General features: G+C 44.8%; 6 protein-coding genes and 1 pseudogene across 9 annotated transcripts; 3 read left to right on the top strand and 4 right to left on the bottom strand.

Annotated features, from left to right (window-relative positions):
- The first annotated feature begins 14,332 nt into the window (after window positions 1–14,332).
- On the top strand, window positions 14,333–22,401 carry LOC127767230 (protein VAC14 homolog). Of its 4 annotated transcripts, none has more exons than XR_008016343.1 (20): window positions 14,333–14,768; window positions 14,859–14,972; window positions 15,055–15,123; window positions 15,505–15,594; window positions 15,668–15,787; window positions 15,875–15,903; window positions 16,005–16,147; window positions 16,226–16,320; window positions 16,509–16,595; window positions 16,702–16,809; window positions 16,912–17,003; window positions 17,148–17,229; window positions 17,477–17,542; window positions 18,310–18,425; window positions 18,560–18,680; window positions 18,758–18,919; window positions 19,002–19,130; window positions 19,696–19,764; window positions 20,241–20,491; window positions 20,652–20,956. XR_008016343.1 is itself a non-coding variant. In XM_052292497.1 (20 exons), the coding sequence occupies exons 1-20, from the start codon at window positions 14,676–14,678 to the stop codon at window positions 21,949–21,951; spliced, it is 2,136 nt and encodes a 711-aa protein (XP_052148457.1). In that variant the 5' UTR covers window positions 14,336–14,675; the 3' UTR covers window positions 21,952–22,401. The 4 variants fall into 4 exon arrangements, 3 of the variants coding, with proteins under 3 accessions (XP_052148458.1, XP_052148457.1, XP_052148456.1); XM_052292497.1 differs by lacking the exons at window positions 20,241–20,491; window positions 20,652–20,956 and adding exons at window positions 20,993–21,259; window positions 21,865–22,401 and having other exon boundaries at window positions 14,336–14,768; window positions 15,058–15,123; XM_052292496.1 differs by lacking the exons at window positions 20,241–20,491; window positions 20,652–20,956 and adding exons at window positions 20,993–21,259; window positions 21,865–22,401 and having other exon boundaries at window positions 14,336–14,768.
- A 590-nt stretch (window positions 22,402–22,991) lies between these two features.
- Window positions 22,992–25,291, bottom strand: LOC127765005 (NAC domain-containing protein 90-like; annotated as a pseudogene).
- A 3,310-nt stretch (window positions 25,292–28,601) lies between these two features.
- On the top strand, window positions 28,602–32,844 carry LOC127766135 (glutamine synthetase cytosolic isozyme 1-2). Its single transcript, XM_052291199.1, has 11 exons — window positions 28,602–28,756; window positions 29,043–29,082; window positions 29,190–29,293; window positions 29,405–29,453; window positions 30,381–30,487; window positions 30,874–30,961; window positions 31,424–31,552; window positions 31,689–31,763; window positions 31,958–32,049; window positions 32,139–32,298; window positions 32,390–32,844. The coding sequence occupies exons 1-11, from the start codon at window positions 28,683–28,685 to the stop codon at window positions 32,543–32,545; spliced, it is 1,074 nt and encodes a 357-aa protein (XP_052147159.1). The 5' UTR covers window positions 28,602–28,682; the 3' UTR covers window positions 32,546–32,844.
- A 1,922-nt stretch (window positions 32,845–34,766) lies between these two features.
- LOC127766134 (probable cinnamyl alcohol dehydrogenase 9) lies at window positions 34,767–37,730 on the bottom strand. Its single transcript, XM_052291198.1, has 5 exons — window positions 37,580–37,730; window positions 36,485–36,598; window positions 35,859–36,390; window positions 35,633–35,786; window positions 34,767–35,496 (listed from the first exon to the last, which is right to left on the bottom strand). The coding sequence occupies exons 1-5, from the start codon at window positions 37,660–37,662 to the stop codon at window positions 35,291–35,293; spliced, it is 1,089 nt and encodes a 362-aa protein (XP_052147158.1). The 5' UTR covers window positions 37,663–37,730; the 3' UTR covers window positions 34,767–35,290.
- A 7,413-nt stretch (window positions 37,731–45,143) lies between these two features.
- LOC127765662 (cytochrome P450 CYP94D108-like) lies at window positions 45,144–47,159 on the top strand. The gene has a single exon (XM_052290603.1). The coding sequence runs from the start codon at window positions 45,303–45,305 to the stop codon at window positions 46,923–46,925; it is 1,623 nt and encodes a 540-aa protein (XP_052146563.1). The 5' UTR covers window positions 45,144–45,302; the 3' UTR covers window positions 46,926–47,159.
- Window positions 47,160–52,787: 5,628 nt separating this feature from the next.
- LOC127768983 (probable inactive receptor kinase At1g48480) lies at window positions 52,788–56,491 on the bottom strand. The gene is made up of 2 exons (XM_052294656.1): window positions 54,781–56,491; window positions 52,788–53,701 (listed from the first exon to the last, which is right to left on the bottom strand). The coding sequence occupies exons 1-2, from the start codon at window positions 56,183–56,185 to the stop codon at window positions 53,082–53,084; spliced, it is 2,025 nt and encodes a 674-aa protein (XP_052150616.1). The 5' UTR covers window positions 56,186–56,491; the 3' UTR covers window positions 52,788–53,081.
- A 3,888-nt stretch (window positions 56,492–60,379) lies between these two features.
- On the bottom strand, window positions 60,380–69,264 carry LOC127764990 (uncharacterized). The gene is made up of 16 exons (XM_052289772.1): window positions 68,907–69,264; window positions 68,031–68,099; window positions 67,762–67,857; window positions 67,275–67,399; window positions 66,993–67,188; window positions 65,953–66,128; window positions 65,526–65,655; window positions 65,236–65,396; window positions 64,982–65,055; window positions 64,816–64,909; window positions 64,433–64,649; window positions 62,525–62,803; window positions 62,391–62,440; window positions 62,173–62,278; window positions 62,005–62,063; window positions 60,380–60,652 (listed from the first exon to the last, which is right to left on the bottom strand). Exons 1-16 carry the CDS (start codon window positions 69,171–69,173, stop codon window positions 60,598–60,600), a joined length of 2,154 nt encoding a protein of 717 aa, XP_052145732.1. The 5' UTR covers window positions 69,174–69,264; the 3' UTR covers window positions 60,380–60,597.
- Window positions 69,265–69,529: the final 265 nt, after the last annotated feature.

The raw sequence follows: 69,529 nt of genomic DNA, 5'->3' as shown, positions 1-69,529 counted from the left end.
TATTTGGCAATGTCACAACTAACAAAAAAATTGCCATGTTTAAGATAAAATTGAAATTTCACGATAATTTTTTCAAATCTTAGTTATCAAAATAAATTGTGATGATTCGGTTCAGAATTTCATGATGCGTAGTTGCTACCTGGCTAGCATACCACACATCAGGTAGGGCCAATGTATAAGGCCGGTGTGACAAGATGCTAGCCATATCCCTTCTTTCTATAAAGTACTTTATAACCCAAAGCTGAAACCTCAGCGTTCCATGTCATCACTAATTCTCAGCCGTTCGATCGGTGAAAGAGATCGCATATGAACCGTTAGATGAGAAGATCCCTGGGCCTTGGATCAAAGATGAAGGGAGATTAGACCCATTCATCCTTCCAGTTGATCTGATCCGAATTCTGAACGCTCCTTGATTCCCATCTCTCTGTCCATCATTGCTGATATATTGAGCCCAGCCCACCCAGTATACCAAGCGATCCAATGTATCCGATCGGTTTCCTTCCAATGATGCATGCATGTCGTGTGACGTGCGTGTAAAAATCTACTACGCAGGTTTCAATCGCCTTCACTTCAATGTTGTGCCCGCACATGTGCACGTTCTGTCTCCCGGTCCATCAATTCGCTTAATCACATTCTACCTTGCCTGAAACCGTCGGTTGGTCGACTGCCACAAGAAACAGCTTCCAACGAGATTAATTGGCGATTTGTGCTTGCAATCCTCCCTTCAAGATCATCCCTTAATTCCACAATTCCTTTCGCAAGGTCATCGATCAACCTCAGGCTGCGCAGCGCACCGTGAGAAGGCTATGGAATCATCATCTGGCAAGCTTTACATGATCTCTCCTCCTCTCCTTCCTCCCTAAATTCATGTGTTGCCTCCTGTTTCCAGCTACTGATTTGTTTTTTGGTTCACGCATGGAATTTAGACTTGAGAGTTGAAGATATGTTGAATTTTTTAGGCTTACTCTGCACTTTCTATCATAGCTGTTCGTCTGTACCACTTCTTGATTTTGGTTCATTATGTACTTTTGTTTGCTCATCAATGTGAACTGATAGTTTCTACTTTTCTCCAGAATATTAGAAACTGTCTCTCCCTCTCTAAACATTTGCAGCAAATGGATATAAAGATGGACTACTACGCAAAAAGGAATTCATATGGATCTCAAGTACCAGGTGCCAATCATCGCCTCACATTTAAGTTTTGTTACCGCCTCATGCTGAAAAATATTTGGATTGGATTCTTCACTTTTACCTTTCTGATGGTACACAAATGCAAATTTATATAGGTTGGTACTTTGTTCGAAATAAAGGTGCAGGTATGTGCTTTTACATCTGAGTTTATACTTGAAGTCTAATCCATTTTATTTTGTCCAATCCACTTTATTTTGTCCCGTATTATATGTGCTATTTAATCCATGCTAGATTAACCTCAGATCATCCCGTTTGCATGTTATGCAAATTCCAACTCAGAATTACACATAGCTACCGCACGGATATTTCACATTTTGTTTTTCTTTATATAAACTATATGCTCAATTTTGAAGGTGTCTTTTTCCTATCAAGCATCCTTTTAGACAAATACTTTCTGTCGCTTTTACAATTTTTTCTCCTATTCAAATCAAGAATAACAGTTGAATGCATGGGAAATCTTGGGGTGGCAATTAACGGTGTGGTTATCTCCCGTGGTTCCTCTCTAATTAATGGTGCAATTCTATGTTTTTTTCTTGATTTTCCTTATAAATTGGATCAACACTGTCCTTTCTATAGTAAATTATATTAGCTCGGTGCTTAAAAAATTGCATGACATATTCTATAAGAATATAAATATCCTACAGGTATCTATCTAGTGCATATTTGTACAGAAGTCCAACAACAAAAATATTGCACTTTGTAAAACACGCTAAGAATGGGAGAATTTTGAGAATTAAAAATGCCACTTAGATGAAGTAAACCTACCAGTTTGCCAAACTAATTATTTTATCCCGGATGCCTTGATTTAAAGACCATGTTTGATTCGGTGAAAATGTTCCATCAAGAAAGAATGAAGCCCCAGCAGTTGTGGTGCCTAGTTTATGTGCAATGACAGTCATGCCCATTCACGAAGGATTAAAAGGACTGATCTCAGAAGCCACACCTTCAGGTTTAGGGAGGGCACAATAGCGCCATTTGATAACAGTTGATCATACACGGCAAGCACAGGTTCAGGTAGACCTTTACAGGCTCCAAGAAGGGCTCTTGCAACATCCTCGTCACCAACTAATCCTTCTCCGAGCTTAATCTATCCTGTAGCATGATAGCATAGCTATGTAAATGCCACTACAAAATGGGTTGCTGTTACTTGTTAGTATAGAAAATACCATTTATTTATAGACAGAATTGACAGATTACCAGTGCAGCCTTCTCGAGATGAAGGCATATTATATCCAATGGTAAACAAGAGCCATCTGCAGGATCAAGTTTTGAACCTACTCTTCTCACCACAGAACATGCTTCTGCAACACCACCTCTTGTACTGGCCAAGGAGCCTGGCCCAAATTTCTCGAATAATTTTACTGTCAGCATCTCCAGAATAATTTGCAAAGTTAACAAGAAGGTTCAAGTCATCATGAAAAATTACAGTGACTATCTAAAACAGATTTACCTTACCAAGTGAATAAGTGCAAGTAAAGCACTACATACAGCTGCACAAGAAAAATGCAGACCATAATATATAGAGTCTCACTCCGGTGCTTTCTACTCGGAGTATAAATTAATCTAAACCGTTGATCGTTTTATATCTAATGGGTCAGATCTATTTATACTCCTATCTTAAATAGCGGTAGTAGAAACGTCAGAGGGTATAATCGTCCAAAAAATATGGACGGGGATGGTTGAATTCGTAATTTTGCATATCAGTTAGAAACACTTGAGCATCGTTGGGCCGTGCTAGGTTTAGGGTGAGTGTGGCGGAGCAGATGTGATGAGCAGATCGGCGGCGTGCTTCCATGAGATCGTTGCGGGATTACGGCGGGGGATCAGCCTCGGGAGGCTACTCCTTGCCCAGCGGCTCAAATGCTAGAGATCAGTATGCGTTCCACGCCAGGCCCGAGAAGGAGACATATAACTAGCGAGCCTGAAGCCCTGAACCACGACAAGAAGTCAGATCAATTCAACGATTTCAACGCCATCGAAGCCAATCAATATTACGGTGTTTTGAGCATCGTTCTGAACTGAGCAAATGACCACTCTGAACTTAAATACTTCGGTACCATCCTTGGACAAATTTAGCGATGTTAATGGCTTAATTCTTTAAGAACTGAAAACACAACATGTGGAGAAACTAATAAATAGGTTTTAAAGATAATCATGGTGAGTTTATAACAACACATTTGCTCTTGCTCCTCGATTTGACTATATAGCTTTGTTCAGTAGTTCTTTGTAGTATTATCTGTTCAACGGAGGAGCTCGCACATGCCGGAGTGGGCACTGCCGCCGGAGTCGGGCGCACGCGAGAACGAAAGGAGCGGTGACACAGACGAACTGATCCTACTATTAAGAAAAAAAAGTAAAAGTTAAAAATTACCTTAACCATAAATTAGTAAAATACTAATTTGCCCTTATAAATTAATGGCTCAGATTGCTTCTACTTGTAGTAGAATACTACAAGTAGAGAGCACCGTAGCAGTGCTCTAATATATAACTTTAGAGCAGCAACTTGTGAGAATTTACTGTGATCCCACACCCAATTATAGAGCTATATTACTATATCACAAATTGTAAACTCAGCAACATGAGAAATTCGAAAAGAGTTTTTTGTGGATGCAAATTCAGAGGATTTAGATATACCTATCGTAACATGTAAAAAATATTGATAAAGTGCTTGCTTATTTTCACACAACTAAGTAAACTCTTTTGAGATACAATTTACACTGAGAAAGTTGTATTACCCATTTAATGTAGTTATGTGGAAAGCTTCCGAAACCTTATTGGTAATTCTGTATATAGTAACCAGTCAAGTATATTTATTAAATGTATAAAGACGCAATGGAATGCTGAGGATATGCTCAGATCACCGGTTTTCATTGTATGATCACACTACCACCGCAAGTCCACAACACGTCATAGTCTATCCTACTGATTTGTGGTATCAGTTCATATGACTTTAACAGTAAAAGAAGTGCAATCTTTATGACAGTTTAGAACTTATCAAGTGAATTTCACAGTTCTACTAACTGTCACGATCCCCATAGATATGTTGGTTATTCCTGGTAAAAACAAGTGGATCTGCTGTGCTGCTATCAATAGTAAAAAAAATGTTTATTGCCTAGTAACCCTCTTACAAGAGAGAAGAAAGCAGGATCAAGGAAAAAATCTCCAAGAAACAAAGATAGCCATACCTCCCAAAGATTAAAAGGAACAGCATAATTGTTGAAAAGTTGAGTAATACTCTTGAGATTCAGTGAAAGCTCTTTAGCCTTGTCCATGGGACATCTAGCAGTCTCCACATCAGCTAGAATGTTATCATGAGGAAGGCATCATTTGGTGATTCAGTACTGCCTGGCAGATTTTCAAGCCGTGAAGCCATGAACTATTCTTACTTGATTTGCATTTGGAACTGAAGATCTGCAAGTTTGCCTTCAAGTGGATCTACTGCGCTGCTATCAATAGGGTTCCTCGAGGAATCTGCAGTAATCCCTTCACTTTTGCCCTGAACCACAGCACTGCTCAGATATTGATACCTGGATGCAAAAAAAGTAGGTCTCATTCCATATGACACATGGACCTTATGAAAGCAAGGACAAAAACTGAGCAAAAATCAAATAAGTAAACAAAAAGAAGTTGAGTCAAAATTGGGAGACCTCTGGTCAAGAGTTGAAGCTTCTTCCGCACTGGAGCACTGTCTTTCTGCCAATATCAACAACATTCTAGCAGCAGCAATATGCTCCCCCTTGAGAACATAATACCTGGCTAGCAGCTCAAGATACTTGGTTTGACTAGTTGAAATAGGTGCATCAAAATCAGTCAATTTAGAGGCTTTTGATGCAACAACAGGAAGTCCTTGAACCTAAATGAAATAAATTTAGAGGCTTTTGATGCAACCACAGGAAGTCCTTGAACCTAAATGAAATAACTGGTCAGGATAGCATAACATGCAGATATCCATAACATAGTAGAGACATAACATGCAGATATCCATAACATGGTAGAGACATAAACTGAGTTTGATGTAACCACTTGATGAATTGGAAAGATATAGCAAACTCAAAGTTATCTGTGGATTCATATAGCCAGCATATAAGAAAGACTTGTCCAGATACTTAATGCAGAGAGCACACTAATTCGTAGGATGGTACACGATAGTAAGAGATCTAGCTGGCATTATTTAAGTCATGACGAGCTGCCTCATGTGTATCTTTCCAATAGTTTGTTTGTACTGAAAGGATATTAATCAGGTAAATCATGCCAAATAGTTTGTTTGTCTTGTTAAAGATACATCATACATGGGTCAGAACACATGGATCCTATCAGGACAGTAAGCACATACAAGGAAAGGGGCGAAGAAGGGCCAAAATGCAAGAAAGCAAAAAAAAAAAAGTTGAGAGGCGAACTCTAAACCCTTTGTCCCATCTGTTAAAAGGAAATAAAAGTTGGTTCCTAGTTTCATAAAATTGCATTGCCTACCTAGAATATGCCCCCGAGATCCCCCAAACTACACTCAAACTATGGATGTTCTCCCAGAAAGAAGGAATTTAAGGGAGACAGGAAAATAAGCTCACAGAATGATAAATGATGCTGCAAAAAAGTGTCACTATTAACGTATATATCTCCCCTAGAGTTTTCCCCAGATTTCAAATATAACTGGAGAGTTCATTCCATAATTTATTATACATAATCCATGGTTAGCAAGATCCTAAAATTTAATATAAAAAACTAAATTGGCCCAACATTGATGATCTCTGTTTTTGTCCCGGCCTCGGCCTCCCGGGATCTCAAATTATGACACGGAAGATAAACCATAATTTTCAAATGATACACCACCGTAGCTGTAGAAAAATTCACCCCACGTTCTACTAAACTAATCATTTTTAGAAAATGAGATAAACCCGGCCTCTACATCTGATCGGATGTACACAGCCAACAATAAAACAAGAGTTCTTAGACTCCACCTTACAAAGGTTCACAAACAAACATCACGACACATCAACACCAACACAAGAGAACTTAGCCTCTCAGTCCTCACAAGGGTGATCTTACAACTCTGACAAACAACACAAAACAAGACAAAGATACATCTAGACATCCAACCTTCGCCTTAAATTCCATCCATGCTTAGAGAAGAAATCCAAAATTCTTCCTTCCAACAAAGTGCACCCCTCCTTGACTTTGTCCCTATCATCCTCCTTAAGTAGCAAAGACCATTGACGTGCCCAATACGTCCCCTTGAAGATTACCTGCACAAAGGAGTTAGTTTTGGAGCCATTAAAGACTACGTCATTTCTACAAAGCCAAACCGCCCAACACAAAGCTGCAATGCCAACAAAAAATTGATGTTTAAGCCTAGGTTGAACACCATTCAACCAATTACCAAAAAGATTAGTAATGCTAGTAGGCGGATGGATCCCAAAGGTTATAGACACAGCATTCCAGATTGATCTAACCAAATGACAATCAATAAAAAGATGTTGTATCGTTTCATTAGAATCACAGAAGCAACACTTAGTGCTACCTTTCCACCTTCTTTTTTGCAAGATTATCTTTTGTTAGAGTAACCCCTTTTTTTAAGTACCACAAGAAAATTTTAATCCTCAATGGAATTCTAAGCCCCAAAGGAAAGATTTCCTTGGAATTACTCCGTTAAAAATGAGAGCTCTGTACATGGAGTTGACGGTAAATATTTCCTTTTTATTGGCTTTCCACACAAAAGACATCATTTTGTTCTGTAAGTTGAGTTGACATAACTTTTGAGACCAAGTTATACCAAGCTGCTAGGTTATCCCCTACAATAGCTCTTCTGAAAAAGACGTTTAGGGATACCTTTTCCAACACTTCAGCCACCATTACATTTTTTTCCTGACTAGATTATAAAACGAAGGATACATCTTAAAAAGAGGAATCACCACTCCAACAATCCTCCCAAAATCTCAGTTGTGTGCCATTACCTACTTGAAAAGCGCCACAAGAAAGAAAAGAGTTCTTAACCTCCATCAGCCCTGTCCAAAAATGAGAATCCACTGGTTGTTTTTCTACAAGTGTAATTGTTTTCTTAGCCAAGTATTTTTTCCTAAGTAGTTTTTGCCAAACCCCATCCTCATTGATAAGCTTATACAACCATTTACTCAGCAAACATTTATTCTGCACATTTAGATTCTGTATTCCAAGACCCCCACAATCCTTAGGTGTACAAATCACACTTCATCTCGCCAACCTATATTTTCTTTTATGTCCATCACTTTGCCAAAAGAATCTAGACCTGTAGTAGTCTAGCTTCTTGAGGATACCTTTAGGTACCTCAAAGAAGGACAACATAAACATGGCTAGGCTACTCAACACCGAATTAATCAACACAAGCCTTCCTCCTACTGAGAGACATTTCCCTTTCCAACTACTCAACTTCCTCTGGAACCTCTCCTCGATAATTTGCAAATCCTTATTAGAGAGCTTCTTGTGGTGCATAGGAATTCCTAGGTATCTAAATGGGTAAGTCCCAGATCTACACCCAAAAAGCATGACATACTCATTCTCTGCATATTTTGACTTGCCATAACAAAACAATTCACTTTTATGAAAATTGATCTTTAAACCCGCAAGTTTCTCAAATGTACTAAGTACAAGTTTGAGATTTTTCACTTCATCAAGATCATGTTCCACAAAGAGAATTGTGTCATCAGCATATTGCAAAATTGAGAGGCCGTTGTCAACTAGATGAGGTATGACTCCTTGAAATCTCCCCTGATCCTTAGCCCTTTGTATTAAGATAGATAGCATATCTGCCACTAAATTAAATAGAATTAGTGATAGGGGATCTCCTTGTCTCAAGCCTTTTTTTGTCTGGAAAAAGTTCCCAATGTGATCATTGACCTTAACAGCAACACTTCCTCCTCTAACAATTTGTTCAATCCAGTTACACCATGTTTGCGAGAATCCTTTCATCCTCAAGGTTTGTTGTAAAAAAAGTCCAGTCTACTTTATCATATGCTTTCTCAAAGTCCAATTTTAGAATGACTCCGCTCCTCTTTTTTCTATGCATCTCGTGGATTGTTTCATGTAAAATTACTACCCCTTCCATTATATTTCTCCCTGGAAGGAAGGCCGTCTATGAAGGTCTAATGACTTTCTGAGCTACTAGAGCTATTCGATTAGTCATTACCTTTGTAAAGATTTTGAAGCTAACATTCAACAGACATATAGGTCTGTATTGCTGAATTTGTCTAGCTTCCTTCTGTTTTGGTAACAAAGTAATGATACCAAAATTCAAGCTGTGGAGCGGCAATTTTCCTTCGTGAAATTCTATAAAAATAGCCATGAGATGTTCTTTAATTACCTCCCAGAACACTTGATAAAACTCTGCAGGGAAACCATTAGGTCCCGGGGCTTTATTGTGTTCCATTTGGATAATAGCTTGTTTTACTTCCTCTTCGGTAAATATTTTAGTTAGCATTTCATTCTCTAAATCTGATACCTGCGCAATGTCCTCTTTCTGTGATTCCACCATGGAAAAATTATGTTCCTCCGGTGGTCCAAAAAGATTCTTGTAGTATTTAGTGATGTACTTTTTTAAATCTTCATCACCTTTAATTACACCCTCCTCTTGTTCTAACTGAAAAATTTAGTCTTCCTATGCTTGCCATTTGCAATCATATGATAGTATTTTGTATTCCGGTCCCCTTCAATTAAATGTTTTGTTTTTGACCTTTGGTACCATTTAATTTCCTCCTCCCTTAACAGATGAGCTAGTCTATTTTTCAAGTAGTTCTTGAGATCTAACTCATGCCTAATCAATATTTGCACCTCTGCTTTTTTATCTAACTCATCCGCCTTTGCACTTAATTCAGCCTTCTCTTTTCTATTTGTTCCACTTGTGCTTTTTGCCCAACGTCTCAAGAACTGTCTTAATCTACGGATCTTATTTTGCCATCTTTCCATCATCGTAGAACCCTTGTTTTCTTTTCTCCAAACTTCCGTTACTAACTCATGAAAGCCTTCCCTTAACAACCATCCAAGCTCAAACCTGAACAAAGGTTGTTTGGTAGCACGAGTTTTGGCTCCCGTATCAAGTAGCAAAGGTGTATGATCTGAAAGGTCTCTATTCAGAGCCCTAACTGTAGCTAGCGAGTACTTTTCTTCCCAATCGGTACTCAAAAGCACCCTATCCAATTTTTCAAAAGTTGGTACTTGCAAAGAGTTAGCCCAAGTGAATTTTCGTCCTGATAGCTCTAGCTCTCTCAAGTCTAGGCTGTCTATAACAGCATTAAACAAGAAAGACCATTTGTCATTGTACCTATCGTTATTCTTCTCACTAGGGCTTCTTATAATATTGAAATCCCCCCAATCAACATGGGCAAAGATTCTTTACTACAAGAGTTTACCAATTCAACAAGGGAAGCCTCCTTATACTCCTCATGGGCAGCCCCATAGACTGCTACAAGGATCCATTGGAAGCCATCTACCTTGTTTCGCACGTGAAACTTGACATAAAAATCTCCTTCGTCTATGCTAGACAAATTGAACACCTCCAAGTTTACTCCCAGGAGGATACCTCCCGATCTCCCTCTCGGCCTAGTCCAATGCCATAAGAAATCTCTTCCTCTGCAAATATTTTTAAGGCAAGAATTAGAGAAGTCATCCTTGCCTGTCTCCAAAAGAGCTATGAAGTCTAGCTTCTACTAAACTAAACATGACAGCCCATTTCAGGGTTCTCGTTCTCATCAACACCCCACTTCACGGCTTACCTCTTTCTCTCAGCAAACAAGGAACTAAATAACTAAAATTCCAGAACATCGCCCAAAACAACAGCTGCTTGGTGCACCGCCCCCAACTCCGCTGCAAACCTCCTCAAGTTGCCAAACAAGCCGCACCCCGAAAACGAACGCTTCTGCAGATCAACGGCTTAGCCGTGCACAGCCTCGAGTATATAGCACGCGATTGGTTCCAGCGTGCCCACCTCATTGGGATATGAGGAGTAGGGGTGGGAGGCGTGGCCGCGTGGCGTGAGGCCTCGAGGGCCTTCCTCCAGGTCGGGCTGAGCGGCGGCGTCGCGGCCGATCCGCTCCGAGACATGGAGCCCCGCGGAGGCCACGTCGGGGCCAATCGCCTCGTCCTCCGTCCAAGCCATCGCCGGAGCAATGCGCCTCTTGGGGGGAGGAGGCGCGGCATGGAAAACCCTAGAGCGCGGTGAGGGGGGGAAGTATGAGGAACGGCGGGATGGGAGGTTCGGTTGGGGTTTTTCAGGTTTTGCTGCGGCGCGCGCTGGGGAAATTTCCCTTTGCCGGTTAAATTACCGCTGGCACCACGGTGGAAAAATCTCCCCGCATGAAAACCAAAATACACATGACTTTGCTAGTTTAACTAAGGATGAGTAAAAAATTTAAAAGACATCATGTTTTCAGATCAAATTTATATAAAGTCAAACATTTGATATTTAACCATATATTATGATTTTAAAGTTTTATAAAACCTCACTCTTATTCATTTTAAGCGTGAATTTATTTAAAAATATATACATATAGAATATATGGAATTTTTAATTATTAAGTTAAGGTTGATACTTAATTCTTTCTTACTATTTTAAAATATTTTTTATGATATGCTGAAATTTATCATGATATCAATAGAGTAGAGATTTTATGAAACATTGAGACACATGTGTCAGTGTCACATGTCATAATACCGGTGTTTTTTTTTGCAATTTTGACCATTAAACATGATGTTTTCCAGAAATTATTCTTAATTTATTGAAGAAGTCCAATTTACTTTTCAAACTATTTCATTGGATCACTTAATCCTCCGTAAACTATTCTTACCTTAGTTTACCCCTAAACTATTAAAAATTCGTAAACTATTCTTAGCTTAGTTTACCCCTAAACTATTAAAAATGGTTCACTCTACTCATAATATTTTTTTTCTCTTTTAAGTTGCATTGTAAGCTGACTTTTTTTAAACCTCACATGGCACCATTTTTCCAAAAAAAAAAAAAATCATGATTGTTTGCTTGAAGTTTTTTATTCATGTTTAAATGTCTTATTGTTTCCAAACTTTGTACAATTCTATAAATGGTAAAAAAAATGTTGAGACGTAAGTTACAGTGCCTCTATCATCCTACCCAATTTCCAGTGCAAAATATGAATAATATAGAGAGAGAAATGAAAGAGAGATATTGTTAGAGAGCAAAGAAAAATAGTTCAAGGGTAAAGTGAGACAAAAAAAAATAGTTTAAGAGTTAACTGCTCCAATGAAATAGTCCGAGAGAGTAAAATATATTTTCCCCTGGTTTATTTAACAGTAGGGATGGAATCTTGTCCCGACATAAACAAGGCGTCATTCCTTGGCGAAGAGTAGTTAAGGCAACTCTTAGTGGAGAAGTAACTCGAGTTGGCCGGTGACCAGGCAAGGTGCTTCATTGCCTCGTCATCCTAATGAAGTGGTGCTAGATCATTGGTCTTCATCTTTACGTCATTTTTGAAACTCATGAGCAGTTATACGCTCGAGTCAACTTGCGTCATCATCGGTTGGTCATCATCGGCGGCAGAAGGGGCGCGATGCTACTTCTTGTGGCAAGTTTGAGCATCCTGGTAGGTGACATCGAAGATTGGCCAGCGTCGGAGCGCTACACCTACTTGATGGTTGGGCATTGCCGATGCAAGGTGGCAGCTCTGCTTCCGCTTGGAGTCTAGGCGAGGTCGAAGCTAGATGTCTTTAGCATCCGCTTTGTAGGTCATCTTGATGGCGACAATGGAACTTGCCTTTGTTGTCCATGGTGTTAGCAGGAGGTCGCTGTCCATGCGAACCGCCTGTCTAACCCCTCCCCGAAGTCGACTGCCTCTACTTCCATCGTTGTCCTCTAGTGGAATCAAAATGATCATGAAGCCCTCGATGAAATGTGCCAACAAGGTGTTGATGAATTTGGTACCATAGGTATTAAGTTTGGTACCCCACAGGCCACAGGTATCGAGCCTAGTATCTACTTGGTACCCACCCGACACCGTACTATTTTGGATCAAGAGCATGTACAATAGTAATCCTCTAATCAGCGATATATCGTATAATATAAAAGAAATGATAAGTTATACTAACCAAATGATGAATTTACTTTTCCAAGTACATGTTGTGTTGAGAAAAAAAAAGCTTGACGTGGTAAATTCTTTGACTATCTATATATGTTTATGGTGTTATATTTCTCATTAAAAACAGTTAATTTATGGTGTTATATTTTGACTAACATATGTCCACGTTTATATCAAGAAGTTGTTTTTTCCTTGGGATGGAGGGAGTACGTTGTAACTTACAAATCCTGCATGGCACTCCTATAAATTTCCAAACTTACACGATACTTTTATAGAACTCTCTCCGTACTCGTAAAGAAAGTCGTTTTGGACAGCGACACAACTTTAACTTCTTATTTCTATAAAAATATTTATTGAAAAGTGATATATGTATACTTTTATAAAAGTATTTTTCAAGACAAATCTATTCATATAATTTTTACATTTTCAAACTCAACAACGTGAGAGTTATTCATGATTTATATTTTCAAAGTTTGACTTAAACAATATCCTAAACGACTTTCTTTACGAGTATGGAGGGAGTATACATGACATACTACCTTCATTTTTCATTCTCAAAAGGATGACGTCCTATAATACGTGCAAGAACATTTTCTAGAAAAAAAAGTATTATTTACTCCATGCTTAAAAAATACATTTTCTAGAGAAAACGTTCTTCCACCATATTATGTAGACCACTTACTTGGAACTATGCCAAGTCTATTTTTCAAAATATATTAACGTAAGTATATTATACAAGACAATAATCCACTCAAAAATCTGATAAACCAAATAGGCCCCATGATTGAGATACCACACTCTAATATGCCATCTCTCTGAGTAAAACAAAATGGCCAATTTGTTCGGTACCATCGCAAAAATCAAGTTGCTGGAAAATACCATCGTACGTGTTGTTTGACACGTGGATCTAGGCTCCACACATCATTTTCACATATGAAATTATTTTGTAACTCAGGTATCTTTGTAATGGTATTTTCAAACTATCCAAAACAAAACAATCAAAGTAGTGTCTCTAGTGCGCTCTCTCTCTCTATATATATAGGATACTCATATAGGACTCCATGGTGCCCGGGCTCCAAGGTATAAAACACACAAATTCTCTCAAATTTTTAAAAATTTTCAAATTGTGACCTAGGTATATAAATTTGATTCATACAAATACCTAACAACAAAACAACTCAAACTCAACTTTATTTCACAATTCATTATTACATACCTAACGAATTATATGTTTGGATGTTATATACCTAGAATCAAAATCTAAAAAAAAAATTCAAACTCAGTTCAAACTTGTTTGAACTTGTTAGTAAAGAAGTTAATGTTCATATCTAAACATTTAAAAAAATTTCATACTCATTCAAATTGGGTATATACTTAATTTGAATCTTGAAGCCCATACTACATGTAGCACTAGTTAATTTACCCCTATATATACACACACACATATACATACACACACATTTCTACTTATGGCGACCATCGAGTGATAATAACGTCAGTAATTTAGTTTACTTATAAAAATACTTTAGCTCTGTGAAACTACCAAATATCAGTATCACCACTTAAAATTACTCAGCATATATCACCCTTCATCGAAGGACCCTCGAACAGTCAGAACTCAGGACAGTCACTCACACAGTCACACTCCTAACAACGAGGACTACCAGCCTATGACGAACAAACTAGGAACAAAAAGGCCGGAAGATAACACGAGCAGCCGGGCAGTGGCTCCTTTTCCGTGGAAAGAGAAACCTGGACACGACGACAGGGACCACCCCGCCTCATATGCACCCAGTCCACGCACCACCTTTCCCGTGTCCTTTCTCACCCATCCCACCAGCGCGGTCCTCCTGGACCGAGCTCACGCACCCGTGCCCCTCGTGGCTCAATCCATTAGCTGTAGCACGACGCTCAGTCCACCGCGCCAAACCTGCCTAGACCGAGCCTCCTGCACCGCACTCTCCGTCCACGGGGCGCGTCCCCACCCGCCAGCCTCACCGCCCCTGGACCCGCACCCACGGGTAAACACGCGCCGTTAATGGCCGCCGCAACGGTAAACGTTACCCCGTGTGGGAAGGGGAAGAGAGCAGCCGCGCCCGGATCCCCACCTCCTCCTCCCCCTCCTCCTCCAGATCACACCACCGTCGTCTCCAACCTCCAATCCATTGAGATAGGCTTCGCCAGGGTGCCCCGCGAGCGAGCGGAGGTGGGCTTAGGTCTCTAGGGTTTGGCGGGGCGCACCCCCTCGTGGTCTCTCGTCGTCGCCTTCGCCTGTTCGGGGGGCTAGGGTTGCGTCGACGGTGGGGGGTGGGGGTGCGGGTGCGGGGGGCGGGCGGTCGATGCGGCGATCGCGGGCGATCGGGAGGGTGTAGCGGCGGCAGGGGAGGGGGGATCTCCTTGGCGGTTTGTTCGGAGATGGCCGCCGACGCGCTCTCCATCATCCCGGGCGCCGTGCTGCGCAACCTCTCCGACAAGCTCTACGAGAAGCGGAAGAACGCCGCGCTCGAGGTGAGGGAAATAGGGGGCCTGGTTTTGGAACAATCGGCGATGGATTTGAGCTGGAATTGTTTTTGTTCGTGGTGGGCTGTTTGTGTATAGATTGAGGGGATCGTGAAGCAGCTGGCGACGTCGGGAGAACATGACAAGATATCAGCAGTGATCGCTCTGCTCACCAACGATTTCACCATGTCGCCCCAAGCGAACCATCGGAAGGTTTGCTTACATCGCCGTCATCTTCATATTCCCTGTTATTGGGGATCAGATTTGTTGAAGTTCTGTGGCGCTTTTTTGTTAGCAGGGCGGATTGATTGGTCTTGCAGCAGTCACGGTTGGACTCACCAGTGAGGCTGCTCAGCATTTGGAGGTCTGTTAGCTCTTTACTGGTCTTATATCCCCGTTGATTTCTCTAATTTAATCAAATTGCTATTCTGTGTATGCTGAACTCAGTGCTTGGGTTTTAGTATTAAATTTTAAGCAGTGTTTGGTTGTACTGCTAACTGGACAAAAAATAGCTGTAGTTTTCTTTCCTGATGGTAAAACCTACCAGTTTTCAACACACCATATAATCTTGTCCATGGATTAATCTAAGTCTAAATTGTTTACTTTTGTATGTTATAGTATTTACTTGAGACATCTATCCTGTTAAGTTAGGGCTATGATGGACTGTGTTTCAGGTCTTCATTAATGGTGTGTTCTATCAAGTGTCATTTTGGTTGCATTAAACTTTTTTGCTCTATTCTTCCAGCAAATTGTGCCTCCTGTGCTTACCTCCTTCCTGGACCAAGACAGTAGAGTTCGCTACTATGCGTGTGAAGCACTATACAACATAGCAAAGGTAAACATTTTGTCAAGTAATGGTACATGAATTATGCGTTTGCTTTGCTGCATTAATCTTTTCTTTATTGTAGGTGGTAAGAGGGGATTTCATCATCTACTTCAACAAAATTTTTGATGCATTATGCAAGCTTTCTGCAGACTCTGATGCTAACGTGCAGAGTGCTGCTCATCTTCTTGACAGGCTTGTCAAGGTACGATCGTTTGGGCAACTGATACATCCTGTATGTATTGCATCCTTGATTAGCCCTGATAAACATTGTTTGTAATTTATAAACCAGGATATAGTAACTGAGAGTGACCAGTTCAGGTATGCTACATATGTGATGTCCTTTTTCAATCTCAATATCATGCACAACTTAATCTAGTATCGATTTCTGATAGTTCCTGTATCTTAATTTTGCTATTTAGCATAGAAGAATTTATACCACTCTTGAGGGAGCGCATGAATGTGTTGAATCCTTATGTGAGACAATTTTTGGTGGGGTGGATAACAGTGTTAGACAGTGTGCCTGATATTGACATGCTTGGTTTCCTTCCTGATTTTCTTGATGGTAATGCCTCTCTTACTTTTCAAGTATATTACTTATTATGTTGACAGTTCAGTAACCTTTTATTTGTCACCCCTGCAGGTTTATTTAATATGCTGAGTGATTCCAGCCATGAGATTAGGCAGCAAGCAGATGCAGCACTTTCTGAGTTTTTGCAGGAAATTAAAAATTCACCAGTAAGTCCATCCTCATTGAAATTGCTTGTCTATCTGTATCAGTCACTGAACAGTGAGATGCAATGCAACATATGTATCTTGCCCTATGAATATCCCTTTAATAACTTTGTCTTCATTTATACCACAAAATTACATTTTTCATTTTTTGGGTATGCTTCCAATGCTGATTTGCAACCTTAAATGAAAAGAATGTAGATTATGGTCGTATGGCTGAAATACTTGTTCGGAGAGCTGGTTCTTCTGATGAATTCACTCGGTTGACGTCTATCACATGGGTATTTCTTTTGTCTTCTATGTTTTCTTTTGTTAATTTTGATATCGAAATCTAAAATATTTAGTCTACTTTGATACACCTGAGTAATATTTTGTCACATTCTGCAGATTAACGAGTTTGTCAAGCTTGGTGGGGAACAACTTGTTCCTTACTATGCAGATATTTTGGGAGCCATCTTGCCCTGTATTTCTGATCAAGAGGAGAAGATCAGAGTGGTAATTCCCTCTCTTCTTTGGACACAGACAATTCTTGAAGATGTAGCCTGCTTGTCTGTCGGAAGTCATTTCTTTAATCTTTATTTACTTTTTGTTGGCTAGGTTGCGCGTGAAACTAATGAGGAACTTCGTGCTATAAAAGCTGATCCAACTGAAGGATTTGATATTGGAGCCATTCTCTCAATTGCAAAGAGGTTCTCTACTAAACCACTTGCATAGGAAATTTGGTTTCATGCCGATGTATCTATATTCATGGATCAAGAGTTAAAAATATGTGCAGTCACTTGTAACATGGCATTTGTGAAATAACACCGAGCCTTTTTCTATTTCAATTTCAGGGAATTGAATAGTGAACACGAGGCTACCCGGATTGAGTCATTGCATTGGTTTTCCACTCTCTTAGTTCGATATCGTGCTGAGGTGCTCAACTATGATGCTTTTTGGGGCTACACAACATATATTTTAACAAGCTGTACCTGCATAATTTGTTCACATTTAATTTTTTATGGACTGTGGGAGGTTTTTCTTCAGACCCTTAGGATTTAGCTCAATTTAAACTCTCTCCTGAAAGTCCCAAAGGAATCCCCCTCTAACATGGACATGTGGTACACACAGTTCAAATTCATTATTGGATGGTTTATGTTAATATTTTTTTCTTGTGTAACAGTTCTTGGCATACTTGAATGACATCTTCGATCCACTCCTAAATGCACTCTCTGATCCTTCAGATGCGGTGAGCTCTCTTACAAAGCCTTTGAAACTGCACCTTTTCATTACAACTTTCTGTGAGCAGCTGATTAATTGCTTTATTTGTTTTACAAATGATCTGTGACCAAGTCTTGAAATAAAATCAATGAAGGTTTAACTTAGTGAGAACAGTGTGTGCTAATTTATTTTTTGACTTGGTGCAAATTTAGTGCATCGTGGGCCTATTCTTTCTTCCATGGATAATATACCAAGGGGTTACTTCATCCCTTCAAATGTTTTTTATAAGTAACTCTCATGGCCCTATATCAGCCATCTGAGTGTTTGGCTTTCCAAAACATATACAATTACACAGACATGATTGCGCTTGCAGTATAGAAACCATAATGGGATGCTTTTCAGTGTTGGCGTTGGCAATGATTGAATCCATTTTCGCTTGCTGTTGGCAAGGATAGATTTGCTGTTGTTTCCCTTCCAAAAAGAAAAACACCTGCTGTTCTTGCCATTGGATTTGTAATATCCTTTGTTTCATAAATCTTAATAAAGTCTACTTCTCCATTGTCACCTGGGCTTGACACAATTATATGATAGCTATAAATAACCTTCACATCCCCCCAACCACCACTGCCACCAAAAAGGAAAAATCATGCTAACCCTTTGCATCATAGTTCAATAAATGACTGATGAGCTGATGGCTTTATAGGGTTATTGACCATTAATATTTTGCTAATTCAATAAATTTGTTGTACCGTATCAGAGAGCTTGGCTATTGTCATCACATTTTTTCATGTGCAGGTTGTTCTATTAGTGTTGGAAGTTCATGCGCGCATAGCTGAAGAGTCTCATCACTTTCATCATCTTGTATCCTACTTAATCCACACTTTTCACAACAATCATGTTCTACTGGAGAAGTATGCACATTTCCCCACTCAAAAGTTGATTACATAGTATATGTTTCTTTGTTATTAGTCCTACTTTTAGGGTTACACAGTTCACTATTACATAAATTGCTTACCAAACAATGGTTTATGACATACTTATACAGACGTGGCGCATTGATAGTTCGTCGACTTTGTATTCTTTTGGGTGCTGAAAAAGTTTATCGAGAGTTCTCTACTATTCTTGAGACCGAAGGTGACCTTGAATTTGCATCCACCATGGTTCAGGTATCCCCCACTGTTGCAACACTATACTACTGCCTAATTTAACTGTAGACATTCCGTAACTGTTAAATTTCTTGTAGGCCTTGAATTTAATTTTGCTCACATCAACCGAACTTGCTGAGCTGCGTTCTCTTCTTAAGAAAACATTGGTTGATTCTTGTGGCAAGGACTTATTTCAATCTTTATACGCTTCTTGGTGTCACTCTCCGATGGCTACAATAAGCTTGTGTCTACTTGCGCAGGTAATGACCAACTTCTAACTTTTGCAGTTTGTGTTTCTTACTTGGGCACTGATCTTTGGATGTTCTTTTCCAACATGTGTAGGCATACAATCATGCAATTTCTGTTATCCAGTCTTTGGGAGAGGAAGATATAAATGTGAAGTTTCTTGTGCAACTAGACAAATTAATCCGTCTTTTAGAGACTCCTGTATTTGCTTACTTACGTTTGCAGGTAGAGCTCCATTTTCCAATAATACCTCATCTTTGTTTCATTCGGTTGATATGAAACTACTCCCTCCGTCCCAGAATATAAGAAGTTTTAGAGTTGGACACGGTTATTAAGAAAGTAGGTAGAAGTGAGTGGTGGAGGGTTGTGATTGGATGAGTAGTGGAGGTAGGTGGGAAAAGTGAATGGTGGAGGGTTGTGATTGGTTGGAAAGAGTGTTGGAGAAGTTGTTATATTTTGGGACAAATCCTGAGGGCTAAAAGTTGTTATATTTTGGGACGGAGGGAGTAGTTGTTTTTTGGTTTGCATTTTATTTAAACTTTTTGATATCTCCTAATGCTTCCACATTCAGTACAAATGCTGTAAAGCCCATATGTATGTGTTAATTCAGTTTATGTGATGTGTCACACTGTCACTGTGTCAGTAGTAGTTTATGAATCTTTGGTGACATGGGCACTGTTCTTGTTATCTTACTTGTGGTATAGGCGTATAGCAGTATGGAGAATTGAATGTTCTGATGATACTATTCTATGATATGGTACTCCAATGATTTGTTTAATAAAATTTGCAGCTTCTTGAGCCTGGAAAACATACCTGGCTTCTCAAAACACTTTATGGTCTCCTGATGCTACTGCCTCAGGTATGTTTGATATCTCATTTTTTGTGACCCTACGGTCTTGCTTTGATAGTTTCATGCATATTCTGTTTCCAAACTGAGAAGCGGAACACTTGATACACATAGAGAAGGAAATTCTCGTGTGTTAGATTGTTAGGTTGGATGCAGGAATATGCTTAAGTTATGCCTAACATGGACTAGTTAGAACTGTTTTAGCTTACTTAAAGTAAGCAAAGTATCTGGTTGATGTGGCAATCTGATGTTAACATAGGTGTCTAATGACCTATTATTAAGTTGTAAGCTTTAGCCTAGTTCCGTGAGAAGCGACTTGGCAGCTACTTAGTCCTTTCAGTTTTGACTAGGATGGCAGTTGCTGATCAATAAAAGCTGATGCTGAAGCCGTCTGCTTGACATTCGCTGTTGTCGATAACTCTCTGCCGCTTCTCCTTCCTCAACCTATTTCATTCTGTTGTTGCTACTTTTGCTGCTCCTCCCTGCAGTTGCAAATAGCTTCTCTGGGAAGCTTGCTGAGGCCATCTCCACCTCCTATTGATGTGGCATGGTCACGGTCTGGTTGGCCAACAGGATAAAGCTGATAGGGAGATGTCGAGGTGGCCGATGATGTGGTGAGAAACAAACGGCATGGGGACAGAGAGAGGTGGCCAGCTATTTATAGTGATAGGCTGAGCTGGGCTACCCCACCTGATCACCTCTTCTCTTCCAGAGGGCAAAAACCATTGTACAAAGCATGGTGAGAGACTGAGCTTGCTTGGCCCACCTGGCTATGTCCATTCTTCGCTGCCGTTCTTTTGTTCGCCAATCACCAGCACCACCTCTGTTCTCTGCAGCATGCATGGCGCTCTGTTGCTAACATAACCATTACCTTTCCCTTTTCCCCTCTGTTATTCTAGCATCATGCTTTTCGACCTGCATATGCTGTTCGAAGTGAGGAGCCCAACTACGCTAGTATGCGTTGGTTCACATGTCCATTGATGATTTTGGTGAGACAATCCATTTCCTCATTTCCCCACATAAGTAAACTTGAGGTTTCAAGTTCTGAGGTATTGATTATCAATTCATCGTCTCTTTCTTCAAGCCAAACATGACATTTTCACCAGATTCTGTAGGAAAGGTTGAGCTTTTGTAAACCTTATGTGTCCCTCATGTTATTTACAGACTACGGGAAGTTTTCAATAGTCATTTTTCTAAGTAGTTCTAGAATTGAATGACTAAGCTTTATGTGTTTATGCAGCAAAGTGCAGCCTTCAAGATCTTGAGAACTCGGCTGAAGACTGTGCCTTTCAGTGAAAATTTGAAACGCACATCTTCAACAAATCCATACTCTCAGATTCTACAAGTGACAGAAGATGGTAATCGAAATCAAGACACTCAGAGCTACAATGCAATCAATTTCCCATCCCGGCTCCACCAGTTTGAGAGCATGCAGCAGCAGCACAGAGTTCATCTAAAGAATCAACTGCAATCCCAAAAATCTGCTTCAGCTATAGTATTATCACAGGTAATGTTTCTCTTGCATTAAGCCATTAACATATATCTGATTATATTGTATACCTATACGTAGTTGCTTCCCCCATTAAAGTGTAACTAGGTCTTTAGTTGCGTACTGAAAATGGTTCCTTAGCTTACCTATGCAACTAAGATCTGTGTTTTCTTGGTGTTGAACACTTCTTCTTCTTCTTCTTCTTTTTTTTTTTTTTGGGGGGGGGGGATGGGGGGGTGGTCTTTAATCCTTTCATCTACAATTGGTTGTGAGAGTTTCTTCGTGTTAAGTTGTAAATCCTTCTCTTTGCAGATATATTAAATATCTGATGTCTCCCGTATCAACTGTAGGTCTACCTGAATCATCATCGCATCATAATTTAATCTTGTAACACATTTGTTAGTCCCTTTGATTTGCTACTAAAATGTTATTTCCCAGAAACCTGACTGTTTTCAGAAATCTGCCAACTGCAACTAGGAAAAGTTGCTCTTGAATGGCTTCTTTGATTGTGTACCATAGTTTCTCACTGCAAACCTTCATAACTTAGTCAAACAAAGGTTGCCACTAAGATGCTTATTCTTTGATAGGAAAACCGCTATGTAACTTTTGTGAATTGCATGCAGGAAATTCAAAGATACGAAGAAGCACATTCCTCTTCGACATCAGAGATTGGCAGGCCCCCTTCGAGAACATCCAGAGGCATTTCATGATGCATTTTGGTTGATTGTGATGTATTATACATTTGCAAGACGCATCGTCACAAATTTGTTGGGGCTTTGGTTAGTCTCCTTTATTTTTTTTCAAAGGAGGTTCATAGGGTACATAGAGTGTAATCTTTTTGTTTGGTTCCTAGATTTTTGTCATGGGATGGCAATTATTTGTTGGAGAAAGCTCGTTTCCCTCTTTCAGCTATTATTTTCCCTTTTCTTTTAGCTGTTTCACTGCTCATGTGGTTTCTGTAATTTTTCAATTGAAGGCCAATGAGCAAAATAGTATTTGGAGATATGTCACGACTGTTCTGCTTATCAATCTCCAATAAATTAGTGATGCAATGTAAATTTTTGTTCCTAGCTCTTGTGATCCACGCCATCTGTAATTTTCTACCACATGATAATCGTGAACTTTTAAAATTGGTAATTTACTTCTTAATTTTTAGCAAATTCATGTCGTTGCTTTAAGGACGAAGTCTTGAAATTCTTCAGGTTATTTTTGACATTTTCTTACAGTAGATATATCATTTTTCACTGTGGCGTGTGATTTTTTTTTACCAGATGGCGTGTAATTTTCATTCTTCATTCGTAGATTATTGAGCTGTTACTTCTAATAAGTAGGAGATTTCTGTAACAAAATGCCATGAATACGGGATGCCTAATCTGTGTAGAGTTCATTGAATACTTTGGTCATTGCAACCTTCATGTTTCGTTTGTTGCGATTGGCTGTTGTGACAGGCATTTAATGCCGTGGTTTATTTTTATTTTTATTTTTTTTCAGTTCAGTTCCAGCATAGCATTCATGCTATAGGGCTGAGCGGATCACAGTCGTATCACTGACCGGTGATTGCGCTCCAGTGATGCATAGTAAGAGCTTGATCCGTTGGTCTAATTAGTCAATGCCAAAAATCAAAAATTGAATTTTCATATTTAATTTTAAAGTTAATTTTAAGAAATTTTTGGCATAGTTTTTTATATTGACTTTTAAGTCACTAAGAACATTTCTATAAAAAGTTTATCTATAAATTAATTCTTGTTCTTTAACAAGCTGTTTTTATCTATAAAAATACGAATTACCCCCTGAACTATCGTGGTGGTCCGAATTACCCCCCGAACCACAAAACCAGACATATTAGACCTCAAACTATTGAAACTGGATAAATTACCCCCCTCACTCAATCTGAAGTGGTATTGATCCTACGTGGCATACACATGACGCTGAGGTGGAAATCCGATCAACATTTTCATTTTTAAAAATGGTGGGGGCCACTTGTAAGACCTCATCTTCCCATCTTCCCCCCTCTCTCTCTCATCATCTTCCACGCGGTCTTGGTTCCCGACGGCGTGCGCCACGACTACGCGGATTAGACGACCCCCGGTGTGCCCACCGCCTTCCAGTACCCCGACAGCGTGGTCCAGCTCGGTCGCCCGCCCCGCACCTCCCGCTCCTGCCGCGGGCAGAAGTAGAACCACGGCTCCCCCTCCTCGCCGCCGCTGCCCAGCATCTCGTGGTGAATCTCTGCAGGTGTATACAGGTGGCGCGGCGCTCGCGCGACGACGTACGACGAACGCAATGCACACGTGTGTGCTGGTACCTGATAGCTGCAACGGGTCAACGGAGTAGATGTCGAAGACGGGGATGACGCACTCGATGTCATCGCGGAGGCCGTCGAGCTTGTTGCGGAGGTAGAAGCATATCAGCTCCTCCTCTGTTGGGTAGAAGCGGAACCCGAGAGTCAGCAGCCACCTCAACCTCCGTCTCCGCGTCCCGCGCCGCCGCCCGCACCTGCCTCCATCCGTCCCCGCGCCAGGGGCGGTTGCTTGTCGTGGCGGTCGGCCGCAATCCCTCGCGGTGGCGCGCACGACGGCGCACGGCGGCGCACGCAGCGTGCGGAGGCGGGCCTACGGGGGCGGGGGCGGGCGGTTGAAGACGAGCGGCGGGGCGAGCGGCCGCGGGCGCGACTTCGGTCGGCGGTGAGCCCACCGCGCGCCGACGAGGAGGAGGAGCCCGTGGTGGCGGCGGTGGCCCACCGCGCGCCGACGAGGAGGAGGAGCCCGCGGTGGCGGCGGTGGCCCACCACGCGTTCCTGCGCGCTGCCACCCACCGCGCGCCCACGACGTGGAGGAGGAGCCCGCCGCCCACCGCGCGCCCGGTCAGCCTCTGCCTCCGTCGCCGGCCGCCGCCGTCCTTCGCCCCCTACGCGCCGCCGTCCTCACCTCGCCAACCGCCTACGCCGACCGCGCTCGCCTCCTCCGCGCGGACGGAGCTTGGGGCGGCGGGCTCCCGGCCGCTCGCTCCGACGCTCCCTCTTCTCTTCCGCCACCGGACGCACGCTCCGCCTCCGCCTCCGCCTCTGTCATCGGCCGTCCGAGCGAGCTCCGCCAGGGTGCCTCCGCCGCTAGCCGCCTAGTCCGCCTCCGCGTCCACCCATCACCGCCGGTCGCACGCCTCGAGCCGCCGCCGCTCGCCACCTAGCTGCCGCTCGCCTAGCCGTCGCCGCCGCCTCCTCCGCCGTCGCTGCCTCGCCTCGCCTCCTCTGTCCGCCGCTTGCGTAGTTGACAGTGAGAGGAGAGAGAGAGAGGAGAAGAGTAAGAGAGAGAAGAGAGAGAGGAATAGTGGAATAGGAGTATGACAGGTGGGTCCTACATTTTTTTAATAAATAAAATGCTGACTGGACTGCCATGCATACGCCACGTAGACCAAAACCACCGTGGATTGGGTCGAGGGGGGTAATTTGTCCGGTTTGCATAGTTGGGGTGGGGGGGTGAAGAATGTCCAGTTTTATGGTTCAGGGGGTTAATTTGGACGACCGCCATAGTTCGTGGGGGTAATTCGTACCTTTTTCCTATTAGTAAACGTGGGTAACCGAGGAGGTGTAAGGCTCCAAATGGTCTGTTTCTGTACTTGTTTTTGCTACATTCGCTTCCTGCACATTACCAGATCGATTTATTATTCATTTATGTGCTTGCGATTCTCCTCCCATCTTTTCCTCATGCAGCTCACCAAGCATCCTTGTACAATGTCCGATGGTCCCACGATTCACAGGGAATATATCCACGGTACAAATTCTGGTCTCAATTTGCCAAAAAGCTCTACTAGACCGAGCATGGCTGGTCCTAGTTCATCCATGGGGCACACTTCTATCCAATCTTGTTGGACAACCATGTGCATCGTCAATCTGGTGGTTGTAAGCCATTCTTTCCTCTTAGCCATCCTCTGTTTTTACCCCTCCTCTCCTTTCATCCTGTGCCTGTTCTCCGCACATCTTGCGCCCTGCTGCCCCCTTTTCTGCAGGGTGAAATACACACGAGCGGATGACTGTCCAATGGCAAAAGCCATCTCGATTAGCAGATCGATCGAACATGGATAATGCATCGCCTGGACGCAGCCAACTGCCGTCCATTTTTCTTTTGTTTCCTGCCTCCAGTTCCAGATCTGATTGGCGCTCGGCACCATGTTTCAGTCCTCACCTGACCTGCTGATGGTTTCTGGAGTGGTTTTCCTGTTTGATCCACTCGGATCTCAGCGCCCGGTTGGGCTTTTGTCAGTTTTTCAACATGTTACCCCTAGAGGCTGTGACTGTATATTAGTTTATACTTAGTTCTTCATGATAATTTTCTTTAACTAAAACAATTACCAAATGATAATTCAATATGAATTACTCTCCCCAGTATGACCAATCCTAGCTGTGGTGTTCTTATATGTTGGGACATCTGTGGCACCCCATTACAATAGCACGGGTCGCACGAAGAATACAAATTCGTTCCTGCATCAGTTAATTTCTTTTTAGATGGTAGCATAAGTTGTCTATGACACTACTGTTCGTATCACATGAATTGGGATTAGAAGTGTTGGAGAAAAACAGTGCATGTGGAATTGTAGTTAATTGACAAGGTTTTTGATGGGGATAGGTTGGACAAAATGAGGAGTATCTTGGTTGACCTTTCTTCATAAAAATAATACTTGCCATCTAGTAAACTAAAACTGTTGGGAAGTAGATTCCTTGGCCAATTGAGACAAGCCAGTGGTGCTTGGAAGATGCAAGATTCTGCACAGAAAAATGGGTTGCAAACAACAATTTGAGTTCTTTGATTCAAACAAATAGACATAAACTAGCTAATTTGTTCTTTGGGTCCCCACAAAAAAAAAATTATTTGGGACAACAATGTTACTCTTGCCACCTTGGCAACTGGCATGACTTCTGTGAGCCTAAAGGGTCATCAATCTGGAGATCTCATGCCCGACCCTAACAACTGATTGCCCTCATATGAACATATGAATGATTGTAGGCTTGTTGCATAATATATCAAATACTTCATCCGTTTCACAATGTAAGTCATTCTAGCATTTCCCAAATTTATATTGATGTTAATGAATCTAGACATATATATCTATTTAGATTCATTAACATCAATATTAATGTGGGAAATGCTAGAATAACTTACATTGTGAAACGGAGGAAGTATCAAACAAGAGTGCCAAAAGGGAAATATAAACCCGGGAAGATTCAGATCACCTCACTTCCTACTAACACAAGGTAGAAATTGCACAATATCAGTAACTCTAAGCATGACATCTGATCTGAAAGTCAGTAATATAAGAAGAGCAAACTGAGTGCTAAATGCAAAAGGTAGCTACTAAATCATTTGGGATATGGCACAAGTAACCGTGCATCTTCAAGAACATACACTTAAGACGTTGGGATTAGCAAGAATGTAACAAAATGCAATCTGTCTTGGTCTTAACCAACAATGATTGGAGACATGTAACCAGGGACCAAAATGCTTAAAACACAAATTATTTGTCAAGAGTCACACATCAGATGATGTTATTGTATGCAATGCAAAGTCAATTTCTTAAAACAACAGGCCGGGAAGAGAAGAAGAGCAAAATATGTAGATGCAAAGTCAACCAATGCGGTGAATGGAAGACGTTTGGATGCTACAAGTTGACATTTTAAAAACCGCTTTGTTGCTGTTTTTTAGAACCTGGCAGTTGTAGATACCATTATAGAATCAAGGAGTCCAGATTGGATGAATAAGTTGAACAGATCAAGGAACAAAGTAAGATTGGTGGAGCTAAAAAAATATTAATGTTTTGGCCCAGCATTGAGAATATTGAAGCAAAGTTCTGCTTGTTTATGCTTAGACAAACTCTCAATATGTCATCAATCCGATTAATAATCAGTGTTTTATCCTCAGTTCTTAGGTTAAAAAACCTTGTGTCATTTCTTTCTAAAAACTTGTAATAAATTGACAAATCATTGACGTCTGTGGAGTGTATGCCACGGCCGTTGTCGGATTTAACATTTGGAAAGTTATTGTCTATGCAAATACAGAGCAGAAATGTGACGAACCAATCAATGATCATTGTCACGTTGAGGTCAACAGTTAAAAAAAAAAGATTCCGTGGATCAATTGGTGATCCTTTTTATAAATTTGTTGGCTGATGTCTACTATTGGAGGCCTGATAGATACATCAAACCTCTACCTTCTGTATTTCTCAGAACAGATAAGAAAAACAAAGAGAAAAGGGGTCGCTCCTTTTTGGCTTGGAATGATGACGTCCAATTCTTTGTTTTTTTGTCATGGAGATGTAGTTAACCAGAAGCATGGTTTTTGATTACTTGTGATAGCCGAAACTTATTAATGGAAAGCAGTTACAATTTGTACTGCTCTATAAGAGCTATTCTACTCTAAAATCTTAAGGACACAAAATTAAGCAACAGTCATTAGCAATTTAGGTTCTGGATAAGTGACCATCCAACAGAACAAGGGGAGCATCACGGCCAAATTCTTTGCTATACTATACATCATCATCAAACGTTATTTCGAATAAAAATATGTCTAAGTATCAAGGCAGCATTTTTTGTCTTTCTTTCCCTTTTTTCATTTAAAAATAGAGCTCGCATATTCTTAGGTCAACACCGAAAACTAATCACCATGTTGACTTTGAATTATTTAAATCAATGTAACTCAAAAGTTAATAAACGTGAATGTGCAAGCATACAAAACAAACTATTTTGTATTTTAGTTGCACGATCATGTTCACTTACAAACTCTTTTCCTCATTATTTGGAAAACTGACCCACTATATTTTGCTCCTCCTTTTAGTTGTAAACATCCTTCTGGAAATACATATGTGCACAAGCACAGTGCTCACATAATTCATGAGTTGGACACCAGATGGAAAAAAACCCCAAGAAAATAATAAGTGGAGTAAACTTCCATCCAACTTAAGTTACCACGGTCCACGGTTAATTCCTATTGACTACGAACAAATTGTTTTACTATGTTAACCATGTTTTTTTAGACAATAGTGTCAAATTATCATATTACGTATGAATTTATGATTACACCTCTTCTTTCTCCCTGAAAATACTGCATCATCCTCTCGATTTGAGATGATTACTTCAGTTTCTTGCCACACCAGAGGTAATCCATTCCCTTGATTTTTGTTAAAAGATAAAGATAATATAGACGCTATCTTTTTAAACGGCCAATATCATTATTAATCAAATAACTGAAAAAAAATGTCTCTGAATGATACTTGCCCCTACTTCGCTATCCACAGTTGCGATTTGCGACTTGCAAGCACACCGTAGCTAACTTCTCTCCTTCTGGGTATAAATATCCCTCTCCTCTCCCTGTTTCTCCTCATCCCTCCTTCCTCTTCTACACCTCATTTTCCGCTTGCATCTTGCTCATTCAGATCTCTTCTGCTTTGAGCAATGGCCAACCTCACCGACCTCGTTAACCTCAACCTCAGCGACTGCAGCGACAAGATCATCGCCGAGTACATCTGGTTGGCAAACCTCCTCTGCTTTTGATCTGTTCTTGATTTCTTATATTCGTCTGCACTAGCAAGTCTCCTGCTGCACTGGTGCGTTCTTCAAGGATGCAAGATCGCGTTTTTTTGTGCGAAATTGATCTCCATTTCCCTACCTATGATCGTCGTGGATCGTGAAAATTGATGATTGTTCGCTTCCTGAATTCTACCACTGATCAAACTTTTCTACCAAGTTTCTTTGATACAATAACCTGAATGATCTTCCTCGTCTCAAAACGTCATCTTTTTTATTTCTGTTCAGGGTTGGAGGATCGGGCATAGACCTCAGGAGCAAAGCGAGGGTGAGTGTGTTTATCTCAACATACAATCCTGGACTCATTATGATCACTAACACTATCACAATTCTGAATTTTCTCACCATTTTTGTTCTTCCGTTTTCATCGAGAAGACTGTGAAAGGCCCCATCACCGATGTGAGCCAGCTGCCGAAGTGGAACTACGACGGCTCCAGCACCGGGCAGGCTCCCGGCGAGGACAGCGAAGTGATCCTCTAGTATGTATATGGCCTTGTTCTCATCGTCTCTTGTGATGGTTTTACTTTGTAGATTACCAAAGGTTCTTTGTTTCTTATGCCTTTTAACATTTTTCTTTTCTTGCTTTGAAGCCCTCAAGCCATTTTCAAGGACCCGTTCAGGAGGGGCGACAACATCCTTGTAAGTTCCTCTCACTTCTCTTGTACTTTTTTTTTGCTTTGTAGCTCATGACATATTGACACTTTATGATGGCCAAAAGGAAGGGAACGAAAGGTCCTTTGCAAACAAAATTTGAATGTGTGAGATGGTAGATTTGTTGTAGAAACATATTATTTCAGGCACTGTTAAGTGTTAACCTTGTTGAATTGTAGCTTGGTCTGAAAAATAAAATTATGAATATGTTAACTAGTAGTTAGGTTATTTTTTCTGGCTGTTGGATGTGCTCGAAACCTTTAGTTGTTTATCTTGCTCTTAGCCAGCAAACTGCCTACACCCTGATGTAGACATGCCAAAATTCTTACATCATTGATTGGCCTGCTCGTACTTTATGGAATTCAACTCTTGTGTATAGATATAAATTAGCCTGTTAGAAACATTGGCCACGAATAGCTTCCGTACTCCTTCCGTATCAAAATAAAACAATTTCTGGAATTTGAAATTTATTCCAAAATAAACACCTTCTATCTTCTTAACTATCATCAATCTGCAAAGCAAGAAGTTTTATTACCTCAATACCCCCGACCTACCAGTAAATCAATACAACTTTCACATTAATTGAGGGCACTGTGGTTTCTGTTTCTCTCTTTAAAATTTTCTTCAGATGTTAGGGTTTAAGTTAGGGAGAAAGGGGGTAGATGTACTTCATTCAGCTTAAAGCAGTAACTGCATAGCCCTTAATTTTCAACTATGCCTAAGTTTAGTTCCAAACTTTTTTTTTAAACTTTCAACTTTTCCATCAAATCAAAACTTTCCTATACACACAAACTTCCAACTTTTCCGTCACATCGTTCCAATTTCAATCAAACTTTCAATTTTGGCGTGAACTAAACACACCCTATATCGGGAAGTCGCTGGTTTGCTTACTTTTTTAATTTAATGTTACTATAGGTGATGTGCGACTGCTACACGCCACAAGGTGAGCCAATCCCCACTAACAAGAGGCACAGTGCCGCCAAGATCTTCAGCCACCCTGATGTTGTTGCTGAGGTGCCATGGTAAGAACCGTTCTCTCCAGATTATTAAAGTATTTTTGCATACGACTTAATTAAAATTTTAACTCCGTTGTTAAAAAAAATCCTTGTTTCCAATAAATATAAGCACGTCAGAACTTTCAAGTTCTGAAACGATTGTTATATTCACCAAGTGATTTAAATTACTACTTGGTGAGTAGTAATCTAGATCATTTTTGTTGACACAAATATAATAGTTTAGTTTAGTTTATCAAATAGCTAAATATGAAAACTAAAAGTTTTCAAGGCCGTTCAAAATAAAAAAAAAGTTTTTAAGGACCACCAAATGTGGAGACCCCCAAATCTATATCTACTTTACTATCTTATCTGCTATACCATTCTCATAAGGTTTTATCTCTGAATCCAAACAGGTACGGTATTGAGCAGGAGTACACCCTCCTTCAAAAGGATGTGAACTGGCCCCTTGGCTGGCCAGTTGGTGGCTTCCCTGGCCCACAGGCAAGAAATCACTGCTCAAAATATTCATAGTTACTCCATAGAATTTAGGGCATTAGGATCTTCATTAAAATAGACTTTGTTTGGTAGTATTGTTGTGAATTTTTCAACAAAAATGTTCTTGCTTTACCCAATAGAAACAATGTTTGAAAGAGTTTGAAAGAGTAGGAGTAACATCCTACTATTGCAAATTATATAAAACCAAGCTATGTGATGTACGTGAATGTGATGTCAGAATTTGAAAAATCAAAGCCACACTTGCAGTTTTTATTAATCTATGGTAGTTGACTTGCTGAAAATTTACAAATCCTTAAATTGCCACTTGAGCCTTATAGGGACTTAACTGAAAAAAGACCAGCTCTAGTGTCATGAATAGCAATTAGATATGCTTGTATCGGTAATATTTTCCCATAAAATCCTCTGTAATTTTCTGAACTTTGTTCTGAATTTTTTTTTCTCTCTCAGGGACCATACTACTGCGCTGCCGGTGCCGAAAAGGCGTTCGGCCGTGACATCGTGGACGCCCACTACAAGGCCTGCATCTACGCCGGGATCAACATCAGTGGCATCAACGGGGAAGTCATGCCCGGCCAGGTACTTCCAACGAAATCTCCATATTGTTCTCTTCATCTTATCACCACCGGGCTCCATGTACCATAGTATGGCACATGAACACGACGGCTGATACGTGTGCTAATTCTGATTCTGAATCGGATTCTGTGGGTGACAGTGGGAGTTCCAAGTCGGCCCGTCAGTTGGCATCGCCGCTGCTGACCAAGTGTGGGTTGCCCGCTACATCCTCGAGGTACGTACAAATCATATCCTGATATGATATATTATATTATTCTCGGGTAGCTTGGATTAATCGGAATAAGCATCGCGACAAGTACACCGCTCAACTGCGAGCAGTATATGTTCCAGTTCTGCAATGTTACTACATCTTAATTAATTAGTACGTTGAGGTTTAGCTGAACTTTTGTCGTGGTTGATTGGTTCCAGAGGGTCACAGAGGTGGCCGGAGTCGTGCTCTCCCTTGACCCGAAGCCGATCCCGGGTGACTGGAATGGCGCTGGTGCCCACACCAACTTCAGGTAGCAGCAGTAACAATTTTCTAGCTCTCTGATGCTGTGAGTGAGCTGCAACACAGGTGGTTTATGTGTGCATTTTGTGCATTTTGCAGCACCAAGTCGATGAGGGAGCCGGGAGGCTACGAGGTGATCAAGAAGGCGATCGACAAGCTCGCGCTGAGGCACAAGGAGCACATCGCCGCCTACGGCGAGGGCAACGAGCGCCGCCTCACCGGCCGCCACGAGACCGCCGACATCAACACCTTCAAATGGGTACGTGTATACACGCATACGCCCGCCGTTCGTCGATCGATCGGCTAGCCTACCATGAGATCATAATCTTTTTTTGCGTGCGTGCGTGCAGGGCGTGGCGAACCGCGGCGCGTCCATCCGCGTGGGGCGCGACACGGAGAAGGAGGGCAAGGGGTACTTCGAGGACAGGAGGCCGGCGTCCAACATGGACCCATACGTCGTCACCGGCATGATCGCCGAGACCACGCTGCTGTGGAAGCAGAACTAAGCCGTCCGGCGGGCCTCTCCCGTGCATTTCTGCGCCCAAAAAAAACAAAAAAAAGAAACGTACGCGTGCGTGCATCAGCCGTGATGTGTCAACGTTGGATTTCGGTCTCGGTCTATCCTTGGCGTCGACAAGGCCCTTTGAATTTTATTACTAGTCTGTCCTGTTCACCGAGTGTCATTTTGTGTACTCTGAATAATAATGCTTTGTAAAACGGATTTGCTTTTTCCGTAGGGACGGATGTTCTTGATTTTCCTATATCGTGATTTATATATATGGAAAACCGCTGTCTTTTTTTGTTCGATCAGCTTGTCTGTTTGTTCGATCGGGTTACATCTTCTCCACTCTTTACATGTCACTCTGACTGATGCGAATAACTTCGATGGATGGATGTAAACGTCTGTGCCAAATGTGCAAAGTGTTGCACTTTGAGCTAGCGTGTTGCAGGCTAAAAGCAAAAGAGAAACTGCCTCGTATATTTTTTGAAACCTACGGCGCCGACGTTTTATATTAAGAAGAAGATATTCCATTTTGAGAAGAAAACGGGCGCCGACGTTTTATATTAAGAAGAAGATATTCCATTTTGAGAAGAAAACGGGATCAAACTTTACAGTGCTAAGTTAATTAGAGAAAACTGAGCGAAAACCATAACTACAACACTACACCAACAGCTAACCTATCTAAGCTACCACGACAGAGCCCGACACAAGGCATCGGCCAAGCTTGCCATTTGAGACAACATGGCAGCCTACACATGTTATCGTTGCTAAGCTTGCCACTCAAGTGACACAGCAACTTCGACTTCAATGCGATGCTATCCCAACGCCAAAATGAACAAACAAGAACGACACCCACGAAGGACATCAGCCCAAGCTACCAAGGAACCACTCCTACACACAGCTAGCATCAACAATCCTATAAAGAGATTGCAGTGTGTCATCATTGCCAAGCTTCGTCGCCCCCAGCAAAGCAGTTCCGACTCTACCCCACAGTAACCAGATAAGAGTGATGAACATCCGCTGTAGCAAGGAACGAAGCCAAGGAAGTGAGGCCTCGTCAAACACTCTAGACCTGAAGAGCTTTGGGGACATTGCAGGAGTCCACCAAGGCTACCATTGCGCGCAGAGGGTTCTTGGTGTTATGAGGGGTCAACGCCAGGACGACGCCTCCAAGGAGGGGAATGGCGCCAAATGGCGTCGCCGTCGTCATGCCAGCCCATGGCCTGACAAGGCTTTCGCCAGCGGTTTCCCATCAAAACCCCACACAACCATCTTGCACAACGACCATCGCCGGACCACCATGCCATCCCTTCAACACCCAAGCTCAGTCTACCACCCCGCAGGTCAAGCTGGCAATACAGAGGATGAACTCTTCACTGCCAAACCGCTTCCTGCGTGTTGCCGAAAGCCAATGAGGTCACCAATGGCAGCCAGCCACCTGATGACCCGGTCACCACCGTCGGCTTGCTCCTCGCGCAGCACCTCCACAGCCTCACGCCGCCGGACATCGAGCCAAGGCCGCGTGTCCGGCCAGCACCACCTCGCACACCACCGGCCGCCGCCTCGCCCTGGCCGCCGGCCTCGCCTTCCTCCTACGCGCCATCCGACAACGACGCCGGGCGGGGCCACGAGGCAGAGCAGGAGTAGGCGCCGTCACTGCAGCAACCCCAACCCGCGCCGCCGCCGCGCCGGCTGGGGCCCGCGTCGCGCCGCCCGCTGCCCACACCGCGTTCGTCGCGCCGCCCGTCTTGCCGCCTGCTGCGCCGGCAGGGCACTCCCGCGCCGCTCGCTGCCCGCTCCGCCTCCGTCGCACCTCTCACCGTGCCGACTAGATCCGTGGGTGGGGAGGCCAGATCCGGCCACAGGGGCGCCGGATCCGCCGCCCCAAGCCGAACCGCCGTCTCCACCTCCGGCCGCGCCATCGTCGGCGTTCTCCGTCCTCCTTGCGCAGGGGCCAGTTCCGCCGAGCCGTTTGGGCCTCGCCGCCGCCTTCCCGGCACGCCGCCGGCGAGCTCCGGCGGCGCGAGGTGGAGGAGGGGGATGAGGGTGTGGCGGCGCGGGCGGCTAGGGTTTCGCCCCCGAGCCGCCCACGCGAGAGCGACGCGGGGGGTCCCGATAATTCTAAGTTTGTGATATACACAGCACAGATAAAAGTATAAAAAGATAGAATAACTGCCTCGTATATATGCAGCAGTAGCACGTAGTACAGCCTTAAAAGTGTAACCCTATCACATCTTATCCGTATGCAACTACCCGAGGAATAATATCATGTATTCACGTTTCTCTTTAATCTTCAGCCCTTCTTTTTTCCCCCTTCAATGGATGTACGCTTATTCTCAGCAGTAGTAAGCACTGTTCTCAGATGGAAAAGGGGATTTTTCCTTTTATTGACATGCCAACCGTTCAATCAGCGATTTTTATGGCTATGATTCAGCTTCTTTCCAAAGTTAGCTCACCATTACTAATCTATAGAACTTTCATTCCCTTGCGCATTTTCGAATACACTATGAAATTCTATCACTGATAAACAGGATTTCCACGGCGATGCATGGGCATAGCCGCATACTCCACTCCTCGCTTACACGAAACACAAGCAATGGCAAGTAAAAGGAGGAGCAAAGTGAATCTTATCATGTTCTTCAGTTTTGACTGAATCTAATCACGTTCTTCAGTCCTGACTTCGAAAAATCATAGTTCAATGCATCTCTTGCTTCTTCTGTCCCTGAGAAACCACCACCACAAACAAACTCTAACGAGCACGGGCCATTGTGTTGGCTACGTCGATCACAAACCTGTACCTCACGTCTCCCTTCTGCAGCCTCTCCATCGCGCCGTTGACGTCCTCCATGCCGATGACCTCCACCTCGGCGGCGACGCCGTGCTCGACGGCGAAGTCGACCATCTCCTGCGTGTCCCTCATCCCGCCGATCATGCTCCCGGCCACGCTCTTCCCATCTGCCACATCGCACACCATGAGCACGGCCCATCTAGCTCTGATTGGGCCTCCAGCCCAATCTATTCGCGGGCCAACTGGTGATGGGCCTGGTTTGGTGTGAGGCTGTAAGGCCCAGTAATGATGAACCACACGCACCTGATTGCAGAGGGTACAGGGCTAGTTGCACCGGCTTTCCCGGCGATCCGACCGGGACGAGCTGGCCGTGAGTCCGCAGCAGCGTGATGAGTGGCGTCAGGTCGTGCACCGCCGAGACCGTGTCGATGATGCCATCCATGGTGCCCGCAGCTGCCTGCACATATGGTGGTTCTTAGCTTCAGAATTCGGATGCAAAATGGCGCACAGATCGGTGTTTTTTGGTCACCTTCATCTGTTCGGCGTTGGTGCTGAGCAAGAACGCGTCGGCGCCAAGCCTCTCCACGGCCTCCGCTTCCTTCCACGGGCTGGTGCTGATCACGGTCACCTTCACGCCGAACGCCTTGCCGAACTTGACAGCGAGATGGCCGAGGCCGCCGAGCCCGGCCACGCCGAGGTGCACCCCTGGCCTGTCCAGCCCGAGCCGCCTCATGGGGCAGTACACCGTGACGCCGGCGCACAGCAGCGGCGCCAAGCGGTCGAGCGGCGCCGGCGACGCGCCGCCGCCGCCGCCGGGGATCCGGACGACGTACCGCTGGTTGACGACGGCCAGCTCCGAGAAGCCGCCGTGCACCGTGGCGCCGTCGGGGAGCGCGGCGTTGAAGGACGGCACGAGGCCCGCGCAGTAGTTCTCGAAGCCGTCGCGGCAGTTGGCGCAGGCGCGGCATGTGCTGGCGATGTACCCGACGCCGACAGTGTCGCCGGCGGCGAACCTCGCCACGCTGCTCCCGACCTCGGCGACGACCCCAACGATTTCATGACTGGATTAAGCACGCAAAACGATCGATCAATAATATATCTCTGGATAATTCTGTTGCGCATTAGCCGATTTGCATTGCATGTGTACGTACTGACCCTGGTACTACGGGATACTTGGCGTTGCCCCACTCGTTCTTGATAGTAGAAAGATCAGAGTGGCAAATGCCACAGAACAGTATCTTGACAACGACGTCTTCGTCTCCCTTAGCTCTGAAATATGAAATGCACGGTGGAAATGACGATTAATTAACCCTTTTCTGTACTCACGAAAAAGAAAACAATTGGGGAGAATGCATATAGTTTGACAATGCATAAACATAAATCAGCAGGTGAATAATGGAAGAAATGCTGTTGCAACGACTCGAACTCGCCCAATGGCGTGCAAACAAGCCATCGGTGCCAAAATGGTTTGATTCCTTTCAGCCGTGGAAGTTGGGTATGAGTGCGTCGCCACTACTACCTACTGAATGGCTATCATTCATTCTTTCTAAAAGATGGCAATCGAGGCTTCATGATGAATGTATAGTGCATAATTGGTCATCACCCGTGTAGCCTTTACTTTCCTGCAGTAAATGATATATCTTTGCAATCCAAGCATAAGTTTCTTTTTAATCAAAAAATGTAATTCAGAACGCATTGAGTAGCTGCAAATTTCTTGAAAAATGCTCAAAACTCAACAGACAACACTGCCTCTTTAGTTCTCAGTGTTCTAATTTCTATATAGCAGTACACCAGTGATGTTTTCGTTAGAGTGGCAACCCAACGATTGGTTACTACTGACTGACTGAAGCAATTTAGTTATTTTTCAATAATTAACAGAGTTACAGAACCAATGAGCCATGCAGTACTTCTCATCGGTCATTACACAAAGAAAATATCACCGGAGACCGGTAGAAAACGTAGACGGCAGCGTTTATGTGCTTGGTGCGTCAATTGTCAAAGGCAATTCCATATTCCTCATAAATCTCGATCGATACAGTTTGATGGTACCCGTTCAAAACTAGAATTCCTGACTACAATTAATTAACGAAGTGATGGAGATGACTATTGACTATTTATCAGTAACTTTGCTTTCATAAAGGGACAACGGTATAACTCAAGAATTTTGTGTGAACTTCTCTTTGAATATTTCAAGACCCAGGAACATCTGAACACACAGGAAAAAGATAGAGCAAGAGAGCTAGAGATCACCTGAGGGGGTAAGAGAAAGGAGAGAGCAGCCCGTTGGCGTCTCTTGCCGCCCATCCGGTCACCATCTTAGGTTGCTGCTCCATCCCTGTCTTCTTGATTATGTTGGCTGAAGAGGGATGAGGTTCTTTTCCCCAATATATAGTCTAGTGGTGCATTGGCCGGTGCAATCCATATATAGCTCGAGGCAGGTGAATGAGTTATCATATTAATGTGATTGGTGAAAATTAAATGCATTTTTATTCTCTTCTATAGATATCATAGGAGAAGAACGTATTCATACTGTGAAGGAACCACATAATGGCATACTATTTTGGACGTTCTGCTATATAGACTATATCTTAAAAAATGGTTCTACCTAATACAAACATTCCTATAGAGCGTCGTACCATTCAGGGATGGTATAGAAATCACAATCCCGCGATTCTTCTATGTGCAGTTTCCACGTGTGCAGTGTGCACCCACGCTTGCAAGCAAGTCCTCCTTACAATTCCCTCAAGCACATCCTTCCAAGCCTCTACACACCGGGCAAGCACCTCCTCTGTGGATTGGATAATACATGAGCATACACCACTATTGGGTCATATGCATGGTAGGATAAGGCTTGTTAGAAGTGAACTTAATTATGTTATATCAGATCGACCCTTACACTTTGTGCCTCATGTATCTCCATAATATCATAGAGGTAATTACGATTTCTATCATATCTCACATGTATCTCCATGTTTTATTTATGTAGATGGTACCACATGATTTCCATCATATCTGAAAATGTCATCATGGTTATATTTACAAAGATTTCACGAAATATTTGGAGATATCATGAAAATATTGTAAATGTTGTTGGTTGTATCGTAGAGGTTTACTGTGATAACATAAAAAAAGTCTTAATACCTTCATGATACCAACGAGGTATCACAGTAAATTGATGTATCACCGATACTTCATGGTTTTATTGTAGAAGATACCATAAAAGTATCATTATACCTTCATGGAATCAATTAAGTATTATGATACCTCTATGGTGCCGAGGAGGTATCAACATAAAACGATAAATTTACCATGATAATTTCATGGCATCAAGTAAGTATCATGATACTCCATTAGGGGTGGGCAATCAGTCAGATCAATCAGTTTGGGCTCAGGGCTCGAGGACTTTAGAGAAACTTCGGTCGTCTAAAATTCAAGACCAAATTGCATTGCCTAAAGGGTGAAGATAGATCATGGTCGAGAAATAAAGTTGTGGCAGTAGCAGGAAAGAAGAAAGTGCTGCTGCTCGGCATGTTCCGATAGGCCAACCGCCTTGACGTGCTGCTAATGGGGGTCAACACTTAATCAACATTCATCATAGTTGGCGTGTTGGGCAACATTGTTTGTGTGGAGGAGCTAAGGAGGCAGGATGCGCGTCGGTGCGGAGTAGGGCGCAGCGGTTGGGTGCGTGCATGAGGAGGAATGAGTGAATGACTGGGGATGGGGGTGTTAAGAGATGACGTGGCTAGAGTTTTCCAGTGATTCTGGGCTTAATGGGCCTAATGGGCTACTTTTGGTTTATTCGGTTAACGGTGTCACGCCCCGAACTAGCCCCGAGCGGAACTAGCCCGTGACGCTCCAAATTAACCTGTTAATCGATACTAGTCCCAGGAAACAGTGCTGGTATCACAGGAAGACAGAATATCACAGCAGCAGAGATCTCTTTATTACAGAGTAGGAGTACAGTCATGTTGGGCTACGGACAGATCCCGAGCTTACAACTGCATTACAAAAGGGAAAGCGGAAGCCAAGACTTGGACCATTCATCACAGGCACGACTTGGGAACTAGGCCGAAACCCTAAAACTCATCGTAGCCGACTTGCTCCTGGAAGAACTCCTCATCAGCAGGATCCACATCATCTTCTTCAGCAACTGGGGGGGGATTATTTATATAGAGCAAGGGTGAGTACAGGAGTACTCAGCAAGCCATGGGAATTAAGTGTTTAATGCAGGCTTCAAAGGAAGGGCTGTTGTTTTTGCAATTGTTTTTATTTAAACTCCTTTTTGAAACAACTAAGTGAGTGCTTCTCAAACGACACGGATGAGACAGTGTGTCTCGTTCTGTCGGAGTTTGTGCAATGTATCAGTCTTTGAATTGATTCAAGGTTGGCACTCGGCCAACAGCTTTTAAACGGCCACCCGGGCCTGGCTGATCCCATCAGCCGCAGATTTTTCAAACATCGAACCCATTCCACAACAGTAATTTCACAAGCAGTAGTCAAACAAAACTACGCTAGGAATCACCTCACATCCTCCCATGACCGTGGGCACGGCTGTTCGAACAATTTGTTAACCTCTGCAGAGGGGGTACACTTTACCCACACGACATTACTAACCCGGATCACCCAGCCCATGCAGAACAGCCACGTCTGGAGACCTTGAGGCTTTCGTGACAAGGCATTTCGAGAGCCGCCACAGGTTCACCATATGCCAACGAGAGGGGTCCCAGACCAACACTAGGTTAGGTCCCAGACCATACTGTGCCAGGAAACCCGGGGGTTCTCCCCGGCACCACCCCGTTGAATCCACATGTTTCTTGGCATCATGGTTCCCCCGATTAGCTAGTTACTCAGCCAGGGGGTGTCTCATTCCACCCATGTAGTCGCACTTGCCTTATGTTCGGATGAAATTCCAAGGAAAATGGTCCTTAAGTGCAAGAGCGGGAAACCGCACTCCCGGTACGTTCCCCGATCCGCGATTTTGGAAATTCGTTTAGTTCGCAAGCACGGACCCAGGTGTCGGGTTTTTCCAAGTCTTTTGTAAAACCCCAAGTTTTACCCATCGTTGGATATTTTAAATTTGAGGGGAGGTGTCCCGATGCGCGTGCCCGAAGGCCCGTGCATCGAAGCACAACAGTCGACAAAGGAGGTTTAAGTGTTCAATAATTCAAGGAGGGTAATTGCAGCAATTACGATTGGGGGCCGGCAGGCTATCTCGCAAGCCGCGGCCGAATTACTCGTGATAATCCTATTTATGCAATATTTGCGAAAAAGAAATACTTAGATTTAAATTATAGGTGCAAGATGATCAAAGGTGACTTGCCTTGCTCGAGATCTTGAGCTTGATCCTCGAAATCCTCGCACTGCGGGTCTTCGGGCTCCGAAACTACACGCGAAACGGGACAACTCAACAAATGGTGAAAATAAAGCCCTATTATTGACCTCTAAACGTGCCATTAAACAGATCTCGAGATTTGAGGAATTTTGGAAGTTGAACGGAGTCAAACAAACATACGGTTGAGAAGATATTGAATTTCTAAGATTATTGGATTTTTGGTCTAAAGGAAAAATGATTTAATTAAACCCTTTTGAAAAAGAGAAAAGAGGGAGGGGAAACAGACTTCCCTCGGGCAGCTAGGGTGCGGCCCGAGAGAAAGGGGCGGCTCGGTCGACCTTAATGGGCCAGCCGGCCCGAGAAGGCGGCCCAAGGCACGCGCGGGAGGGGAGGAGAGAGGGAGCCGGTGGACCGGGCTCACCTCGCGTGGTCCCGAGTGGGACCCGCTTGTCAGTGACACGGTTCACCGTGCGGAGGGAGCACGCGGCGTGCGCTAGGGTTTGGGGAAGGGACACGGTGCACGCGTGCGGCTCGCAGTGGGTGCGGTTGCGGCGAGCCCACGCGCAGCCTCATGGCTCGCGGTGGACCACGCGCGCGAGTGGGGCAGAGGGGAGCGGCGGACCGGGGTCGGCTTGACCCGGTCTTGGCTGAGGTGGCGCCGACGTGGCGCCTACGTGGCTGCCACGCGGGTCGGCTGGAGGAAGACGACGACGTCGGCCGGAACGGACGACGGACAGCGGCGGTGAGCGGCGGGGCGATCTACAGCGATGCAGGCAAGGGCGAGCGCACCGGGAGGTTGCACGGGACGAGGGGAGACGAGCCAACGGCTCGAATTCGCCGGAGGGGGCTCGACGGCGGCGGATTGCGGCGGTGGCAACCGGCGGTGAGGGAAGTGGGAAACGGCGACGGCGCGACGGGAGATCGATTCGGGCGAGCTAGAGCATCTACGCGACTCCGGGAATCTGTTTCTAGCATCAGATTGGACGGAGACACTACGAGAGAGACCGGCGACGTGCGGGCGCTACGGAGCACGGGCGGCGATGGCGGCAGCACACAGCGAGCGGCGGCAGCGGTCGAGGCGGCGCCAGCTAGCTACGGAGAGGCTATACGAGCTTCTACCGAAAGCAAAGGGGAAGAGGAGGAACGAGGAGGGAGAACGGGGAGGAGGCACTACCGTGCGGGATGAAGGGGCGCAGTGACGATGGCCGACGGCGCGGGGCGTGATCGCTCCGGCCTCGGGCCGAGGAAGAGGAAGGAGAGGGTGCGCCCGGTGTCCACGTCATGCGTCCTCGCTCGTGCCGGCTCCTCCGACATGCGCGACGATGAACGGCGACGGCGAACAGGGCAGGGCGCAGCAATGGCGAGGGCGAAAACGGGAAGATTGGTTTGGGGAGAGGCTCGGGTTTATAGAGCGGCAATGTCGGTTTGGGAGGGAGGAACCGACATTGGGCGGTCAAGCCAGCGAGCTGGTTCTCCGGCTAGGGGCCAAAACGGCGACAGGGAGGATGACGCCGGCGGGAGGGGGGAAGAAGAAAAGAAAGAGGGAAAGGAGACTTGCCTCTTGCCACTTTGGGAAAAGAAGGAAGGAGGGAGAGGGCGACGAGGCAGTGGGAGGAGGAGCTTTGCCTCCAACCCTTGGAAGTATGCGCTGTGGTGGCGGGGCCGGGTCGTGACGACGGCGATGACGGCGGGGGCGGTTTGGAAGGGCGCGGCTACAGGGGCGGCAGGTGCGGGCTCAGGCGCGGCAGGGCACACATGCTGGCTCGCAGGGCAGGGCGCGGCGTAGGCGGCGCAGCGCGGCAGGGCGCGGGGCCGGACGGCGCAGGCACGGGCAGCAGGCGGCTGACGATGGCGGCGACCGCGCGGGCGCACGCGCGCAAGGTAACGGCGCACGGGGAGTTTGCCGGGGATGGAGCGAGGAGGGAGAGCGGGAGAACGAGAGAGAGAGGGAGAGCTCAGCTCGGCATCGGCTCACGCGCACGCGGCGCACGGGCAGAGCAAGGGGAGAGCTGAGGGAGAGAGAGAGAGAGAGAGAGAGAGATGGACCGAGAGGAAATCGGCCCACCGAACCTGAGGGAGGAAAAATAGACTTTTGCGGAGGAATTTGATTTGGGAAGGATTTGGATTCGGGATTTGAATTTGACGATAGATCGGGGATTCGAGATTAGGGATTGGCACGGAGACTGACAACAAGCAAAGAAACAGATTTCGCAATTAGGGTTTTTAGAATTTAAATTTTCCCGCTAGACGCCACGACGGAACGAGCGCTACAAATGGTCAATCGAGTATACTAACAGAATTGACCAAACAAAATTTGATCAGTTAGATGCTAAGACTGAATTGATGATCAAATTTATTCGTCTTGATCCTAGTTTTCCAGATTCAAGTAATTTTGCCCAGCCCTGTACTTCGTGGTATCAAGGAGGTATCGGTATCACAAATTTTTCTTGGTTGTATTGCAGAGATTTCATAGTGATACTTTAAGAGAACATGATACCTCCATGATACCAAGGAGGTGTCATAAAGATATCATTGCTATATATAGTACTAGTAATATTATGAAGATATTTTTGAAATTTCATATTGGTATCATACAAGTACCATTGATATTTTATTTTTTACGAACGCACAAAAGTATTGCACGTCAATATATTAGAAGAAAAAGAGTTTTAGTTACACAACGCAATCAGCCAGATCGGCTTATACCAGGGGAAGGGAGAAAAAGCAAATGAAAAAAAAAAACTGAAGCTTAGAGAAACTATGACGGCTAAAAATAGACTCCAAGCAACAGGAAGGGACCAAGCCACGCTACACTCCCAACAAATCACCAAAAGCAGCGACACCAGCTAAAGACCATAGATGGCCCTCCAAATGGATGGACTCCAAAATCACTGAGACTGAAGAGAGAGCAGAGTCGAAAACCCTAGAGTTCAGCTCCTTACACAGTTGCCAAGAGATCAGGAGCACCAGGGAGTCGAAGCTCTCGCGGAGATGCTCAGGTAAGCAGGCCCTAGAGGACGGCCACCAGTCCTGGAACCAGCTGCCACAGGGGGGAGAGAAGGCAGCCCAGCCAAGAGGCAACAACACCCGGAGCCAGATCTGCCGAGCGAACACGCAGTCGAGGAGGATGTGGTTCGCCGTCTCAAGATCCTTAGCGCAAAAGAGGCAGGTCGAGTGACTATCGATGCCACGCTTCTGAAGGAGATCAGCCGTCCAGCAGCGCTACTGAAATGCGAACCAAAGGAAGAACCTGCATTTGGCAGGACACTTTGCGTGCTAGAGAAGATCAGCACAGGCAAAGAAATGCTGGCCATAGAAGAATTCCTGGTGCACCGAACGCGCTGAGTAGTGCTGGTCAGCCGTCCAATGCCAAACGAGACGATCCTCGACACCCGGTGAGAGCTGAACGTGAAGCACCGCATCCCAAATAAGGAGAAACTGAGAAATGACCGGGACAGTGAGGGCACCGCGGATATCAGAGACCCAGGAGTTGTTCGCCAGTCCAGAAGCAACTTTTTTTTCACCATTGATATTTTATGATTGATGCCACAAAAATATTCTGAAGGTATATATGATATTTCATAGTTATATTATAGAGATTCTTTGTGATGGCACAAAGATATTATGTGCATGCTATCTCTATGGTATATGGTGGTATCATTACATGATAAGGGGGAAATTATTTTAAACTCTCGAGGGGACATTCCCTTGTTATTTCCTTGTCATCTAAATTGTTATGAAAAAAAATTCAGAAGATAGATTGATATGTGATAAATCACTCCACAAACATGCAAAGTTAAATTTAACTTCTACAAGTTGCAAAAAAAATAAATTTGACTGTGAATATACGTTAACTAGCCATAGTTTAATTTGTTTTTTTTTACAACTTGTAGAAGTTGAATTTTAACGACCAAAAGAATGGAAGCATCTGCATGTGATGGATGAATATCTTGCAAACAGATCCTTCAGTTCAATTTTGCTAGTGATTGGCTCTTGAAAAAGCTCAAGGTTCCCAAGTACATCATCATAGGCTCCATTCGAGCTCTAAAAGACCGAGATAAAGTGCAAGTTTACACGAAAGCTAGTGAACTCGAGCCTAGATAGGAGAACTCACTTGAGGTTTGTTCGCTGAAAACCCCATTAATTTGGACCAGAACCATTAATAACTCATAGTGGTCAGAAAATTTTTCAGATAAGTCCCCAATTCGGACTGAATTTTTAAAGATTAATCTCTAGGGGTTAGTCTAGTGTTGACTCGAGAACATGGCAAGAGCAGAAATCTTTGGATGGACGCGGAATGCCACCGTAGAACGACGTGACACTGAGGACTAGAGTACGCAGTTAGTAGTCGTAATGTCATCGTCATCGACATCGATGTGTTGCTACATGGCATTTTCGTTCAGAGAAATTGTGAACCCAACCAACAACAAATCAACACTGTTCGTCTGTCCCTACGTACCGGACAAACCTGACGTTGGCACTACAGCAGCCCGTGCACAAGAACACAACAAGATCACGAGTTTCACGAGTGGCCATGGCGACACCACCGCAACAGTTTCACTAATCACCAGTCATTACACTCTGCCATTTCCTTATCCAGTTATCTGGTACTCCTACCTGCTTAATTCGCTCGAAGTACAGATGAAACAGATTATTAATCTCAAATTCGTCGTCCTCGCAAATCGGATCAGCATGGCTGCCATCCTGCTGCTGCTGCTCGTGTTCTTGGTGAGTGTGGCCTTGGTTGTTCGAACATGGAGTGCTAGTAGGAGATCTCATGAGAAGGCGCGGTATGCGACGGCCGAGCTGCGGCCGTATCCGCTGGTCGGCCACCTGCCGCAGTTCCTCGCCAACCGGCACCGCATCCTGGACTGGATGACGGAGGTGCTGTCGCGGCAGCCGACGCGCACGTTCGTGCTCCGCCGCCCCGGCGGCGTGCGGGGCGTGATCACCGCGAACCCGGCGAACGTGGAGCGCTTCCTCCGATCCGGGTTCGACAACTACCCCAAGGGCGAGCGCTTCGCGTCGCTGCTGCACGACTTCCTCGGGCGCGGCATCTTCAACGCCGACGGCGAGGCGTGGCGGTCGCAGCGCAAGGCGGCGAGCTACGAGTTCAATACGCGGTCGCTCCGCGCCTTCGTGGCGCGGTGCGTGCACGGGGAGCTGCACGGGCGCCTCCTCCCGCTGCTGCGGCGCGCCGCGGCGGAGGGCCGCGCCATCGACCTCCAGGACGCGCTCGAGCGCTTCGCGTTCGACAACATCTGCCGTGTCGCCTTCGACCACGACCCCGGCCAGCTCCCTGACGCCAGCGGCGGCGGCGCTCTCGCGGAGGCCGACGATGGCTCCACTGCCAGCGGCAGGTTCGCCGACGCGTTCCGCGACGCCGCTAATCTCAGCGCGGGGCGGTTCCGGTACGCTGTCCCGTGGTTCTGGAGGGTGAAGAAGGCGCTCCACATTGGGTCCGAGCGGCGGCTGCGCGAGTCCATCGCCATCGTCCACGACTTCGCCGACCGCATCATCCGGTCGCGGCGGGAGGAGATACGCGCCGGCCTCGAGAAGCACGACCTCCTGTCCCGGTTCATGGCGAGCCACGACGAGTCGTACACCGAGGTGGCCCTCCGCGACGTCGTCATCAGCTTCCTCCTCGCGGGGCGGGAGACCACGTCGTCGGCGCTCACCTGGTTCTTCTGGCTTCTCTCCTCTCGCCCGGACGTGGAGCGGCGCATCCGCGAAGAAGTCGCCACGGTGCGCGCACGCCGTGGCGACGGCGACGTCGACAGGGTCGGCTTCGACCTGGACGAGCTGAGAGAGATGCAGTACGTGCACGCCGCAATCACGGAGTCGATGCGCCTCTACCCGCCGGTGCCGGTGGACTCGCTGCATGCGCAGGAGGACGACGTCCTGCCGGACGGCACGGCGGTGGAGGCCGGGTGGTTCGTGGCGTACAACTCGTACGCCATGGGGCGCATGGAGTCCGTGTGGGGCAAGGACGCGGCGGAGTTCCGGGCGGAGCGGTGGCTGGAGGACGCTGCGGCGGCGACGTTCCGGCCGGAGAGCCCGTTCCGGTACGTGTCGTTCCACGGCGGGCCGAGGGTGTGCCTCGGGAAGGAGATGGCGTACATACAGATGAAGTCCATCATCGCCTGCGTGCTCCAGGAGCTCGAGCTCGCCGTCGACGGCGCGTACCGGCCGCGGCAGGTGACGTCACTGACGCTGCGAATGGCGGATGGGCTCCCCACTAGGGTGAAAGTTAGAGTCAATTGAATGTGACATTTGGGCTTGTGGACCATGGCCCGTAGCAGAAAGAAACAGTTTCCCATGCAGATGATGGTGCCGATCTCTAAACTTCTTACCAGGCCGAATATAGAACCGTCCGAATAATTGGGCCGGGCCTAAAGCTACGTTGGTGGCACGTCCTGGGCCTATTCATACAGCTGCTGTATGTAAATGTTTTTCATTTTCTCTTTGGGAAGATCATGACATGTATGTCATTAGTCATTACTAGTACTCATTAGATAGTCACGGATTCAATGAAATCTAGGGCGCTTGATGGGAGATGCAATTGCGGCAGACCGCTGAACAACCTTGAACCGGTCATTATCATTTGAAAGGAGTACTGGAAAATGATCGTTTGCTTTGCTTACTTAGGTCTTCTTTGGAACTAGACATCAGGTGAAACCTAAACCTGTATCTTCAAGGCAAGGGAGCGAGTTCTTTACTTCTTTTGAGTGAGTATGTTGGCCTCCGAAAACTCGTTTTCAAGCTACGGCCTTGAAAAAATTGGCATGCGTAGACTTGACTTGAAAAATATTATCATAGTAATACAGACTTGTTAGATTTTATAAATTTTTTTATAAAACCGGCACTTAAAGTTTTAAAAGTTCGACTAAATTTGTCTAAGCATACAAATACTGTAGATTGCATCGATTTAGTTCAACTTAAACCCACTGATCGATTGCAAATAACTTTAGATATCAGTCGACACGAACTCGCTGATTGCAAATCACTGGAGATACCAGAGGACTGGTACTGCTATTAATCAGTAGCAGACATGGCAGTTTCACTTTCTACCCGCCCCACATTGTTTATCTGTGGTGTGCGATTGAATTAAAGCCCTTATTACCGTATGATTAGTAAGTCTGAGCTAACTTGTCACTTTCCACTGCTCATGCTTTGCTTCTAACTTTCTCTTCTTTCGATAAAGAAAACACGATGCTCGCCTTTGGACCTGTTTAGGCCCTGTTTAGATCCTTCAAAATGGTAAAAGTTTTGCTATTTTGAAGTATTTTTTTGCTATTTTGAATCTAAACACTAGTAGCAAAAGTTAGCAATTTGACATTTGGCATTTGCTAGTCTATAGTAGCAAGTAAATTGTGCCAAAAAGTGCTTTGGGACCACCCCTCTCTCTTTCTCTCTCTCACTTTAGTGCTAGAATGCAAAATTTTAGGATGCATCTAAACACCAACTAGTACTTTTTGGCACAATTTACTACTATGGCAAAAGTTTTGGTATTGCAAAAGTACTAGTTGGTGTTTAGATGCATCCTAAACTTTTGCCATTCTAGCACTAAAGTGAGAGAGAGAAAGAGAGAGGGAGTGGTCCCAAAGCACTTTTTGGCACAATTTACTACTATGGACTAGCAAATGCCAAATGCCAAATTGCCAACTTTTGCTACTAGTGTTTAGATCTAAAATGGCAAAAAGTGCTTCAAAATGGCAAAACTTTTGCCATTTTGAAGGATCTAAACAGGGCCTTAGATCCATTTGGAATGGCAAATGGCAAAAGTTTTAGCATTGCAAAAGTACTAGTTGGTGTTTAGATACATGTTAATTTTTTTCTATTCTAGCACTAAAGTGAGAGAGAGTAAGAGAGAGGGAGTGGTCTCAAAGCACTTTTTGGCACAATTTGCTACTATGGACTAGCAAATACCAAATGCCAAATTACCAACTTTTGCTACTAGTGTTTTAGATCCAAAATGATAAAAAATGCTACAAAATGACAAAACTTTTGCTATTTTGGAGGATCTAAACAGGGCCTTTGTTCTTCTTCTACCCGTGCCCATCGACGCAGACAGACCGCAGGCGAGAGAGGAGGAGAAGAAACCGTGCGGCTTTGCGTTGTCATCAAGCCTTCGACCTGGTCTCGATCGATTCCATGGCGACAACGAGACAAAAGTTTAAAGTTACAACCCTCTCCGTGTTCACTGAAAAGTTCTACTTTTTTTTATATATATAATGGAAATCAGTGAAAAGAACGAACACATATGTAACCCAGAGCTCTATGTCAATTGCAACAAGAACGCCGCCCTCTTCAGACACGGATGACACTATACATGGTAGGTATTAGGAAGCAATCAGAATCAAATGGTTTCGATGCAGATGGATTTTGTCTGACAATTAAAAATTTTCTTGCAAGGTACAGCTAGGCGCACATTCACTGTGACTAATGAAACAATGATTCCTCTGTCTGCAGAGATTGTTTTGTAGGAGCATTTCCAAGTTCGGTTTTTGCTTAAACTAACTCGATTGTCGATTCTGCTAGTGACGACTATTTATATGATTGTCTTTCAGGAGGAGCAAACGTGGCTGGTGTCAGGGCTGAGTCATCCTATAATGTGAGCTAAGCTAAGAATAGATGGTGATTTACAGTACCAATTAGCAAGCTAGATGGTTAGTCCAAACTACTAATGCATGACCACTCTTATGGGTTTGGACGTGCTTCGTTTTCGTCATTAGGCAGTAGGCAATAATGCATTTCACTTTGCTTTACTGTTTTATCAAGTGAAGCAACGGGATGGAGCTTGTATTTAATGCTTGTTTGAAAGGCATGCTTCAGTGAACATTGCAAGATCCAGTGTTGAGCTAACAGCCACTGATCAGCATAGTCAACTCTCTGATATGTAGCATGATCCTGGACCACACTTGTTGGGTGTAACCATAGGTTTTGTTTATCAGGATTGAGAAAATCAGCGATTGGGGTAGAAGTAATTTGACTACATGGGATTTGTTAATTGTTACCCATGTGCAGATGTTGTCACAAAACGGTATAAATCGGCAGCATTAGCATTGCTAATATATCTCTACTATATTTTGCCTTCTTGGTGAAGAAATGAAGGATAAACTATTCAGGTTTTCAACACTATGATTCAGTACATGGCAAGTCACTGAAACTGGTTGGAGGAAATGAAATCCAGAAAGCCGTTTTTAACTCAACATGAGGCTCTGTCAATCAGAGGATCGTTACAGCAAGGTCATGCAGTTATATAAATAATCTTCCAATGACTAGGCTTAACAATGTTTAATAAACAACCTTGTGTCATATATCCATTTTTCTGGTGCAGCTTATTCCATAGTTAATTGCACGCAGGTACTATTGAACGGTCTGATTTCTATCGTCAACTCTTCTCATGTGTTTTTTATTTATATGTTTATGCATTCTTTTATTCCCTATCACAACGTATTACACGTCCGAAATCACGCTCCTTCGTTTCTAAACATCCATTCCTTTAAAAAAAAAACTCAACTAACGACTAGCTATCTGCAATTTGCAAGCAGTTTTTTAAACAAGGCAATATGCAAGCATTATCAAGTGGTAGTAACAATAAAATATCATAATCCAGATCACTTCTTCCCTACTCCTTGACCTGTAGCAATATATCAAATCGGAATCCAAGCTAGGCATCTCATACTTTACCACCTCATCATTACAACCAAACAAGCTACTCCTATATTAGAGGTTTCACAGCTCACTCTTAACCAAATGCAAAACTGCACAAAGATCATGTCCAGGTCACTTCACCTGTGCACACACTAGCTAGTGATGTGTAGCAGCAAGAACAGACCCAACTGCCATGGAATTGGGGCATCAGAGAAGAATTCGGTGCATAGGTACATAGGAAAACGAAAGTAAATGGGGCCTTTTTCCTCTCACCCAACGCCATTATAAAGAGGGTAAGGTCTACATTAGGTGCTGGCTGATCAGCAAAACAAGTCAAAAGTCTTGCTTGAGCTACATTTGTTTCTCCCATTAGATTGGCAGTGCAACCAACTCTGATGGATGTTGTCCTAACAAAAATGATCAGCAGCATATGCTGAGGCCTAAGGCCAACTTTAGTAATTCAATAGAATGTCGTAGAAATTTCACATAATTAGTTCAACTCCCACATTATTATGGAAAAAGTTCCTCCTCTAAATCAGATCGTAATGAAACACACATAAACACTCAAAGACTCGTTTGGAATGCATGTATGTTACAGGATTTTCATATGAATTACTTCAATTCCCATAAAAGTCCTCCATCCAAAAGAGTCCTTATCTTTTTTTTTATTTCCTCTTTCCAAAAGAACCTTGTTATCATTGACAGACAAAGCTAAACTTAAACACAAATAGAACATCGACGAGGACAACCAACCGGGATTAGGAATAAATTAATAGTATCAGTCCGGCTGTAGCAGCAGGAGAATCTGATGATTCCGACGAGGCATGACCCAGCAAAGCTGGTGTCCAGACTCCAGAGCCAAAAGGCAGAGCTGGTCGCTTTCAGGCTGTAAGCCAGGCCGCATGCTGCAATGGCCGCCGGCCGACAGTTCATGGAACAGTGTAGTATAGCATACACTGTACAGCCAATATGTTCTTCACTTCTTGCTGGCTGATGCTGCTCAGGTTGGCTTGGCTAGTTACTACTTTTACAGGTTACAGGTGCAGTACAAAACTACCAAAATTACCAATGCTGATCTGAGATGAGGAGTGAAACATTTACAAACGGTTCGGTTCGTACTTGTACTGGGCCACTGGGGACTATTGGTTAATGGTGTACTACATGCGTCTTTAATTCCTCATTAGATGTTATTAATTGGCAGCTACAATGAACGAATTGAAGCCAGCAACTAGTGTGCCAGCTGGTTTGACATTAGACAGCCCGCTAGCCCAGTTTCATCAGCTGGCCAATCCGTGTACGGAGTAATATACTGCTTCACGGGTACAGGAAATCGAAGACAGGCAATCTGAGCCGTCCATTATCAGTTTCTTTTTCTGAAGGTGCTCATTATCAATTTGACAATTTGTCAGCGTTGAAACTCGGAATGTAACAGGCTAACGACGCATGCGTTAGGTCTATATATTATCATGGGGGCATTAACAATAATAATTTAATTTCCCTGTCAACAAATTGTAGCAGCAACAGCATCCTATGGTAAGATGGACCAACGAATAAAATTCACATTTATCAGATGATTTAGACTGAGAGTTTGTGCTATTTAATGATATAAGAATTTTTTTTCCCGTATTACTATAAACTTACTCTATTCGCTGATGCTAACTTTCTTTCTCCAATATGATCAGATTCAGCCTATCCATGTAATCTCATAGCTCCTTTGAAACGCAGAATTTTTACAGAAATTAGTTTAATTTTCACAAAAAGTCCTCCGAAAAATACAATTCATTTCAGACGAGGGCTTATGTATAAGTGTATCGTCGGTGCCATTTTTAACGGGTATGATGAGGTACCGTGTGGTATAACTCTTCTAGGGTCCATTATTCATAGTACCAACTAAACAATGAAGAAAGATCAGCCTACTGCTGTATTCGTTCAGTCAGTCCCCACGTACTAATTTATTGTGCCACATTAGTGCTAACATTCGGCTCTACATTTTGAGTATCATTTGCATTTGCAAAAGCTAAACTAATCTTGCATCTGGTGGCACTGCGGGGCTGCTGCACCGTTGAGTGGAGGCTCAAAATTTAAAAACAAAAAAAACTTGTCACTGTCATGTAAACTGCGTACAAACACAGGATTGCATGAGCATGGGTCTCTTTCTGTCGTCGTGTTAACTTGGGCATCACTCCTAGATAAAGAACACACAATCTTTTTTCCAACCTACTAAACCAGCAAGCTAGCTAAACGCCATTTGCAAGCAGAGAGCTATCAGATGGCAATTTCGCCAACCAAAAGATGGTTAATTACTCTGTCGGAAGCAGCCACCCCAACAACCATTACCTCCCCCTAACAACCAGGATAAGAAGAGACGGGAAGCAAAGCATGGCAACGAAAGCCTAGCTACCTGCAGCTGAAATGAAATCATTTCGTATTTTAAATAGCAAACCATACAGCTGGTGATGGTATTCGTCATAGATACAACGCATTATCAAGTGTTCCTTTCCAAGAATCAAAGAGTACAGTGACATGTGCTATAGAATAGAATCAAAGCCCGTGAGAGAAAGGCCCAAAAAAAAGAAGGGAAAAAAAAGAAAGGAAGAAGAAAGAAAAAGTAATGAAAAAAACATGCACAAGTTGCTGATGAACCAAAAGTAGCCTGGGGGAGCAAGATCCATGCAAAGAACTAAGCAATTCTCCAACTTAATTTCCGTTCGCTGAGGCTGAGATCGATGTACGGTGATCCAGACGGCAATGTCGGCTGGTCGGTTATAGTGAAGGCTCCTCGCCCTCGCCGGCGCTGTCGGTGGCCGGACGGTCGCCGAGGCTGGAGCGGCGGATCTCGTCGATCCTCGCGGCCACCTCGGACATGGACGGCCGCCTGTCGGGGTGCTGCGCCGAGCAGTCGATGGCGAGCTGGAGGAGCTGCACCATCTCCTCCTCGACGTTCTGGTACCTGAGGAGCTCCTGGTCGAACACCTCGGCGGTCCACTCCTCCCGGACGACGGACTGCACCCAGCGCGGCAGGTCGAGTCCCTCCTCGTTGACGACGGCGTGCGTCGGCGCCTTGCCGGTGAGCAGCTCGAGGAGCAGCACGCCGAAGCTGTACACGTCGGCCTTCTGCGAGACCCGGCGAATGTCGGTCACCTCCGGGGCACGGTAGCCGGACACCCTCGTCGGCGAGAATGACGGGCCGACCAGCGTGGGGAGGCCGTGGTCCGACACCCGCGCCTCGTAGTTCTTGGTGAGCAGCACGTTGGACGACTTGATGTTGCCGTGCGACGCCGTCGGCCCCGTTGAGTGGATGTGTGCCACGCCGCGCGCCGCCGCCAGCGCGATCGCCGACCTCGTCTCCCAGTCCAGCGGCGTCCTGCCGGAAGCACGGTTCCCTGCAACCCCCATGAGATACACCAGAAAAAAACCGCGTCATCCACAGCGAATTCCCCATGAATTTTACTCCGTTTTCACGACGGCGGACAATTAAGAATGTTCACTGCACGGTGCACGCGACCACAGCGCGGTAGCTTCAGCTTCACGTCTCAAGTGTGTGTGCAACAGTGCGCGTGTACATCTATGATCTGTCTACGCTGTCCGGGAATGAATAATTCTTCAAATCTGTACGCGAGATAGAGGAGAGGAGAGGAGAGGAGGAGGCTAAATTATTGGCGCGCAAAAGGGGAATCCCGAGGAACAGTGGCGCCAACCAAACGTCACATGGTCCATCAAACCACCCTACCCGGACTGCAACCCGGGGCACCGGCTCACATGCGCCACTTGCCCCCAAATTTACCACCAATCTACCACAACTCCCTCCTACACTAAACTCTGGCACTCTGCTTACTTTACTGGCACCAGTTCAGAGATTTCAAATGAACAGCCGCAAGTTGCTATACCTGTTTCAACTGCGAGTTCGAATGCCGAGACGTGCCGGGGGGCCAGTCATGGCTGTCACGTTGTGGGCTTAAACTAAGATTAGATCTCACGCTCACCCCTCTGGCAAACACTGAAGCAGTGTTTGTTTGCTGGTAAACTAACTAATCGCGGCTCACCCATAGGACGAAGTACACTTGGCTTTTGGCAGCGCCCCGTCGAACCAGCTCAGCTTGGCTCGGCGACACACGGCCACACCATGAGAAGAAAAACCGGTGGATCACTACTGGATCGGAGTAGGTGAGACCACCATTGATTGGTGCCGAGGCGGAGCAGCCACAGTCGCGAGCCGCGACCCCGACGAGACAGACGCCACGAAAACGAGATGCACACACGAGAGGGACGCGACACCTTACGCGAGAGCCCAACGAGGCGACGACTCTCGCGGTGCGCCACTGCGGCCACCGGTGGAAACTGGAGACCGGAGGAATATCGCCAGGGTGTAACGGCGAGATCGCTCAAAAAAACGCATGGTTTGATAGTGTGGATTCGGTTCGCCGACAGAAGCGTAAAAAAAGGATGGGGGAATTTTTTTTACCGTGGAGGAGGGCGGAGAGGCTGCCCATGGACATGTAGTCGTAGACGAGGAGCTTCTCGTCCTTGCTGAAGTAGTAGGCGCGGAGTGGGACGACGAGCTCGTGCTGCACGGCGCCGATGGCGGCGATGCGCTCCCGGAACTCCGGCTCCGGGAGGTCCACGTCCTTGAGGCGCTTCACGGCCACGGCGGAGCCGCTCTCCATCACCGCCTTGTACGCCGTCCCGAACGCGCCCTTGCCCAGCACCTCCGCCGACGCGCGGAGCAGGTCCTCCAGGTCGAACGGCGGGGCCGCCGCCATGGGGCCGAAGAAGATGAGCTTCTTGGACCCGCCCGTCGCGCCGCCGGTCTTCGCTGCTGCTGCCGCCGCCGCGACGGCGGCGGAGGTGGCGGCGGCTGGCGCTGCCGCGGCTGCTCCGACGTGGGCGCCGTTGCCGGCTGAGCCGTTCTGTCCCTTTGGTTCCATGTCCATCGGAGCCATCTGGAGGTCACGACCCTTCTCCACCGCTGTCGCTGGCGTGGATGAGCTAGACTTCTTCCGGCAGAGGAGGAAGATCAGGGCCAGCAAGAGCAGCACGCCGAACACACACCCGATGGCAATGCCGGCGATGGCGCCACCGGAGAGCTTCTTCTTCGTGCCGCTGCTTGCGCCGCCGGCGTCTGCCGCGCCTCCACCAGCAGGTTGAACCTCCGGAGATCCGGCCGGCGTGAGCGCGGTCTCGCCGGGGCACAGGCCGAGCGGGCCACCGCACAGCCCAGTGCCCAAGAACGAGTCCTTGGGCATCTTCCGGAGCGACCTAGGGATGGACCCGTTGAGCTTGTTGTACGACACGTTGAACTGGCTCAATGTCGGCAGGTCCAGCTTGGGGATCTCGCCGGTGAAGCTGTTGCCGTCGAGGAACAGCGTGCCGAGGCGGTTCAGCTTGTTGAAGTCCGGCGAGATCTCGCCGGAGAACTTGTTCCCAGCGAGGTCCAGCCTCACGAGGTTCTTGAGGGTGAACACCGACGCCGGGACCTCGCCGGAGAAGCTGTTGTGCTGGAAGTAGATGGCCCGGAGCTCGGGCAGGCGGGAGAGGTCGTCGGGGATGGGGCCCGTGAGCGCGTTGTAGCGGAGGGAGAGCGTGCGGAGCGCGGAGAGGTTGCCGAGCACGTTCGACGGGAGGGTGCCCATGAGGCCGGCGCCGGGGAGGCGGAGCTCGGTGACGCGGCCGCTCTCGCACGTCACCCCCTGCCAATTGCACGTCGGCGTGCTGCTGTTCCACGACGGCAGCGCCGACTTCCCCACCGCCGACCGCAGCGCCTGCAACGCCTGCGCGTCGGTGTTGAGGTCGTCGGAGAAGTACCCCGGAACGGCGGAGAGGAACACCAGAACCGCCAGAGCCACGGCCGGCGCCGGCATTGGCGCCATCGCCGGCGGCAGTGGCGCGCACACGAGTGGGGTGGGAAGAAGAGTGGGAGAGTAGGTGGTAGGTGTGTGAAGGAGAGAGCCTTTACTCTCTCGGCTCAGGGAGAGCGAGCACTGTCATGGAGGCACACACACTCCCTGTGAGAAGAGAGAAGAGTATTACTAGTAGTAGAGGAGAAATGGACTGGGCAGGTGATGGGAATCTTGAATTATAATGGAAGATTTGTTAGCTTAAGCAGCTGGATGTGGTGTTATTGAGGGTGTGAAATGGGATTAGGGAGAGGAGGAGGCTTGATTGCTTTAATGATGGATTACTAGGTGGCACTTACTGGAGCCTAGTTGGAGAATTCTCTCCTTTTGCTCCTTTTTTTTATATCCAAAGCTCCTGCAGGTGCAAAAGGCAGCTTGGCAGCAGGTGCCTCTGTCTTTAAAGGTTAAGTAAGGCTGGATGTGGGACCATCAGGACAAAAGAAACTAGGAGTCCATAATTTGATTTTTGAAAATCATGAGCAAAGTCTTTGTTTCACCACGAAATTCGATATTCTTAACCTCCAGTACTAGTACCTGAGCCTGTGTCCATTCATCAGTTCACCCAGAGTGAATTCCAGCTTAAGATTGTGTTTAGTTCCTAAAAAAAAGTTGAAAGTTTGAGGAAAGTTGATAGTTTGGAAAAAAAGTTGGGAGTTTATGTGTGTAGAAAAATTTTAGATGTGATGAAAAGTTAGAAGTTGACAGTTAACTAAACACGGCCTTACTCCTACAGTATGCGCATTCGCCAGTGAGAATTTGCTTGCATATCCACTAGTCGCCGGTCCACCACGGCATGTTATCCCCTTCGCGAGCATTTATCGGCCAGTTCCCCGATGAAGCTACACGAGTACGATTCTTTCCAGTGTACTCCTACATTACTTGAATCTTCATCTAAACGCTGGCGATACAGTAGTAGTAGAATACTACGGAGTAGTAGTACAATAAATCCTTCATTAACGGTTTCTAACGGTCTTGGACAGAGTACCGACGGTGTCACTGCCATGATTTGCAAGCAAGTTTTTCTTTGGGAGTTGAGCTTTAGAGCATCAGCAATGGGTGCCCTGGAGTATTCCTACCCACGGCGTCCACTTTTCCGGCTGGAGCTGTCTCCTAGCAGAGGGCCACGACCCCTGTGCCTAGGGAGGAGCCCGTGGACACGGCTCTCTCCCCCTATTTTTCCCCTTCTACTCTCGCCGCCCGCCGGAGGGAGAGAGATGTAGCAAGGAGGGAGAGAGATGCAGCAAAGAGAGAGAGAGAGAGAGAGAGAGAGAGAGAGAGAGAGAGACCGCCGGTCGCCGTCCTCCCCAGTGACGACGGATCCACGCGCCTTCCTCCCGGCGGCAACGATGGCACCGGATCTGCTGCTTCCGGCCGGCGACGGTGTGAGGCGGAGGAGGTCGTGACGACGACGACGTGAGGCGGGGAGATCGTCGACGGTGTGAGGCGGGGAGGATGGCAACGGCACGGCGGGCGGCAGCGACGACGGATCCACGCGGCATCCTCCCCGGTGACGACGGATCCACGCGCCTTCCTCCCCGGCAACGATGGATCCACGCACCGTCCTCCCCGGGGACGACGGATCCACGCGCCTTCCTCCCGGGTGACGACAGATCCACGCGCCATCCTCCCCGGCGACGACGGTTCCACGCGCCATCCTCCCCGACGACGACGGATCTGTGCACCGCTCGCCGACACGACGGCGACGAACAGATCCGCCGACAAAGCTCCGGCAGTGGCGGCGGCCCTCCTCATCGCCTTTGCAGCCGCCGCCGACGGGAGAGAGGGAGGGAGGGAGAGTGAGGCTCGCAGCGACGGCAGGAGAGAGAGAGAGAGAGAGGGAGAGGGAGAGTCAGGCGAGCGGTGGGAGAGTGGAGGACAGCGACGGCGCCGACGCGAAGAAAAGGAGAGGCGACGAAGAAAAAAGAGGGGGGAGAGAAAGAGAGGGAAGGGGGAGAAGAGGGGTAGTATAGGAAAACATCCAGTGTGGATTTTTGGGTTGGGACACCCACTGTGAGCTTGAATACCTTCATCCAATTGCTTCAGATTTTGAAGAACCTACCTAGGTGTAGCCTTCATTGTGAGATGGGTGTTCCTAAGAGTGTTTTCTGCTAGTGAGGACACCCTATGGGTATCTTTGATTGTTGATGCCCTTATACCCTTTGTGTTTGTGTGTGACCATTTCCGAGCTGTACTGTTTCCCGTAGATGCATTGCATGAGCCAACGAGTTTGTTTTGGTCGTAAAAAAGAAAGAGATAGGATGGGCCCAATCTGTGCAGCAGGCCGTAGATGCTACCAAGAATATGGGCCTTCATGTAATCATGTCGATGCTTTAGACTGGGCCTGATTTCCAATTCTTCAGTGGACCTGGAGGGTGGTCCGCGTGACAGAGGCTGCTGCCACTACACGGGAGACCGAAACGAACCAGTCATCGTCTTCCTCGAGAATTCCTTTTTCCCTGCTTCTCCTCCTCCTTCCTCCCAAATGTAATCCCCCTCTCTAACTTTCCCTGCTTCCATTTTCCCAGTCTAATTTCTGTACTCCCTATTTCAAAATATTTCAACTCACTTTCATCTCTGGTGTTCATATGTATATGTCATTTCTGTACTCCCTAACTCAAACTTTTTTCAACTCACCTTTATATCTGGTGTTCTATGTATATGTGCTTGGAGAATCCAAAATAAATCGGCTTGAGAGGTCGCAGTGTCAGCTTTATCACTCGTGGCAACTCCCCAGCTGCTCCTTAACTCCCATCCTCTCAAAGCCCCAAGTCCGCAAGCTGCTCCTCAACTCCCATCCTCTCGAAGCCCCAACTCCCCAGCTGCTCCTCCGCAGACCGCAGGCCAACGTCGCTGGCCAACGTCTTCCACCCCTCCAACGTTGCTGACCAGTGCATGGGCGGGCATGGTTGTGTGCGGCATGCCCGTGCCTCGTTGCAGGGGTGGGTGATGGACTGATGGTTTTGTGCCTCTCGGCCATCACTCCAGTATGGAGTTCGCACGTGTTTACCTTGTTTGCTTATTGATTTACTTTATTTCTTCATCATGTTGGATGTTTATAATGTTGAAAGAAACACGAGATTAAGCAATATTTTAAGCATAGTAAATTCAAATTTATTCACATATAAGTCGAATCAATTTGCTACAATGATAGTACAAGTACTTCTATTGCACAAACTAAAGTTTTGCACTACCCATATCATACACAATGCAACTAACTGTTGCAGCAATAAATATGTGAAAACATAATCAACAACTTAGCTCAAATTATGTCGATTTTAACATGCTCTCAGATGATGGGCTGCCAATTTAATGACCTTCTCACCCCCAAGAGGCAAGCCCTAATCCATGATTATGTGTGCCAGTACCAAGTAACAAAAACTAAAATAGCTAGACAAAACAGGGAACAATAAAAGTAAATCAAAAGTTGATCACATTTTAATCTTATGCAAGCATAAACTTATGCAAGCATAAGGACTAGGTTATAATTCATTTTAATCCTGTGAGTATATCGTGGATCCAAGAAGAAATACCAGGGGAGGCTAAACAAACTGGACAAAGCTCCATACCCCCTTCCCATGTACGTATATATGTATGGCAGAAAATATTAAGGGGGGCTCCCATAGTCTCAGCGCCGGTAGTGGGGGCTCGAGCCCCCACTGCCCCCATGGCAAATCCACCTAGAGTATATGCTTTCATAAGGTTAATATGTGATCAACATTTGATATACTGCCGTTGTTCTTTTCATTGTACAATTATCCTGTTTCGTCTAGCAGTATTGTTCGTTCATCGTTCTTGTTGTTTAGTAATGGTTGATTGTTAATCATAATAACTGATCAGTATAATGCAGTAGTTTAGTCTTTGAGACCATATCTAATATGTCCTAAGGCTTGATTGAAATGGATATGTTTGGAACCTAGTCTAGACCTTATATTTGCCACACATAATTACGGTTAGAACTTTACCTCTTGTGGCGAGCAGGCCATTAAGTTGACAGCCCATAATCTGAGAGCACATTAAAATCAACATAATTTGAGCTAAGTTGCTGATTATATTTTTGTATGAATATTGCAGCGATGGTTAGTTGTGCTGATATGAGTAGTGCAAAACTTTAGTATATGCAATAGAAGACCTTGCAACATTGTTGCAAACTGATTTGTCTCGTATGTGAAAAAAATCTGAATTTATTATGCTCAAAATATTGCTTAAGCTCGCCTTATTATTAGTCCAGTTGAATAGCGAAGATATATGTTGGATTCAACGAGACAATGACTAACAGAATTCATAATGTATGCTTGTTTGACTAGTGGAACAGAAAGACACACCGTAGGTTCAGATGTATTATAATTCATGGGGCTCGGAGAACACTCTTCCTACTTCCTTGCACTTCATGAATAGCTGAAGGAACCCTTGACACCATCCAAGCTTTCACCAAGGGAAGACCTGGACAAGTTGTACGAAAGACATCACGGTTAAGGAGAAAAACAGCAGAATAACTTGATGGGTAGAGGTCTAACAGTAATCATGCAATGGTGATACAAATTCCAATTTAGATGTAGAATTTTCTAAGTGCAATTCAAAATTGGAGCGTGTATATACATAACAGAAATGCATGAAATCTAATGTCAATGTCTTTTGCAAAACATCCTCATATTAGAGAATTATTCTTGTAATAACACCAACAGCTTGATTTTCCTTTAGTTAAGTATTCTGTATTTTTGTTTACCTGAAGATAACACTTCAGCTAGTCGTAAGTAAATTTCATAAAACAGGATTGCAGATTCACAGTGATCAAAATGTGACACAATAGCAGTATCTAAATTTGAGTCAATTACTCTTGGAACGTTAACTGCAATAATATCTGGAGTAGCAGATTTATTTTCTCAGGACATTTGCTGATAATTCAATGTTTTATGATCTTTCAAGTAGAAATATCTGAATCAGAAAAGGAAAACAACAAAATGCTCTTCCTAGTCAGGCTATTTTGGTTATGTTTAGCAAGCTAATCAATCATGGGAGGACTGAAGCATATCATTCGTTTTACACGTGCAAACTAAAGTGAAATTCTCACTCTTCAGTAACAAGGTGGAACTGATAAATGACAGTATATGATAACAAAAACAAAAGTTCCAATGGACTGAAAATATAATGGTGGATGATCAGTCAGACTATCGAACATTTGGATGTGCCAAAATTGGTGGTTGGCCCTCAATATCTAGACTGCATAATCCAAGCGATAACTGGGTGGAGAACATAACCTTTGCTCTATTGGAGTTTGTGGAGGTTGAGGAATATGTCGGGGAACACTTGGGTAGAACAAACATAATCATTTTGTTTGTTAGAAGTAGTATTGTTAGAATGTTGCTGTGATTGCTATATTCAGTTATTCAGTAACTATTGACCCCTTCTCCTATAGCTCACAGAAAGCATGTTGTAACAAGGTTGAGCAGATGGGTGTGTTCGTTCAATCATATTCAGGCCTAGTTTAGTTCCCATTTTTTTTTCCCAAAAACATCACATCAAATCTTTGGACACATGCATGGAGCATTAAATATAGATTAAAAAAAACTAGATGCACAATTAGGGGGGAAATAGCAAGACGAATCTTTTGAGTCTAATTAGTCCATGATTAGCCATAAGTGCTACAGTAACTCACATGTGCTAATGACGGATTAATTAGTAACCCACATGTGCTAACTCGGCAAACCCATGGAAGTTGGACTCAGGGTAGACCCAATTCAACATCCAAAAACCTAAAGTTAACAACAGATTGCAAATATATCTCTGTTTCTTACTTGTGCATGCAGTACTTGTACTCGTGGCCACGGATGTAGTCCAGCTCCCCTTCCTCAAGCTGCCACAACACAAAACACCCAAAATAAAATTCAAAGGAATCCTGATTTTTTTTTTTAGAAAAAAAACTCCTCTGAAACATCACATCTCACTCTCACGCCGCCACTCACCGGGTCGCCGCCGTATATGAGATCGTAGCACTCCGGCGAGAGGCACCGCAGCACGCAGTTCTCCTTCTCCGTCGCCGAGGACTTGCACGCCCATCCCCACAATCCACTGTCCCACCGAGAGAGAGAGAGAGAGAGAGAGAGAAACAATTAGAAACTTCCCCATCAAAACCACCCCCACCGAACACAGACGGGGGGAAGCGTAATTCCGGCGCACGTACTTCTCGACGTCGGTGTAGCAGGCGCTCTTCTTCTCCCGGATCTCGTTGTCCTGGACCACGGGATTCGCAGCACAAGAACGGTGAGACGGACAGGGGCCGCCAAGGAAAGGCAGGGATTAGGTAGGGAGACGTACGGTGATGGGGCGGCGGGATGACTTGGCGGCGGCGGAGGGGAGGAGAACGAGAGCGAGGAGGAGTAGGAAGAGGCAGCAGGCGGCGGGGACTCGCCGGTGGATCCGGTGAGGCGGACGCGGCGGTGGCAGGGGAGCCATGGCTGGCGGGGAGGATGGATTCGGTCGGGTCGGTTGCAGAATTGCTGGTGCGACCGGTGGGGCGGACCCTGAGATGTGCCGTCGCGGACTCGCGTTCGGATGGATTTGATTCCGGCGGAAGTTGGAACAGGGGGCTTGAGCCTTGACGAGAAGTTTTATTTTGTTTTACCCTTTTTAGTTTTTAATTAAAAAAATAAACTCTCACAAAAAATAATATTTTCAAATCTGAATCTTTTTAATTTTAAAAATAAACTCTCTCAAAAAATTATTTTCAAATCTGAATCTTTTTGGCCATTTGAAACTAACTTTTAAAAAAGTCTATTTTTGAAATTTAAAATATTGACCATACTTAATAGTAATTATAGTTAAAAAAATTTAAAAAGGAAGAAAGAGATTTTAAAAAGGAGCTAACAAACATGAATCGGCGAGCTCTCATCGACGCTTCAAATACGTGAACATGTTTGTGTCACCGGAACTGTTTAGAACTTCTTTTTTTTTGGCCGCGCAAACTGTTCAGAGTCTAGAAGTTGTTGTGGTAAGATAGTGGAGCAGTAGTACTACGTAGCATTCCCGGACTGCTATACAACGGAAACCCGTTGGAACGGGATGATACTGGTTAGGTATTAGATCCTGATACCTCTGACATATCATGTCTTAATACTTACTCGGTATCATGTGATACTTATAAGGTATCATGTGATTCCTATCATGTATCATGTGATACTTGCAAAGTATTAGATGATACCTGTCAGGTATCATGCGATTCTTACCACTAGAATGTGATACTTGCGAGGTATCAAGTGATACTTATGAGGTATCAGGCGATACCTACCAAATATCAGGTGATTTCTACTAGGTATCAAAAACCGGACACCTACCCAACGCCAACGACTACTACCACCTCCCTCCCCTAGCTCCGGCCACTGCCTCCGCTCCCTTTCTTGGCTTCGGCTACCACCGCCGCTGCCCCTCCCTCCCCTAGCTCCGGCCACCGCTGTCCCTCCCTCCCCTGGCTTCGGCCACCGCCGCCCCTCCTCTTTTCATTGATGTCTCCTCGCCGCCAGCTCAGCCATGACGCACTACTGCCTCGACGTCGCGGGATCTCACTGTGTTGGGGCTCGTCGCCAGTGGCTGCATCCTCCTCTCGCCGAGCGGGTCCTCTTCCCCGGCCCTCGCTGGAGGTCTCACCAGCAGCCGCCTCCTCCTCACGGCTCAGGCACTTAGCTCTCGCTCCTCTTTGGATAGGCAAGGGGGACAAAAGGGATCCCATCCTGTCCCGACGGGATCCCGGTACGTAGCATTCCCAGAAATAAAACGTTGCACCTTTACCCAAACCACAGGCAGCCTGTGCGGCTGAACACACTTTTACATCATTCGGATTTGCCTGCATCAATGTTTCATGGATTTCGGATTTCTTCACAATTTTGGGCATCGTGTCTTGCGCATGTAAAATGGTGATAACTAGCTTCAAAATTTGGTTACTCATAGTACAAAAGTATGCAGTAGTAGCATGGTCGACTGATGAATACAAGTCCTTTTTTCTGACTGCCTGCTAAAAATTGTGTTAGTTCTATGTCACTTCTGTTACTATTAGGCTCCACTGTACCCGATGTTGGCTGCATTTTCCCCTACAATAACAAACCAAGCCGGAGCGCTTCTTCCCCGCTCAGACTGCTAGGCACATAAACTCCATAGGAATATTATGGGAAAAAGAAGAGAAAAAAATCTGTGTGCAATAACGTCCAAATAACATCACCATAATAAATTTTAAGTCTCTCCATCGGCTTCTTTAGCTTCAGTAGGACGATCATACCGCTTTGGAGTCGACCTGATTATACGAGTTCTGCTTATCACGAATAAGAGCACTGTGATCATCAGGAATCCTTCTAGCAACAGAACAGCTGGATGAGATCCTCGTCGCGGAGTCCATAATGGAGTAACAGATTGTGCGCTGATTGAAGCAAATCTCGTATCCCCATCGTCGCCCCTAGAATGGTAGAAATGAAACTGTTACACAGTATGAATAAAGGCGCACCCAACTTTTATAGAATGAGCCCCACAAAAAGAAGTAATATTGATGATATCAATATGATGGGCGTATAGTTGCATTTAATGCTCATGGTAAGAGAAGCTACAAAAGAATGGTGGTATACCTGAACAAATTCCTGATAGATCGCCAGAGGGATCTTCTCTTCCCTGTGGATGAATGGGAGTTTCTCTCTCCCAAATTTTCTCTGTTTTTAGTCTCTGAAATAGCCAAAGATTACATAAGAAAGTCATGTACCAATGGAACAATGCCTCAGAAAGGAAAATAAGTACCTTCACCTGGAACAGAAATACACCCAGTTTCCTTCAGTGCTGCAATCTCTTGTACTAATGTTCGTTCTTGGTTGCTGATGAATATAAGCATTGATAAGGCAAAGCACCAAAAGCTAAGAGTAATATAACATAATTTGATGCGCCTTGTAACAGTATAATCTGTAACCAAGGATGTTTACCGCATAAAAACTACAAAGCAATACTACGGCTAGCATTAACCCATCACAAAGTACAACAATACTCGCAACTCAAACCTGATACTCTTCGGGATCTTCACATTTATCACAAAATTATGATCTCCTCTAATGGTAGGATTCTTAATGTCTGGAGCTCCCAGTTGAGCAAATTTCAGCCGCTCCCCAGGCTGAGTGCCAGGAGGAATATAAAGATCCTTGAATCCCTCTATTGTTTCAACCTGAAATAAGAAACACTCTTTCTAGGTAAAGCTGGAGCCAGAGTTCTGCTGCTACCTGCTAACATTACATAAATATATGTCATTGCTATGTAATGCATAATATGAACGGAGCCTCATTTAACAGCTCACCTTCACTGTGGTTCCTAAAATTGCATCAGTATAATCTATTGTGACATCTGAGAACAGATCGAGGCCTTCTCTGTGGATGCCTTCTTTTTTATTAACATGAACAAATATGTATAGGTCACCAGTTGCGCGCCTGCACAATAAGATGGAAATGGATAACATCAAATAATATATTTTAATACATCATAAATATATAAGTTCCTGAGAGGAATGTTTATAAGAGATTTAGTGTTCTATGATGAATTAACTGACTGGGATGGAAGTATCTTCTACACATGCAGTTTTACTCATTTTTATTCTGAGCACTCCGACAATAAACAAAAAGAAAAATGTAGGATAGTTTTGAATGCTGTATGATTAAATCAAACATACAAAATTCAACAAAGATTGCATGAATTACATGGTTATGTATTATTTTCCCAGTGCTTGCCTTTGATTATCAACGCTACCTCCTCTGGTAATTCGAATGGCAGAACCATCATGAATACCTCCAGGTATGTCTACCCTGATATTGCGTTCAACTTGGATTTTGCCTGACCCACAGCAGCTAGTGCAATTTTCAGTAATTACCTTCCCTTTGCCATCACAATTTAAGCAAGTAGATATCTGCAGAATATATCAACACAGATATTACCTAAAGCGTGTTTATGTTGTGGTTCATGAAACAAAGAGTAGGAGACCCTGAGCAAATAGTAAACATTGATGAACAGATTACTTTATGAGGTATATGCAGCTAATGATGACATTGAAATTCCACTGAATATACTACAGCTGAACTTTTGCACGTCAAGGGTGAGAACATTTAGAATATATATATACTTTACTCTCCTGAAAGAAGACAATGGTGTTGGCAGTGAATCCGATACCCAACCTACTCCTTTTTTTACCTACTACTTCTTGGTGTACTTTCACATTACAAAATAGTCCTGGTACATATTGTATCTATGTTGGCCTTGTTCCGCATAGCTGTACAGCGCAGCCGCTGCAGCGGTCATGCTTTCTCTTGTGTGGTGGTGCTGTTGCTGCAGCATAAATCTCAGCCGAACAAGCCTGTTATTTCATCTCTAAATTACAAGTTTATTATGCAAAGACATCTACATGGATGAGTTGTTCTAAAAACCTCACAATTAATTCATATTTATGTGTATAACTCATATTTATCCATAGCAAAACATGAGTATTTAGCTAGTAATATTTCATATACAATGGCTTCCTGCATAATGAATCTTCATCCCCTGTCCCAATGAATATGAAAACTCCACAAGCCGTCTTATACTCTATTTACTCAGCAGAAGAAGAAAATTATAATTGCACAACATCATTCATCAGCAAATCTTTCTTTTACTTAATCTACTAACTGGTTTGTAGTAGATCCAGGGAAGAAGAAAGAAACCACAAGATATTATCAGATTATTTGTAGTGGTGAACAAATACTGAGAATGAATACATACGGTACAATAAATAGTTCACCTGAGATACTATACCAAAAGGTGTCCTCTGTGTTTTCATTAACCTGCCTTGACCTCTGCATTGAGTACATTCTGTTATGTCATTGCTAGATTTAGCACCAGTTCCATGGCAAGTGCCACAGGTTTCATAACGAAAAATGCTGACTTCTCGTTTGCCTCCAATTATTGATTCTTCAAAAGAAAGGAGAAGATCATATCTGTTATATACAAAAGAGAGATTAAAATAGTAAACAAACATCCAAGTATCAGTTCCTTGCTTCAGTGTCAGGTTAAAATTGTTTACCGAATATCAAGTGCCCTGTTGTCTGTGACTTTTGTACCATAATGGAATCTCCCAGCACCCATGCTGTCTCTAAAAAGCTTATCAGGGCCACCAAAGAATGCATTGAAGAGTTCATATGGATCAATCTGTTGAAGAACAAATTTAAATAACTTTACCAGATTAAATTTTCTCTCTGGATTCTAATATTTGGCAATTGGCATACCAATATAATGCAGCATGTTTTCTAGTTATCTGCAGGTTTCTCAGAACTCAATGGAAATCACAGGCTTAGTCAGGAGTTGGGAAAATGAGATGAACCCATTTGCTGAGGGTGAAATGGGAAACAAGAAAAATTGGTAAACACGATATGAAATTTAGACACCAATTGTCAAAGGTTGGATAATATAATTAACTAGAAAAATATCAGGTAGACAAGAAATTTCAGTTCCTAAATTTGGACAGATCAGAAGCAAAAAAATGTAACTTAGGTATTGAACAGAATGACTACCCCATTGGAGCCAATATCTCCACCTCCATAATCTCCAGTGAGCCCTGCTTCTCCAAAGCGGTCATACAGAGATCTTTTTTCTTCATCTGATAGAATCTATGAGAAATTACATTGTAAACATTGTAAAACATCAAATGTAGCATATTCCCTATTTTCATGGAATTTCAACTATTGCAGATAAAGGTACATAAAGAAGAACCAGAACTTAGGTCAACCGCACATTATACAAGGAAGATGCGTCGAAAATCAACCAGTCTATCAGTAAATACCTCGTATGCGGCACTTATCTCCTTAAACTTTTCTTCTGCCCCAGGGTCCTTGTTCATATCAGGATGGTACTGAATTGAAAGAAAACCAATGAAGTATGTTCAAGATTTGTAGCTCCATCTTGAAGCAAACATCGGTGGAATTTAAGAAGCATATTAACAAAGTAATACAGCACATGATAAAGTATAAGTTGGATATCACTGAACATCCAAAACTGATACATTTGTGGTTTACTCCATAAACAGAAGGGTCCCGTGTAATCATGTATTGCTTATTTGAAGAATAATCTTCCAACGCGCAGAGGCCCAAATACGCAAACTCAGTGATGGAGCTAAAAATCATTATCTATCTTCAGCCTTTTCTTTATTTTTTTAAAAATGGAGGAATTAAAATATGGTACAACAGCAAAAAAATAAATGGGGAAGCATAACATATCGTGGATTCATGGAGCTTTGCTGTGGAATACAGTCCAGGTAGTCGCCAAAACTTCTTCATCTTTTTTGCATACAGTAAACACGTAGTATAGCCAAGTCAGACAGAGTACACAATTTGTAGATCATCTCAGTGAAAATGCTCAAAATTGCAATGATACCGTGCGATTTCCATGATCCACATTACCAAGAATTACATAGTCATTTTATTCATTTTAACATATACTGTAACCAGGATTGTGCAGGGGATGCAGAAGACGATAATTACCCAGGTTGGAACAAGCAGATAATGCAAGTGGCCCAACTCAATCGCAACTATATCACGCTACCGGTTCAATTCCAGATAAATTGAACTGCGCATACACTAAAACTAGCAGTATCACACAATCTAACACTTCGAGGGGACATGACATCGGAGAGTGAAGGGGGGGAATGCAGGTGCAGCACCTTGCGCGCTAGGGTACGGTAGGCCGTCTTGACCTCCTGCAGGGTGGCGTCGCGGCGGAGGTTCAGCGTAGCGTAGTAGTCCTGCCCGCCGCGCTCGGCCGCCGCCGCGGGTGATCCCCTCCCAAACGCGGCAGTGAGATGGGTTCGAGCGCGGTCGCGGCGGGGGAAGCGGAGCACACTGGAGGCGGCACGCGATGGGGGACGGAGGGAGGAGGTGGGGTTTGGAGTAGGGTTTGGGTTTGCGGGGACGATGAGCGCGGCGGCCATGAACTCGCCGGCGACTTCCACGCCGCCGGCAGTTGGTTTTCACGACGGAGAGGTGTTCCAGTGAGGGGAGCTAAACCAGACGAACCGAGCACGCTTGACCGTTCAGTTGAAGCTCGCAACGGCTCGGATGATCGGCAACTTTTGTTATCACTTTCGACTTTACCGAATTTTAATATTATCAAAATTAGATAATAAACTAAACTTACTTTAGCCATTACTACCTAGTACTTTCTCCGTTTCACGTTACAAGTTGTTTTGATTTTTTTTCTAAGTCAAACTTATTTAGATTTACTAAGTTTAAAGACAAATTTATCAATATTTATCACATAAATGCAACATTTAATATATTTTGATAG

This window comes from Oryza glaberrima, chromosome 3 (genome assembly GCF_000147395.1).
Source record: "Oryza glaberrima chromosome 3, OglaRS2, whole genome shotgun sequence".
Classification (NCBI taxonomy): Eukaryota; Viridiplantae; Streptophyta; class Magnoliopsida; order Poales; family Poaceae; genus Oryza; species Oryza glaberrima.
Note: the sequence above shows the minus strand (reverse complement) of the source record. Positions and strands in the feature narration are given on the sequence as shown.

Bases quoted from the DNA above. Each gene is read 5' to 3' on its own strand.
- LOC127767230 (XM_052292496.1), top strand. From the start codon at position 14,676: ATGGCCGCCGACGCGCTCTCCATCATCCCGGGCGCCGTGCTGCGCAAC. The intron at 15,904-16,004 runs GTATGCTACATA...TTTGCTATTTAG, and splicing joins ACTGAGAGTGACCAGTTCAG to CATAGAAGAATTTATACCAC. The intron at 18,920-19,001 runs GTAATGACCAAC...CAACATGTGTAG, and splicing joins GCTTGTGTCTACTTGCGCAG to GCATACAATCATGCAATTTC.
- LOC127766135 (XM_052291199.1), top strand. From the start codon at position 28,683: ATGGCCAACCTCACCGACCTCGTTAACCTCAACCTCAGCGACTGCAGC. The intron at 31,764-31,957 runs GTACGTACAAAT...GATTGGTTCCAG, and splicing joins TTGCCCGCTACATCCTCGAG to AGGGTCACAGAGGTGGCCGG. The intron at 32,050-32,138 runs GTAGCAGCAGTA...TGCATTTTGCAG, and splicing joins GGTGCCCACACCAACTTCAG to CACCAAGTCGATGAGGGAGC.
- LOC127766134 (XM_052291198.1), bottom strand. From the start codon at position 37,662: ATGGAGCAGCAACCTAAGATGGTGACCGGATGGGCGGCAAGAGACGCC. The intron at 36,599-37,579 runs GTGATCTCTAGC...TTCATATTTCAG, and splicing joins CCTTTCTCTTACCCCCTCAG to AGCTAAGGGAGACGAAGACG. The intron at 36,391-36,484 runs GTCAGTACGTAC...TGCTTAATCCAG, and splicing joins AAGTATCCCGTAGTACCAGG to TCATGAAATCGTTGGGGTCG.
- LOC127765662 (XM_052290603.1), top strand. From the start codon at position 45,303: ATGAAACAGATTATTAATCTCAAATTCGTCGTCCTCGCAAATCGGATC.
- LOC127768983 (XM_052294656.1), bottom strand. From the start codon at position 56,185: ATGGCGCCAATGCCGGCGCCGGCCGTGGCTCTGGCGGTTCTGGTGTTC. The intron at 53,702-54,780 runs GTAAAAAAAATT...TGGGGGTTGCAG, and splicing joins CCTCTCCGCCCTCCTCCACG to GGAACCGTGCTTCCGGCAGG.
- LOC127764990 (XM_052289772.1), bottom strand. From the start codon at position 69,173: ATGGCCGCCGCGCTCATCGTCCCCGCAAACCCAAACCCTACTCCAAAC. The intron at 67,858-68,030 runs GTATTTACTGAT...AATTTCTCATAG, and splicing joins AGATAAGTGCCGCATACGAG to ATTCTATCAGATGAAGAAAA. The intron at 62,441-62,524 runs GTACGTCTCCCT...CCCGTGGTCCAG, and splicing joins CATCCCGCCGCCCCATCACC to GACAACGAGATCCGGGAGAA.